Source organism: Symphalangus syndactylus, chromosome 24, assembly GCF_028878055.3.
Source record: "Symphalangus syndactylus isolate Jambi chromosome 24, NHGRI_mSymSyn1-v2.1_pri, whole genome shotgun sequence".
Classification (NCBI taxonomy): Eukaryota; Metazoa; Chordata; class Mammalia; order Primates; family Hylobatidae; genus Symphalangus; species Symphalangus syndactylus.
Genome location: NC_072446.2, coordinates 69,158,679 through 69,230,767, shown reverse-complemented (window position 1 = coordinate 69,230,767; position 72,089 = coordinate 69,158,679). Strand labels below are relative to the sequence as shown.

Sequence of the window (72,089 nt, the reverse complement as noted above, 5' to 3'; positions counted from 1 at the left end):
GCAGGGGGGAAAGGGAGAGGAAAGCAGAGGGAGCTCAGCACTGATAAATTCAGATTTGTGTGTTTCACTCAGCCTGAAAACACCAGTGAATCACTTATGCTAATTTGTCTTTTCTCTTTAACACATTTTCTCCAGTTTGTCTGAAACTATACTGTGTCTACTATGAATAATTTCACACCGTTACAACACAAAATTGTTTTTCTGCCCAAAAAGCGGTCACTTGTTCTTGGACCAGATTCTCCCAATGTGTACTAAATCAGGGAGATCATTTCTGCCACGGTTAAGGCCTTCCCACTGTTTTCTGTGAGGCTGCACTTCTTAACATACCTGTTCCTTACAGAAATTTGCTAACAGACTAAGGAGATTTGTGTCCTAATCCTTTTTTTTGTATTCTTTACAGAATATTTTGATTCTCCCTTAACCTTTATCATATTGATTGCTGTTGGTAGACAGTCTTGGGGCAGAAAAAAATGTGTTTAGAATACTGTAATTTATGAGTATTGTCATTTTATGGTTGCATTGATTTTTATTTTAAAAGTGGTTTTACAAACTGAAAATTGACAGAAGGTAGAAATGCATAGAATCGATGATGATATCAGAAATGCACAAAATATCTAAAACAAGGAAGGTAACTAGATTTCATCTCAGGTGCCAACCCCATCAATTAGTAGTGACTGCCCGCAATGTTGTTCTAAGACGGAACCTGAGGCCACTTCCAGGCTTAGCAGGAAAAAGGGCCAGGAGTTGATTAGTAATGTCTGCCATTGCGGTGCCTTTATGGTGAGTGGAGAAGGGGATGGGCAATGGGGTGTCAGCACAGACATGTATATTCTATTTCTGGTCTTGGCAAATGTTCATTCAAACAACTAACGTGTCAAGGAAATTACGTAGGAACTGACCAAACTGAATAGAGACCTGAGCGTTTCCTTCTGAGTATGTGGCTGGATCAAAAGACATCTCAAGGTACTGTTAACCCAACGATTCCTCATCTATGTAATCATATTTTTATCCTGACACATAAGTAAATGACTTGGAGATTGGTCCTAGTTTAAGGTGTAAGCAATAAAAACACACTTAAAATTTGCACTGGAAATTGAAAATCCCTTTCATGTATACACATGCAACATGCTATTCACACCCTGCTGCCTTCTGCATCTTTCCGGTGCCATATTCCTTGTGCCTGCTAGAGAGAAGTTGTGGGACTGATGCTAGAAGAAAGAGAGAAATTTAAATAAAGAAATGATGCTGTCATTATTTTTAATGGTTGATTTGTTTTTCTTGTTTACCTAGAAAACAGGTGGAGAATAGAACAAAGAGATTTTTGGCCTGAGCCAGGACTGAGAAACCAAGTCTAGTTAGTGAGTCAAAAAGAGAAATTGTATCCCCTCTCTTATTACGAAAAATCTCATAAATGCATCACCTATATGAAAACTCCTTGGACAAGTCTTAAATCTTTACTTAAACGCTAATAAATTTGGTTGCTAAAATAGAGGGTGTAAGTTACCTTTCAGGCTAAAGCAGGGATTATTTGTTTACATGGGATCAAAAATAATAATATGGCATATATAAATGTTTATAGTAGGTCCTGAAAAAGTACAGATGTATACAATTGTGCCAAAGAGACAAACATTTTCTTTACAGCATTGTATTCATCAGCCCTTGCCACAATAAAGCTGCATAACAAATCACCCCAAATCTTAGGGGCTTACAGCAATAAGCCTTTATGTTTCTCACTCATGGGCCTGAAGGGCAGCTGGGATTATTCTGCTTCAGATGGGGAGTTGGCTAGGGTTGGCTCTAGGCTTGAGGATGGGTTCAAATCTGTTCCATGATCACATTTCAGGGCTCAAACTGAGGAGGTTGTTGCTACCTGTGTTATGCTCTTCTTATTGTGATCACAAGAGTAGAAGGGGTGAGTGAAACAGCCTTTTCTGGGACTGTCCCACAGTCATTTCTACCCACATTTCACTAATTAAAGTTAGTCACATGGCCAACCTCGCCATCAATGGGTAGAAAAATTGAGTTTGCTTCTAGGAAAATGAACTGCAAAGTTACATGGCAAAAGGTTCACACCTTTTGTGAAAATAAGAAGTGCCAAGGAATTGAGAAAATAAACCAACTTACCAAAAATATTAAGAGGCTCTATTTAAAACATTGAATAGGGAAGTGGTATCATGAGGTAAATAATAATAATAATAGTAGTTAGTATTAAAAATCAGGCTTTGGAGCCAGGGTAATCTGAGTTTGAATATTGGCATCATTCCTTTCTGACCATGTGGCTTCAACAACAGGCAGACCTTGCAGATGCTAGAACTGGAAAAGCATTCCTCAGCAAGACTTTGTGGATATCTATCCCTGTGCTCTCCTGACTCTTTGCTTGTATGTTTCTCCACTTGGGCAGTTCAAGTTTCTTAAAGATATTATCTAATCAACCCAGCTAGCATTGTGCCAGTTGGGGCATATAATTTTGCAACAGGATGCCACTGTCCAGTCTGTGACCAAGGCATGTGCATGCTTCAGGTTCAATCAGCTCTGGTGGTAAGAGTGGAGGAGGAGTCGTACACAATAAGTTTTCCTTGACAGACATGGCTGGTTGTCTACCAAAGAGTTATGCTCTTAGAGGAAAGCTGCTGTTAGTCTGGGGTGTCCTTTCCTACATTTCCCAGAGCCTCTTGAAACTAGGTTGGATCATGTGACTAAGTTTCCCCAATAGAATGGAAGCAGAGGTTATATGTACCACTTCCCACCAAAGGAGCCAAGAAGCTGATGCGTTTTCTACTCTCTACCTTCCCATTCAGTACTTAAATGGTGAGAACTCCAAGACCCTAGAGGAGGGCAGAGCCACAAAAGGGAAAGAGATTGGGTAACTGATTGACCACGTGGAAGGCTTCCTATGAATGAGACGCAAACATTTGAACTCAACATTTTTTTTTTAATATCAGTCAATAAAGAGTGTCCATTTCATGGGGTTGGAACAGAGCAATTGCCCTTATAAAGGGCTGATGGCATAGTAGTCATTGGGATTAGGGCGTGGAACGAAGCAAAACATAAAAGGCTAATCAGCAGAGCAAAGACTTCAGCTGTAGAGGTCTGAACATGCCCCGCTGGGAGGGCCTCCCTGATGCCACACTCTCAGCTGAGAAGGTTGAATTCAATAGGAGGTCAGCTGGAACTGCCAAGGAGTGTGGCCTTCGTAAGGGATGAGCTCCAAATCCACACGGTTGTCCACATTTCCACCGTCACTCATCAGGGAGAGCTTTCACGTAACACAAGGATGTGAGGATTTCCTCTGTAAATCACTTGTTCCCCTGGATATGGTTTCTGAAATATCTGTCTTAGGTCTAAGCTGCTCTCTCTTTCCATTAGAAGCTCTGCTCACCCAACTCAACCAGTTTTAACAAAATTTTAAAAGCCGTTGACTCTCTAGGGAAGGCTGATTTCTCTCTTGGCCTCCATTTGCAGCCAGCACTGGCACCAGCTATACTTACTTCAGCTCACTGAGGAGGAGGAGGAGGAGCAGAGAGCTGTTCTGTCATTAATAACCATACCTTGACCCCAGTTTCAAGCTCAGGGCTTTGGGGAGGTGATGGTAGCCTGGGCCAGAGGACATGGCTAAAGAAATTCCATCTTTGTCTGCAGGGTATTCCAAGGCCAAATAGAAGGGAGGAAGAAGAAAGCTCAATCTCTCTTTCTCTCCCTCCCTCTGTCTGTCTCTCTCACTCCCTTCCTCCTCTCTCTCATTTTCCTGACACAAATCCAGTTATCCAATTGCTGCCTTCCTCCAGCTGGCACGCTACCCAGGCAGCTGAATTTACTCCATGCTCCAACACTTTCTCTGTGAGCTGTGCTACAACTGTTTCTGCTTCTCTGGTTAAAGACGGTTCTGTCTTCCCTTGCCTGGATCTAAGCTGCTTGCCTCTCATTAACAGAGTCCAACCTCAGCCTGTGTGTTGCCACCACCCACTTTCCTAGTTCCTCCCCTTTCCTCTGACAGACACACCTTTATACTGTAGGGCTGACTTCCTTTTGGACCCCAAGAATCTGCTAGCTCAGTTGCTCCCAGCCATGGGAATAAAAGCAGAGCTCCCTTTTGGAACTCTATGGTCATCATCATAAACAAGAACCTCCCAGACATCAGTGGTGGAATGGGGGCCTGTTCAGCTGTTGGAAACAAAGGCTTTATTCTGAATCTTTTCCCGACTGATAACCAGTCTGTCATTCTAAGTGGGAAGGGTGGGGGTGGCGGGGCATTGAAGAGAGGGGAGGAGAGTACAGAGCAGAAAGCTTATTAACCTTTCCAAGAGGCTTGTGATTCAAGCTTGTGGAGCTTAACATTTTTTTTCTCTCCCAATTATTTTAATGATGCTGCAGAAAGTCCTAACTTCTGTGCTGAGACTGTGTTGCTGCCACGGTCTGGGCTGATCACATGGTAACATTCCGACCCAGGCTTGGTCACCCCGTAAGAAAAATCAGCTTGGGAAAACCACTCCTCCTTCTGCATGCATCTCAGTCTCTCTCTCTCTTAAGGAAAAAAAAAAAAAAAAAGTCTCCTTTTTAAGAGCTTTGAAGCTTAAGTCTTAGATGTGAGCTTTGCTTCAGAGTTTATTAGTTATTATTTTATCCCCATTCACCACTCCCCTTGAAAAAGTTTATGTTCACCCAGAATGGCAATTATTTCACTCTAATTCAAACCATTTTGTGTCATGTAGATCCAGGCGCATTGCTTGATTTCAATAATTAAGGGAAGGTACCAAATATTTTTGTTGCTAAAGGAACTTTAGTCACATAAACTAGTTTATCAATCATTTTTTTCTTTATTAATCTTAATGTATTCCTCCCTTATCTCATTTTGAGCAAGAAAATTAAGCCAATAACATAAACTTAAAAGCTAACTACTGTAGTCTGTACTTTGAACCCAGATACAAAAGTAAACATTCCTTCCTATTAGGTTTAAGATCAAGATGTATTAATTTAGGAGGTTAACTAATACTTAGCAGGAAGCTGATTGGGGGCTGGAGATGTGGGAGGAGGAAGGCAGGAGGAACAGAGGAGAAAGTGACTTTTTCACTTCTGTGCATGCTTGTGCAATCTTATCTGGAGGCACTGATACATTTTTAGTAACCCACCATGAACCACATCAGAGTTGGGAGAACTGGAAAGATGGAGAAATCTTTCTGCAACCCCAGCCCCCCTTTCCATTTAACAAGAGCAACTAGACCCTGATGAGACTGGAGAGAAATCCATTCTTGCCTGGATTGTCACCTACACATATCTTAAAATTTTAACCATTCGTGTGCATATCATCTACCGATGGGTAATTGCACTTATCGTAAGTGTACAGCTTGGTGAATTGTCAGAAATTGAACACCCCTGTGTAACAAGCACAGGGAACATCAATTGCATCCCTAGAAACCCCTCTCATGCCCACTTCTAGTCATTACTTCCACAAGGGTAATCACTGTACTACACCTGATATTATAAATTAATCTGCTTTTGAATATATCATCTGTTTTAATCTGGTTTTGGCCATATAAATGGAATCATAGCATATATACTTTTGTGTCTGGCTTCTTTCACTCAATGTTTGAGAAAGTCATCATTGTTTTTGCACGTAGTTGTAGGTTGTTCATTCTCTTTGCTATTAATATTCCATTATACACCAAAAAAATTGTATATCCATTCTGCTGTTGGTGGGCATTAGGGCAACTTCCAGCTGGACTACTATGAATAGTGCTGTTATGAACATTTTGGTACATATCTTTTGGTAAACACGTGTACACATCTTTGCTGGGCTTAATTCTAGGAAAGAAATTGCTGGGTTTATGGTATGCATGTGAATTATTTTAGTAAAACCTGCCAAATAATTTTCCACAGTGGCCATAACCAATGTATACTCCTGCAAGCAATGTCTGAGAGTTCCAGTTGCTCCACATCCTTGCCGGTACTTCATATTTTCAGTGTTTATTTTTGCTCTTCTGGAGGGTACGTGGTGACAGTTGCATTGTAATTTTACTTTGCATACCTCACACACATTAGTTTTCATTTCTCTGCTTTAGTTAATTTCCAATCATCCCCTGACCTAACAGGAGCCAATCTGACCATCAAGTCATCCCTTTACAAAGACTCTATCTTTACTGAGATTCTCATAACACCTCCTCCACTTACCTACATGGACTTTTCGTTTTGTTGAGCTCTTGTTGAGCTTAGATATGGAGCCACTCCATTTATACTCAATTAGCTGCTGGGTAGTGTCATGGGCTATGCGTTTTTCCTGTGTTGTTCTGTCTTCCCAACTGGAGATAGGGTTCCTTGGCTCTGCAGAGTCCAGCTCTGCAGGCCCTGTTCACATACACAAACCCACTGGGCTAAATTCAGATGGGCATAGGCTATGCCCCTATTGGACTGGACTTTGTATTTTTCACCCAATCATTCTGATGCCCGATATCTTTAGTCTAGATGCTTGATATTGATTAAAACCACTCAAGAAGTTAAGTAGTGTGGGAAGTCAAGTAATGTGGAAAAAAATAAAAGCACAGTTCTTACAGTTGGAGCTGGGCTTGAATTTCACACTTACCAGTTTGCTTCTTTCTGATCTTAAGAAGTTACTTTTTGATCCTGAGCTTCAATTTCTACATATACAGAAAGAAAATAGGGTTGTAATGAGGATTCGACAAGGTAACAGCAAGGTGTCTGGCACATTGTAGGTGCTGCAAAAGTTTATTTCTTTATGCCCTTCTTCTTTGTAGAGGTCTTAGCCTCTCAGGTTTATAAGAGGATAAAACTCAAAATCATTTATAGATCTTTAGTTTGGTTTGGCAATGAACAATTCTTCTTTGTCAGCCTCTCTGAAATCAAGCGGTACACTAAATGAGGTGGTGACTTTTGAAATAAATTTAATAACTTCTTCAAATAACTTTTTTGAAATAAAATTAAGGAGAATATCACTTCTGAAGTTTAATTAGGGCCCTTAATGGCAAAACTTTCTTTGAGGCAAAGCTAGTTAACAGATTTTATGTGATTTCCGTCTTGCTATCTGCTTGGCCCACTGTGACAAGGAGATACCTTACATCCTGCTCATGGAAGCGGCATCCTTCTCTGCTCCTAAGTACGCGGTTAAGATTCAGACATCTCTGCTTTTAGAAGGGTGTTTGGAGAAGTAAATGAGGGGAGAGATTTGCATAAGAAATTTCCTGCTCTTCCCTGGAGGATGTTGGCCGCCTTTTACAATGGGCAGGCAAGCTCTGTAGTCACATACTGACTTTGCCCCTTAAAATGACTTAAGGCTTGGAAGGGTGGCCTCTATTTTTCTTCTTTTTAAACATTGCTGTGCTGTGCCAATGTGGGTTGGTGTATCCAAAACCAATTTGGCAGGTCATTAGCTTGTTTCCTCTGATAGTGCTACACTGCAGGCAGGATTACAAAACACATTCCAGCTGGCTGGACTTTCTGATATCTCAAAATGGTTCCATGGCCTTTAGTTAGATTCAGTGGTCAAGATTCTGGTAGATTTCCCTTTCTCTTTCCTTTTAATTTACAGCCAATTTCAGTGGAACCACACTGTAATACAGATCAATGTATTATATTTATATTCTAAATACCACAGGTCAAACCATGAAGTAGAAATCTTGGATATTAATTCTTCAAGCATATTTTTTATAAAGTGATTTTCATATAGATGCTTGTTCTTTGCCCTAGTAGAAGAGGAATGAATGGAAATGTGAGAGTGAGAGACATGGGAAATACGTTTGATAACTTTTCCAAGGCTCTGTCATTTAATTTTGTACTAAGAGAAAGGTGTTATTATCTTCATTTTAAGAAATGAAAAAAAGGCTCAAAGGGATTTCATAATTATTCAAGGTCACACAGCTCTGTGAAGTTGGAATTAGATTCTTAGGTTTGTCTAGATCTCTTCCTTTTCTTCTCTTCTCTCCCACATAGAATCCATGCAACAGTTCTACTCCCCCCTTCCACCTAGAATTCATGTAACCTCAACACAAATTATTCTGTATTAGAGTTAGACATTACCTAAATGGTCTCAGGTCCTACCAAGCACAGGAATTCCCTCTATGAGGTCCGTGACAGCTCATCAAACCTCTGGTTACCTACAATCATGATTAACTCATTCCTTCACAGGATGACTGATAGCCATTTTGCATGTCTTTTCCTCTTAGACAAAATTCACTTTTTTGGTATTTCCATCCAGGGGTGCACAGGAGCAAATTCACACCTACTGTTACCAACTCTCAAGCTGATTGTGCACAACTCTTCCCAACTCCACACTTAGGGATGCCAATTTGGTGGCTTGAAATCAGCTATGGTGGGTGTGTTTACATCACAGGAATTACCAAAAGCTATAGATTAGGGCTTCTCCCTCCATAAGTACTACGCACTCTGCTATACCAAGAACCACTTGTTAAACATTTATCAGCACATCGTTGCTTCCATGCTTTGGGAGTGATTCTGCCCTTTGGCCTTCCGTGGAAGAAATCCAAATCTTCTTCCGCAGCCGCCCCTCAGAAATTTCAGAACAGCTCTTTGCTCACTCTGTCCTTCTATGATAGCTTCAAAAAAACCCAAGTTTGAGTTTCAGGTTGGTCTTTTAGTTGCTGGGAACAAACAATTTAATCTCTCTAAATTTTAATTTCTATATATATAAAATAGAGATGGTAAAAACAATATATTACCTCTGGGGTGGATGTGAAACTTAAATGAGACAGTGGGCATAAAATATACTGTGTAACCTACAGAAAGCTCTCAATTAACTTTATTATTAGAATGATTATTGTTATTGATCATAACACTGAAACACTTAGAGTTATCCAGGACTTCCAGCAAATGCATTATGCTTGTCAGGGTCTTGGCAGGAGCAGAGACTTGGTTACAAGGGAGTTGTAACACAAGGGACTTGGTTACAGAGAGTTTAATGCCCAGACCATGTGCAGAAGAGTGAGAATAGTTGAATAGTTAAGGAAACTGGTGAGGTATGTTGAGACACCCAGGAGCTACCAACAGCAAGAAAGTGTGACCACCCTGAGGTCTAAAGGCACAAGGAAAAGGAGCAATAATGCCAAGAGTGACAGCCCCATGGGAGTTGGAGCATAGATAAGGGATCATAACGACTCTCACACATGAGACCCAGAAGGAAGAGAAGAGGGGCAGCCGTACTGTGACCTCTCTATCTCTTTCTACCTGACCTCAAATATCTTGGCAGTACCCCTAGCAGCCAGAAGCCAGAAGCCAGAGGCTACAAGGTCCTGTATAGCATGGTTCCATCCATAGATATTGCCTCATGGGACACGAAACAGGATAGTGCAAAGAGAGCGGACTGGGGAGAAGGAAGTATGAATGAAGAACAATCAACATTTGAATTTTCAATCTTTCATTCAATCCATTGAATCCACTTTTGGCATCCTTTTCTTGTAGAAGCTCCAGACTAAGAAACCATGCAAAAATTTAACTTGAATTTAAATTCTAGGAAATGGGTTTGGTCCTTGAGATTAATTATTCTTTAGATTTTCTGTGATGCATTTACGATAACCTAGACCTGGGATTTGCAGAGTGCCTATTATCCTGCACTTTGAGGATTGCCCATACCCCGGGAAGAAAGGTTCTGTGTTACCGACTGATTCATGTCGTTCCATTCGTCAGCCTTATCAAGTGCTGGCCTTCATTTTATTTCCTTTCTCTTTGAAACCGTGCCTCTTAGTAAATGTCATTGCTATTGTCCATTCATGTGTGTGTTTCATATTTTAAGGGTCTTTAATTGTTTGATTCTAACAGCATTCCCCTCCCTTTTAAACTACCTTGGAAGTCTATTTTAAAAAATCTACAGGACCTGAAATATATTAAAGACTTCAGAGTTTCTCATACAATGTTTTCATCTTTTTTTTTTTTTTAAGAGGCATTTTATAGCTCAGGGAGAGTCACTTAAAAAATCTCATTCTACTGAGATACCACATACCCCTGTTTGTTCAGAAGTCTTGACTGACAGGAACTGCTTTACCACTCACCTGTGTCTGTCTAAACCTGCCAGATTCTAAGAGGTCATTGACTCTTTTCATAGCTCACTGTTTATGCAAAGTTCTGTATCATTCACACAGTTAATAAAGGTGGTGTCATTCAGCCTTTAAAAGCTATTTCCAGGGATCATTTCTTACAATAATGAAAGAGTCAAATAAATTCCAATGACCTGAGCAGATAGATTCTTGAGCCAGTCGAACTTCCATATTTTTGATGTCCATATTGACATGGCTGTCTACAGAACAAGGACAGAGGTAATGACATCTCCCATAAGTGCTCATGTTTATACCACAGATTGATTTCTGTCCAACTCATTTTCATTCACTTTTCTATTATAAATAAGTCTAACTCAAGTAATGTACATGAGTTAAGTAAAACAGGTATAAGAAAGCATACTTTGGCACACATAGATGCTCTAGGCCTATATCTGTTTCTTACATTTAATAGACATGTTGGTGCAAGACATATTTTACTGTTCTCTTATTCTATATTAAGAAAACAAATATTGTGAGTGTGATGACAAATGGCAACAGAGGCCAGTATTTGGGGGTATGGAAAACCGGGGAGCACATATCCCATCTAGAGGGATGCCTGACTGCTTTGGTCTAGTGCACTGATGCTACATGGGAAGGAAGGCCTGGCTGGTGTTGTCAAATCTTCTCACCCTCAAAAAACAAAACAAAACAAAACAACAACAACAAAAAAAAAACAGGAATATTAGCTTTTTATATAAAAATTTCCAAATTTTAGATTCTGGCAACAATTTTGCAAAAGTTAAAAAGCACTTTTTAGGCCAAATCTGATACTTTTTAAAGCTAGATGTTACTGACTGGCCAAGAGTTAGGAGCTGCTAGACTCAGTGAGACCCGAAGACAAGGAATCTGGGCAGTTTGACATGGAGTAAGGAGAGGGAATGTTTGCTCTGATTAATTTCTTTCTACAATAATAAAAATACAGAAATTGTGGAATGTTCTAGAAGCCACCAAGAAAGTACTCAACTGCTTTCAGGGCAGTCCTGGGTCCTGATCACCTTCTTCCCTACTCCTCAGAGTCACCTCTTCCCCATGCACAGACACTCTTACATACACATACACAAACACACACACACACCAGTTACCTAAGGATACCTTTCCTTGACGTCCAGTCTGTGTTTAGACAACTTAGCTTCCTGCTTGGGCATTATGCTATTAGAACTTGAAAATATTTCCATAACGACATTCCTGTTTCACTAAATCCTAATTTATCTGTGATTCAAAGCCATTTAAAGTCATTTAGCCATGGGAAACCTCTGGCTCCTACGATGTGTATGCATACCCAGGTGCCTCTTTGCTAGTTGTATAAAGTTGATTGCTGATTTGTAAGCACTCACCTGGATCTCACTGAGAACAACATCATGTCTACTAAACACTAGGGAAAATCTTAGGGTTGTGCAAATCCTAGGATTGGCCTGGTAAGAAAATCCATCTAAATGATTGTTTATCATTGTGCGGATAAAGGGTCCTCAAACAAGGGATCAACATAGAGAATTAAGTATGCCAGAACAGCGGTTCCCAATCTTTTTGGCACCAGGGACTGGTTTCATGGAAGACAATTTCTCCATGGACTTGGGGCAGAGGGATGGTTTTGAGATGAAACTGTTCCACCTCAGATCACCAGGCATTAGCTTCTCATAAGGAGCACGCAACCTAGATCCCTTGCATGCACAGTTCACAATAGGGTTCTAGCTCCTATGAGAATCTAATACTGTTGCTGATCTGACAGAGGCGGAGCTCAGGGGGTGAATCTCCCTTGCCCACCGCCCACCTTCTGCTGTGTGGCCCAGTTCCTAACAGGCTGCACACCAGTACCGGTGGCATTAGGTACAGGACTGTGGTGGGTGTTGGGGACCAGTGTGACAGAAGATATCCTTCAGTACTTTAAGGCATTTCAGAGCAGCCTAGTGGCTCCCGCTCCTAAAAGGGACACTTCACAGTGTTGTGGTATCTGAATGCCTTAAGGAAACAAGACAATTCTGAAGTTAGGCCCAGAGCAAGGGAAGAGGGAGCCCTTTCAGAGGCAATCCTGAGGTTAGCTCCCTCTAGCCCAGCCAACCTCTAGCTTGTGACCTCATCACCATCCTCTACTTCCTCTTTCTTTGCCTCTGCACTGTTTGACTGGGGTTGCCATAATTCTGACGTGGCCTGCTGGCTGGATTAAGATCTTCTGGCTTTCTGAGATGGTCTGCATCCTGTTTGCTACATCTGTATCCCTAAGCTCCTCATGTCAATGTTTCCAACCAAAATGTATTAACTTTGAACCCTTGGCTCCTGAACTCTACTTTGCTAAAAGGATGCTAGCCTTGACTTTGCATGGAGCCAATTTCCCGCCCCCTCCAAGAGCATCTACCTCATGGAAGGATATACAAGTTCCTTCCTCTGACAATAACCCCTCTTGCCAGGTGCTGTGCCTTGGAAACACAGTCATATTCAAGAATGGACATTGCCCCATCATTTGCACTAACTTAAGCTGACTGACTACTTATGCACAGGACATACCAGAGTCAGAGCACTGGAATTATTATTTTATGTCTTTTCTTCTAGCTTAAAAAAGATATTTTTAAAAACTGGTTTCATAATGGACAGAAAGTATTACGTTATTGACCTGAAAATAAAAAAAGCAAATGCTTATTAAGGCATGTTGGTCACTATGTGTTAGAGGACAGGAATTCCTGGTGATGCAATCGGCTTCGTCCAGCAACTGAGTACAGAAAACCTTTTCATATGTGCTAAGCTGCAATAAAGCCTCCGTGCAAACAGTCAGCTCTGACTGTGGATCCCAGCTTCTCTGCTGAGGTTCAGATCCCGCAGGACAGAATTTCCTGATGGAGTCAGTCACTCAATTCTGTATCCAGGCACTCACATTGATGACATGCAAGCAAATAAAATGGTTTATGAGGAACGATTGCTACCAGGTCTTGGTAGTCCTGAGGGTCAATAAAAATGTTACTTGAGGAAAAGAATCATCAGCGTAAAGATTAATTATCTGTTAAATCATGGTAGTGAGAGTAGCTTTTTCTATTGGGTGATGAATTTGTATGCATGTTCTGACATGCATGAGTTTGACATATTACACAATTGGTATGACAAAAACAGAGAATGCACAGTGAGGAGCCCCTATGAAGGTGACTGTAAGAGGATTTGACTGCATCTGAGAGGCAATGCACTCTCTTGAGCAACTCAACTCTGATGTCCACTAAATGGAATTACTCCTAAGTGTATCACAACTATGGCCCAGTTATTTAATAAGAAAATCATACTTAATATGAATGTTTAACATCTTCAATATAGGCAAATGTTTTGTTTATAAAAGTCAGGTCAATAAAACAACATTACTCCTTTCTATTTTTTATCATAAATAATAAAGAATTGCTTATGGAGGATCTAAGGTACAGTCAGGAAAACTGAAATTACTCTAGGCGTATCAAACAGAAGGAATTTAATAGAGGGACTTGACAGAAATGTGGAGGAGCAAGGAACCCATAGAGGGGATGGTGAGGCAACCCACATGTTAATAACAGCAATTTACCTCTAAGGTTAGCAGGAGTAAATGGTGTTACCAGGGCCAGAATTTGGAAGCTACGGCCATGGTGAGGTCTTCTCAGTGGAAGTTTAAATCATAGAGGAGACAACCATTGCCAGGGATGTAATCTGAAGCACAGACAGAGGGGGAGAATTACCCTGGCTTCTTCCATCTCCCCCCTCCAGCCTTCCAACAGAGCCTCTCTTTGCCTAAATCTACAAGAAACCCAGGGAGAAAAGCAGCCTGAGAAATGCAGTTTCCAGAGCAGGATATGGGAATTATTACTAACTGGCAAATGACTAGGACATTGGTGTCTCAGAAGACAAGTGTATTTGTATATTTGCCCTAGATAATTAACCTATCTCTTCAGTGTACTTTGATGAGTGAATTTGAGCTCCATTTTTATTATTCTGATTTAAAATGAATGAAGGAAAATCATAATCAGGCTGTGATGTGTTTGCCAATAATTTGCCCTATGAGATATCTAGTTAGGTCTCTCTGTACCCATATATCTTCATTTTTCCTTAAATGTTCTTTGCTGTCCACCTCCTTCCATTTTTTATTTTAGCCTTGGGATTATCCACTAAACAGGAATGATGATTTCATTCATTTTTCTAACCTAATCCCTCAGAGGGTGAGGCAAGCTGGAAGATGGGGGCGTACCTGTTGGTAACTATTTTAGACATGTAAATTTTATAAGTTCAAATATCTTACTCAGTACTAGGACATGAGTAGGGAAATGCTTGGTTCAATGATATAAACACAGCAAACATTAGCCCAGAATGTAGTAGGAGAAATGCAAGAAAAAGAAGTATTTCAGAAGCATCCTGCTTTTTAAATGCTAGAATTTTCTTTGGTCCGAATTGCTGACATCCATCACAGTTTTAGCAAACTTTTTACTTGCTGCCATGGGGATCTGTTCTCTGCAATCCAAAATGCAGAGTGACTTGATTCTGAAACATATTGAGTGCAATCTGCTTCTAAACCTGCAAGGCATATCTAAAATAATGTGCATGTTTTATTGAACTGATACTGCCATAGTGTCTATTATTTGCCTACATTATTCTAAGGACTTAATAAATATTATCACATTTTACTTTTTCAAGCTATGGAAGGTACAGATATGAGGACAGGTCATGTGCACTGGTCTATTATGTCTCACCATTTTGCAAATGAGGAAACTGAAACACAGAGACATTAAGTAATAGTCCTGCAGTTAAAAATTAGCAGTTGGTAGAGCCAGGATTTAGAACTCAGGTGGTCTAGTTCTAGAATCTGTGTACTGAACCACTAAGCTATGCTATTCTCTTCGATATGGCAGCCTCAGGTTAGTCAGACCTATTGCATGAAGGCTCACAGCTCTACTAGTGAGCATTCTAGCAAGCAAGGTGGAAGCTGCCTGGTCTTGCATGATTTGGCCTCAGAAGTCACCTAGTGTAACTTGCACCGTAATCTCTTGGTCAAAGCAGTGATGAGCCCACTCAAAACTAGGAGTGTGGGAAGAGTGTCAAAGCGTCAAAGAATTTGCAGCCATGCTTGAATCCATCACCCTGGGCAAAATACCAGAAACAATAACCACAATATACGATACCCAGAATGGTGTGTTGGTTTTTATTTGCTGAAATGACTTTATGGTTTCCTATATTTGGTCCTCATTTATCTACAGCAGGAAATGGAAGGAAATAGAGTCTTTCCTTTAGGCAGTTCTCTGTTCTAACTGGTATTCTTCTAACGCCTCCCTTAACTCTGACAACCTTCTAAATGGCGTCGGACGAGACTTCCACGGACTCAAGTTTCATTGATGTAGTTGTACCCAAACAGAAAATGTTCTGTTGCCTGTATTCAAAACACATTGCTAAGCCAATTTTCTCTAAATTCTCCTGCATTTCCTCCCCTGGGAGGATTTTACAACTGCCAAGTTTGAATATTAAACCTTTAGGTACTTTTGAGTAATACTCAGCAGAGAGAAAAGAAAAAAAATATTTTAATAAGGTGATGTTGGAGAGAGAGAGAGAAAGTGTGTGTGTGTGTGTGTGTGTGTGTGTGTGTTTCTCAGAGAAAAGTGTAGGTATTTGTATTTTAACTTAACTGTAAACTACTGAACTAATTTAGCTCAATCTTTTGAACACAAGTTCAATTTATGAGGCCAGTGACTATCAAAAAATTTAAGCTGAAAAATAATGGGAAAACCACTCAACTCACCAAAATTCTGTTTTTCGTTAAAATCTGAGTTTGTGACGAATGTGGCTTTGTAAAAAAATAGCTCTGGTGAATGCTACCATTGATGTACTCAATGACATTTCTTTATGATGTTTTCCCGAGGGAGCAATTTGATTGGTATAGAGAAAAATTTCAAAAGAAGGTTTCCTTCTGTGTCATGATCTAAGACACGAATTTCACGTGCAGACAAACAAATATTGGAGTGATCAGGCTGGTTGGTCTGTTGGCTCTTTATAGCCAAGGTTAATTCTAATTACATGACTGGCTGCAAATTTGTCCTTTCCTCTCCCACCAATACAGAAGCAGACAAAAGATGGCTGTCGGAACACAACAGTTCACAGTAAGATTCTCTGCCACAACCTCTAAATGTGCAGACAAAAATGTTAAAGGGGCTAGCAATTAAATTATTTTTATTAATTAAGGATGGGTCAACATGAAATCAAATCACCCAATTAGTTCAGCAAGAACTTGAATAAACCCAGTCATTAGGAATATCCTACGTGGAATATCTGAATGATGGATGGAGTTGAAGGAGTTGACTTAATTAGAAAGCTTTTTCAGCCTTCCTAGGGCAACCAAACTTCTTTTAAAGTCTACACGTTCAATAAAGTAAGCTTAATGTAGCTTGGACTTAAGCTTAGACAGCATAAGAAAAGGGTTCCAACCACCATCTCTGGGACTGAACCACCAAGATGTGATTCCCATTTCTACTCCTTGGAGCTGGATGGCTTTGGATAAATTCTATAACCCGCCTGTTCCTTTTGTCCTTCCTCTATAAAATGGGAATAATAAACATGTCTACTTTACAGTATTGTGAAGAGGACCAAATGAGTTAATTTTTGCTTAATCAGCACAGTATGTGCTCAATAAATGTGGTTATCATGTATGCTATAATCAGCTTCAGCTATTCTTAACAAGTCATCAACATAATTTCTCTAGCTACCACATGTGAGCAGTCCTACCCCCAGTATAATCATCTAGTGGCCTTGGGGAAGTCACTTATTGCCAGTGAACTTTGTGGGATTAAAAGACTATTCTTGCATGGTAACCTCTGCTTTTAAATCAAAGTAGCTAAAGCACATGGAATGCTGCCCAGTAAATAAATAGTAGATATGCACAGTCTGGAGCAGAATGGTAGAATAAAACATACTAATAAAAAATACTAATAATATTTTTAGTAATTTATTATTTTACTAATAATAGTGGTGGAATAAAACATACTAATAAAAAATAAAAATATAAGAAAAAAGGGAGAGAAAAAAATACCACTAGGGTTCAAATAAAGGAAAGGGCCCACTACTCAAATCAACATCTTTAAAAAGAGGCAAGCTTGGAGACATTAGAGGCTCTGGCCTCTTCCCCACCACCTCCTAAATGCACCCCTTGCCTCTATTCTACCCCTGTAACAGCGATTAGAGATTGTGAGTGAATGCCTATCTTCAATGGGAAGAAATGTGCACTTTGGGGGTATGAGGGCAATCTGGTGACTATGTGAAGTATCTTCATTATAAATCCTAACAAATGGAAGAGAGAAGATTAGAATATATAATACAAGAAAATGTTACTTGAATAAAAGCAATTCGAACTAGCCAGTTTATTGAATGTGTTATATAATGTGTTCTAGAACAAATGAATACATGACAGCAAACACAGATATATCTTACGAAAATTGCAACTTCAAAGATCAAGATAATTTTCTTAGGAATACACAAGTAGAAAAAGAAAATTGAGTACGAGGATCAAAATTAAGCTGGCCATGGACTTAGCTATGGTAACATCTATCACCAGTGGTAATATAGCAATGTCTTCAAGTTATTTGGGATGGAGGTGGGTAGGTAAGGTAGGGGTTCATGTAAAAATTCTAAACTAGGTCAAGAGGGCACACTTATTTGATTCCAACTGAATTATATGCATTCACAAATTATAGCTTTTATGATTAAATTGCTTAATATTTTTAAATCACTTAGTGTGTGGCATATAGAAAGCATTATGTAACTGTTCGTTAATTCATTAAATAAGAAAAAGATGAATCTCATGAAGTCCATAAGCTCTTCTTAAAATCTACCTTAACAAGGGAAGCCCTGATAAGACTATAAATGTATGTGCTAAACCTATTTACATACAGAATTAAAATTAAATCAATGTGGGGCCAGGCACAGTGTCTCACACCTGTAATCCCAGCACTTTGGAAGGCTGATGCGGGGGATGCTTGAACCCAGGAGTTTGAGACCATCCTGGGCAACATGGTGAAACCCCATCTCTACAAAAAATTTTAAAAACTAGCCAGGCATGGTGATGCATGCCTGTAGTCATAGCTACCCAGGAGGCTGAGGAGGGAGGATCACTTGAGCCCAAGGGGTTGAGGCTTCAGTGAGCTGTAATTCTGCCACTGCATTCCAGCCTGAGGACAGAGTGAGACCTTGTGTCAAAAATAAAATAAAATGGTAAAATAAACTAAAAAAAATCATTGTGAGAAATATTATTTCAGAATGTATATGTTCTAATTCTCAAAAATGCAAAAATAATAATAGAGCAACAGGATATCAGGAAGTAAGGGGGCAGAGCTGGGAAGACGTGTCAGTGTACAAATTTCCCCACTTTTGCATGGAGAATGAGTAGATTATATCTAAAGTAGACAAATCATGAAATAGAGCTTCCTCTTATCCATGTGTTCAACTAGTGTTTTTGAAGACCACCATGTGCCAGGCACTGTTTTAAGTGGTATGGATGTAACTACGGCAATTCTTCATTTAATATCCTTGGTAGGTTCTTAGAAATGGTGACTTTAAGCCAAATGAGGTATGGCAGGTTCTGTAATAACATGGTTCCATTCAAAGTCATTTTATTATAATTTTATGAGAAAAAATGTTTTTCTTATACCTCTCTTCACTTACGGTTGCACTTTCCAATAACCTATTGACATGGTAAGTAAGGAAGGACTTTCTGTACAAACAAGACATGCAAGATCCCTGCTCCTTCACACTGTATCCTGTAGTAGAAAAAGACTAGCCAATGCAACTAGTTAAGATAAAAAGAAATGGATGGACAGGTCAATGAAAGATTCTCAAACATAAGTGGGATAATATATGACAAATGTCATTTCAAACTAGTAATAATAGATAGATAATTCAATAAATGTGATGGGAAACTGGCAAACGAAAATAAATTTCAGATGAGTCACAGATTTAAAGATAAATGATTAATCCATTAAAATAGTGTGAGAAAGCATTGGTAAATGTATAATCTTGGAGAATGAAAATACCTTTTAATTTAAGGCAGACAGCACAGAAATCACAAAGCTAAAGATGAGTACGTTTAATTATATGAACATTTGAATTTTCTGTACAAAAAATATATAATAAGATCATAAGACAGTCGATAGACGGAAAAATATTTATAACACATTTCTGAGACAGGATACATTTCTTTAATAGATAAAATTCCTATAAAAATAATTTTTAAAAGTAGATGTGATAATAGTAATATAACTTTTTTTGTTTGCTTGCTTTTTAAGTCAATGAGGAAAAGGCAAACAAGCCAGAAAAATGGGCAAAGAATCTGGTAAAAGCAAACTGAAATATAATGGCTAGTAAGTAGAAGGTAAGATTTTCAGCCCCATTCATAATTTTAAAAAATGCAAGTTAAAATAAGGCAGAATTGGCCAGGCATGGTGGCTCACGCCTGTAATCCCAGCACTTTGGGAGGCTAAGGTGGGCGGATCACGAGGTCAGGAGATCGAGACCATCCTGGCTAACACAGTGAAACCCAGTCTCTACTAAAAATACAAAAAAAATTAGCCAAATGTGGTGGCGGGCGCCTGTAGTCCCAGTTACTTGGGAGGCTGAGGCAGGAGAATGGTGTGAACCCGGAAGGCGGAGCTTGCAGTGAGCCCAGATCGTGCCACTGCACTCCAGCCTGGGCGACAAAAGGAGACTCCATCTCAAAAAAAATAAAAAATAAGGCAGAATTGTTACCTTACCGTTTTACTAACATTTGATGGCGCCTAAAGCTGATGTGAATTCCATTGAGGATAGAGTAAATCAGCACATACTTTTGTGCAATGCAATTCATGTACAATCTTTAAATTTTTTTTTAATGCACATTTTCTGACCCAGAAAATCTATTGTTAGAAATGTCCCCTCTGGGTATATTAGTAAAATTGTTTATAAATGTATTAATTAAAACATTCTTATAAGAGCAGAAAGAAAAAAAACTGGAAATAGCTAAATGTCCATCAGGAGGAGAAATTAAATTATGGCAATAATACTGCCCTTAAAAACAATGAAGTGGATCTGTATGAATAGATCTCCAAGATTTATTTATTTATTTATCTATTTATTTATTTATTTATTTGAGACAGGGTCTTGCTTTGTCGCCCAGGCTGGAGTGCAGTAGCACGATCTCAGCTCACTACAACCTCCACCTCCTGGGTTCAAGTGATTCCAACGCCTGAGCCTCCCAAGTAGCTGAGACTACAGGCGCGTGCCACCACACCCGGCTAAGTTTTTGTATTTTAGTGGAGATGGGGTTTCACCATGTTGGCCAGGATGTTCTCAATCTCCTGACCTCGTGATCTGCTCGCCTCGGCCTCCCAAAGTGCTGGGATTACAGGCATGAGCCACCGTGCCTGGCCAAGATATATTTATTTAAAAAAAATAAAAAACCTAGGAAAATGTGGATATTAGTGACAGTGATGTCAGACCTTCGTGCAAAGGTTTATACACAAATATACACACATGTACATCTGTGCATTTGCCTTGATTCTCCTGTTTAAATATGCATGTTAGCCCTGTTTACCTTTAGAAACAAAGTCTTTTATTAGTATTTATTATTTTATTTTAATTTTGTATATTTTGCCATTTAAAAAAATTTTTAACGTGTGTATATCATTATTTTTTAAGTTAACAGAGGTCATCTGGGTAAGAGAACTATGGGTCATTATATTTTTCTTTCTTTACTTTTCTCAATGAAAAATACTTTGGCTAACTATGGTTACTCACAGCGGTAATCCCAGCACTTTGGGAAGCTGATGCAGGAGGATTGCTTGAGCCCAGGAGTTCAAGGCTTCAGTGAGCTATGATCATGCCACTGCACTCCAGCCTGGGCAACCAAGTGAGACTCTGTCTTAAAAAAAATACTTTAAAATATTATTTAAAATAAAATACGATGTCATTATTGTTTAATTTTTAATAGTTTATAAACTTCTCATGTTAAAATGAGAGTGAATTCCCTAAAATATTCAGCTGTTTTGTAAACTGGGAGCAACATATTTGGTTTACTATGTGAGACATGTCTTGGGGGCTAAAGAAGACTAGCATTTGCCATTTATCTTGGGGGTGGGGTCCAATTGCATTCTCCTCCTTCCCTGATGGCAGCCTGGCCCACATAGTAAGACAGTGGCCTTCTTCTCCTAGATCTCCTTCTCCGACTCTGAACCTGCTTCTTCCAAAGCAATGCCTTTCAAGTTTATTAAAAACAGAAATGTCAGCAAGTATTTTCTCCCATTATATAGGTTGCCTTTTCATTTTGTCGATCCTTTTTTTTCTGAGCAGAAGCTTAGTGGTTTGCTGTAGTCCTACTTGTTTATTTTTGCTTTTGTTGCCTATGCTTTCAGTGTCATATCAAAAAAATTATTGCCAAGACCAATGTCAATGAGCTTTCCCCCCTGTGTTTTCCTCTAGGAGTTTCATGGTTTCAGACCTTACATTTAAGTCCTAATCTTATGGTATATGGTATAAGACAAGGATCCAATTTTATTCTTTTGTGTGTGTATGTTTGATTTCCCAACACCATTTATTGAAGATAATTTCCTTTCCCCATTGTTTATTCTTGGTGCCTTTGTCAAAGATCAGTTAACTATATGTGTGTGGATTTATTTTTGTGCTCTTTATGCTGTTCCATTGGTCTATGTGTCTGTTTTTATGTCAGTACCATATTGTTTTGATTACCTTAGCTTTGCAATATAGTTTGAAGTAAGAGAATATGCTGCTCCCAGCTGTGTTCTTTTTTCTCAAAATTGCTTTGGCTATCCAGGTCTTTTGTTGTTCCATACGAATGTTAAGATTTTTTTCTATTTCTTTGAAAAATGACATTGGAATTTTGATAGATTACATTGAATATGTACATGGCTTTAGGTGGTATAAACTTTTTAACAATGTTAATTCTTCCAATCCATAAACACAGGATAGCTTTACATTTAATGTTTTCTTCAATTTATTTCATCAATGTTTTACAGTTTAAAGTGTACATATCTTTCACCTCCTTGGTTAAATTTCTTGCAGCATTTTTCACAAGAGCCAAGATATGGAAACAAACTAAACACCCATCCAGGGATAAGTGGGTAAAGAAATTATGGTACATATAAGCAATGAAATATTACTCAGCCTTTAAAAAGAAGATCATGTCATTTGTGACAACATGGATGAAACTGGAGGATGTTATGTTAAGTGAAATAAGCTAGACACATAAAGACATATACTGTATGATCTCACTTATATGTGGAACCCAAAAAAATTAAACTCATGAAAGCAGAGAGTAGATTGATGGTTGCCAGGGATTGAGGGGTTGAAGAAGGTAATGGGAAGATGATGGTCAAAGGTTACAAACTTTCAAATATAAGATGAACAAGTTCTGGGGATCTCATGTACAGCAGGAATGGTGATGGGTGTGTTAATATGACAGTGGTAATCACTATAAAATGTATATGCATATCAGGTCATCATGGTGTACACCTTAAATATATTTAAACTTTGTCAATTAAATACTAAATATATAAAATATAAGTAAATATTTTTTAAAACAAGAAAAATCCCAGATATGCCTGGAGGCTTTCCTGTTAGGGTGGACTTGGTGGGGAGACCATAGTGCTCAGAAAATAGTGTGGAGCACAGGAAGAAAAGTAACTCAGAATACAATTCTGAAAGTGTTCATTAAAGCACACTCAATGTAGAATTAATTAGTTGTTCATTTTATGGTTAATCCACCTCACTCAGGTTATTTCAGAAAGAGATAGAAAGACAATTAGAGAAAAGCTGTTCACATTCAGTTCCTTTTGTAGCTTAATTGAAGTAGAAGCCAAATCAGCAAAACAGGGAAATCGCCCAGTTTTGACTTTTAACTACTGATTGATATGGTTTGACTCTGTGTCTGGACCCAAATTGTAAACCCCACATGTTGAGGGGGAGAGCTGGTGGGAGGTGATTGGATCATGGGGACAGTTTCACCCACGCTGTTCTTGTGATATTGAGTGAGTTCTCACGATATCTGGTTCTTTGATAAATGTGTGGCGCTTCCCCCCACAACCTCTCCTGCTGCCTTGTGAAGAATGTGCTTGCTTCTCCTTTGCCTTCCACCATGACTGTAAGTTTCCTGAGGCCTCCCCATCCGTGCAGAACTGTGAGTCAATTAAACCTCCTTTATAAATTACCCAGTCTCAGGTAGTTCTTGATAGCAGTGTGAGAACAGACTAATACACTGATGTAGGACGTGAAACAAGAGTCATTTGATCTAAAAGTTGCTTTCTATCTAAAAGTGCTTCATTTGTTTATTGCTGAAAATGAAAGAGGACATGTGGGAATGCAATTCAGACATCTCCTGGTAGCTCCATAATGAAAATCACTTAAAATATATGACCGAGGTAAATTTTGGCAAATACAACTATACTTAAAATAGCCAAATAGTTCTAGTTCTGTCTGATTCTATGTTTGGCACTTTGGGACACTGTATTTGCTCTCTAACTAAAGTGAGGTAAATCCAAATTTACTCTGAACTAGATAAGAACACTCAAATAATCAGAGATCTTTTCTCCCTATAACGCTTTCATGAGAAATGAACAAATAAGTAGATTTGATTTCTCTTTTTCTCTCCCTCCCTCACTCCCTCCTTCCCACCCTGTCTTACTCCTTCCTTCCTTGATTTCTAACTTCCTTCTTTGCAACAACCACTCCATAGTGTCTCAAATGGTAGAACAAATATAATACAATTTCTATATTTTTCCTGATTAACAGCTGGTACAAAGATAATACTTGGCCATAAATATGTCTCTGAGGTTTTCATTATAGGAAGCTAACCAAACTTAAAATTTCCAAAAAAAAAACTAAATTGTATTCAGGGATATTTTATTATAATTGTGTATAAGGTACATATAAGTAAAACATAAAATTTAATTTGCATTTCCCCTGTAAGTTGTTATGTATTTCATCAGCATTCATTCCTCAGTATATTAAAGTAACTAACTTCCCTGGAGCTCCATCTTTTCTGCCTACTTAGTAGTTTACTTGTGTAATAAGACATTGAAACAGTAAGCTGCTGAATCAATACCAAGTCAGCAAAAGTCAGCTACAAGAAAAGCAGATCTATTGCCAACATTAATTTTTAAGGCATTTAATGAAATTATAGCCGTTTTCCCCAATGGTCTTATAACTTATTCTACTCTGGATCAGACCAAATACTGCCCATTTGTTAGCCACTTTATACATGCAAATTGGTCTTTTATTAATGAATCATTTAAACCAAAAAAAATGGCTCCCTAATAACCTAAAAATGATTAGCCTCACTTTGTAAAAAGACAGCTTACCTATTTGATATACACCTACTGGCATGAATGATCTTAACGGACTAATTTTCAGGATATAATAATAATTGACAATTGTGGGAACTGACAATTTGGATTCTGAAACCTAAATGAGTTTTTTTTCAAGAATTTTCTCAATCTCTATGCATTTATAAGTAGAACATGTTCCTGCTTCTGTATTTTCTACGCTATCATTTCAACTCCTTTTTCATTCCTTATAGACCGTTAAGTTCCACCAGATCTTACCATTTCAATCTCTTACAGCCTTCTCCTTCACCCCATGCTTCTGCTGAGTGCAAGTACTCTCTAGCTCTTGCTTAAACAATTGTAACAGCCTTTTAATTTATGCTTCTGCCTGTAATCTGGCTGTATTCCAAGCCGTCATGCCCCTTTCTACCGAAGAGATTTTTCTCAAAAGCCAAGTACAGCCTACAAGGAAAAGTCCAAATTCCTTTGCCCGGCACAATATTGGCACCCGTTTCTCCTCTTCTGTGCAGTCATACTAAGCTGCTGATCATTTCTTTAATGCATCTTGATGTTTCATGCTTTCCTGCCTTTACCCCTGCTGTTCGTTCTGCCTGGAATTCCCCACCCCCCACCCCCACCTTGTCTATCTGCCCAACACCTGCTCAGTTTTCATGATCCAACTCAAGTGCTATGTCCTCCCAGGAAACATTTTCTGACCTTCAGCTGTAGGTGGTAACTCTATTCTTGGTTCAATTTCTGTACCTTGTATAAACTTCTGTTTGGTTGATTTGTATACATCACCATATTCATCTTTGTAGCTCTGGAAACAGCAGTGCTTGGAAAAGTGAAAGTCATTGAATGAATAAATGAAGCAAGTGCAGGAGGAAACAGGTCTCCAAAGCCAACAATTTTATTTCATTTGTGGCAAAGTGCCATTCAATTTAAATTCAAAGCCATTTTGACAGGCACTACCTCAGTCCAACAGAAACTCCAGTGTTCATTTTGGGTTCCTCCAGAAGCTCACTGGATGACAAGAGTTCAAGTACAAGTAAGTTAGAGGGAGGTGAAAACACAATTAGGGGAATGGGAAGGTGAGGTAGGGAAGGGAAGGCAGCCTGTGAAGGATGCATTCTTAAGCCAGTTATCACTGTGGCTGACTGAGTCAGTTCAGATCATGCACCTCAGAATTACCCCTCCTAGAGGCAGATGGGGTATTCATATGCTAACTCCCATTGGTCATTGATCGAGGGTTGCTCCTGGGACATATTAATTCCCTAGAGCATCTGGCCAGCAGCACGTGGGCAGAATAAACTGCACCAAATGGGAAAAGCCCTTAGTTGGCAATCAGGTATGCACTGGGGTGGTCAGGGCTGAGGGGGCTGTGGTAGACCTTGACATGGTAGCTACATCTGGTCTTTGGTGCCATTGAGTGGTCATTGTAAATATAAAAGGATAAAATGTGATATTTCTCATAATCTCTCAGCTTACATACACCTCAGACTATTTGCTCAGTTCAATATTAATTAGGGAAAGGAGCAGAACCTTTTGTTTCCCATTACATTGGGACAATTTGTGAAATATGTCCAGGGTGAGAATATCCACTAAAAAACACTGTCGAAGTGATTCTCTTGGGTTGGTATTGTTCAATCTGAGTATGTTGTAATCATAATTCTAAAGTCATTATGCTCAAACCCTTTTTGCCTTTGCCAAATTATCTCACCTGAATTAACAGGTAACCAAGATGAAAATAATTTACAATTTACAATTGGTCCCATCAAGGACCTATAGAGAGACGCACATGACTGACAGCTCAGATATAACTATGCCAGGCTGCTAGGCTTTGTGTGGCCCAACAAGCTGTGAAAGGTGCAGAAATATGCAAATCAGTAGATGATGAATCCCTAGGTATTAATTAGAACTTACAAATATATTATTCTCCTGGAATATTTTGTCTTGTAAAGAAGCAATGACCACACAGAAATTCTCCAGCAAAGCCAATATATAAATTCTTCATTGATTTTGTTGAAGTTCTCTAGATAACTTCAACTATTTAGTGAACTATTTGGAGACACTTTTCACCTACCGATAATGCCTTCTTTTTACTTTCTTTTTTGACTTGCATCACCTCCTCTGCTCTTGAATGTATTGCTTACTTATTGGAGATAAATATAAATCTGGGGAAATCACTCATAAAGAAGTAACTCCAACAGTTGTGTCAATAACCAAAGTTTCATTTGTCAACTGGTTATTTTTTTTTTCTGTGATACAATTAGATCTTTTCTGAATCCTGCACTTATTTTAAAAACTTGAGGGCACTTTGAATTAAACCAACAATTATTTTTACTTTTTTTAATAAACATTTCTGACCTCAAGCAGCTTACAATCAAGGAAAGGACCTATTTTATGTGTACTTAGCCCCCTAGTAACTCTTAATTATTCAAATAAATGTTTTTGAAAATAATAAAGATAAAATATTTCAATGTACCAGTAAGTTAAATCAAACTTAAAAGCATTTATAAAAGTTTACTGAGATGTATCACTCTGATAGGCACTACCAATTCACACAAAGGAAGTTTAAGAAATTAAGACAATTACAAATAAATGCGGTGGGGGAAAGGAAGCTCAAGACCACCATGAGACAGATAACAAATAGTGTTAAAAGTTGCATAGACAAAGTATGGAATGGGATTTCAGAGAAGAGAAAGAGCTGAGATCTGGGAATGTCAGATCCAGCTTTATGGAGTGACCACAGGTCCTGTGTGCCTGGGACAGTTCTTGTTGACCCCTGTTATTCCAGTGTATTCACATCTTCACATTTCACTCTTAAAAAAACCTATCTGTTTGTATGACAGATTATTGGGTCTCTTCGTTCACAAAGCAAAATGGAAAGAAACAATAGGATTGGGACTGCTATGGAAAATGGTAGTGGCCCCAAGGGTAATAAAGGACATGAGTAGAAGTCACCAGGGTGGATATGAACGTCATGCGCAGAAGACAGAAAGAGCCTGTACTTGCTGTATTAGAAGTTCCTCTTGGGAGATAAATGAGATGAAGATAGCTGGGTATGGAGGAGCAACATTGTGGGGGGGTATTCCTGAAGATCAGCTCAGACAGAAACAACATCTTATTTTCCTATTTTCTAGTCACTAGAAATGCACTTGCCCATTCATGTTATTTTCTATTAGCTTTCCATTCAAAGTCCTACACATATACAATAACTGTTGTCCTGGATTGAAGAGAAAAGAATTTTCCAGGTATCTGTCATCTCCACAGAAATTCTTTGTCTTTGCAGTGCTTAGGTTTCCACTCCTGTCCTCTTTGAGAGTGAGCTCTGAAGAAGCTGTGCTCAGGAAGGGGAACACCACACACCGGGGCCTGTCGTGGGGTGGGGGCAGGGGGGAGGGATAGCATTAGGAGATACCTAATGTAAATGATGAATTAATGGGTGCAGCACACCAACATGGCACATGTATACATATGTAACAAACCTGCATATTGTGCACATGTACCCTAGAACTTAAAGTATAATAAAAAAAAAAAAGAAGAAGTTGTGTTCTGGGTTGGAAGTGACGAGCTTCCAACAGATCACTGTTAAGTTCAAATGAAGAAGAACCCTCCAGCAAATGGTTACAGGTAAGACCTTAGGTCCGCCTCATTGACAAAGAGTCACCTCTGCATAGCTAGCTCTGTCCCAGGAACGGAGGGCCAGAAACCAGGAAACAGAAAGGCTAGGAGGCTCAGGTGATTTGCTGGGATGAAAGTTATCTTGAGAATAAGTTAATAAATAGGAAAAGTCTCAGGCATTTCCACATTTGAGCAAACATCTTCTAGGCAATAACTGGGCTTCTACCACAAGGGCTGATTTCAAAGATCCATTTGAGGATGAAGACTCCTTGCTTTCGTATTGAAGAAACTGAGAACATTTGCCAGGTGAACTCAAAGGGCCATATAGTGAGGAGTTGATCAAATTTATTGTTCAGGTAGAAACTTGAGTTCTTCTAAGTCAGCTCGTTCCTACAAGTGTCAGTCATGTTCGTTCAATTTTTTAAAGTCTCTCTTTTGACCCTAGCTTCCCTCATTATTTGAATTTTTTTAAACAGCCAAATTACATATTCCCCAAAGTTACTCCCTAGTCTGACTCAGCTTCATTTCCTTCCACTCCCACATCAACCCCAGTAGCCTTGCTCCACTTCATTCTTCTTCTATATCTGCAATCTAGAAACCTCACCAAGGAGCTGCAAACTCTTCATCTATTTGTTCCACACTCCTCACCATCATTTAAGACTACAGAGGAGCTTCTTCTTCTGAGAACTCCTCTCTTATGACTTCTAAGACAAATCACCATTGTCTGCTTTTTATTCTTCTGAACATTTTTTCTATGACATCTTCTATGCACTTCCTTGGCAATTTTTTCCTCCTCAAATGGTTAAGCCTTAGCTCAGAAATCTACAACTCAATTCCCTAATCCTTCTCCTGAACTCCAGGCCAGTGCCTAATTATCACTCCAGAAGAACTCTATGAGGATATTTAACCAGAATTTTCTAGGTACTTCCAGAAAGAATCATCCCTGAGTCTCTCATCAGGCTTTTGCTCATACTCACCCATGTTAAGGGCCCCACTAGTTTTTGTTTTTGTTTTTTTCACCTGGGCTCCAAACCCTACAGATACTGTTGATTCTCCTACCTATCCACAAGCCACAATCTGCGCATCCCGTCTCCATTATAGCTTTCACTTTGGCTTATTTTTCATGTGGACATTAGACCCCCGTTACCACTTCTGTGCATAGTTACAAAAGCTAGGAACTGGTTCTATTACCTACAGTCTCTCACTGTACTTTCTACACTGCACTATTACACTCTACTAAATATGAGATTTGTTTTTGTAACTTGCATCTCCAACATGCCATTCCTTTAGTAAAAACATTTCACTTTGGAGTAGGAGGCAAGAGTCCTAAGATCCTGTAGTCTGCCACTTTTCAAATCTTACGAGGTTGGATATTCTTTTTGTACCCGGAGATCCACAACGTAAGGAGATCTACTCTTTTTCTTCCTCCGTGCCTGAGAGGCCGACTTCTATAGGCTGCAGAGACCAAGAGTCTGAGCATTTGGTGTGCAAGCTCTGAATACTCCCCTCCTCTTGAGTATGAGAAGTATCTATGAATATTATGAGATGTTACCCCTCTTATTGGGTTATGTTATAAGGTAACAGTGAAGGGATTTTTGCAGATGTAATTAAGATTCCTAATCAGTTGACTTCGAGTTAATCAAAAGACAGCTTATCCTGGATAGGCTTAATATAATTATGTGACTTTTTAAAAGTAGGGTCTAGTAGTCAGAAAGACTGTCTCCTGCTGGCTTTGATGAAAAGAGCAACCAAGAATGAGTTCTACAGCTGCAAGGAAGTGAATTCTGCCAACAACCACCAGAGCGTAGAAGAGCACCCTGAGGCTTATATGAAACTGCAGCCCCTGTCAAAACTGATTACAGACTTAGAAGACCCTGAGAAGAGAACTAAGTTCTTTCTGCATTCCTGACCCACAAAAACTCCAAGATAATAAAATGGGCATCAAGCCACAAAGTTTATGGTCATTTATTACACAGCAATAGGTGACTAATACACTTGCTCTTCTGGTCAAATTAGGCCAATGAGAGATGTCCACAGATGTTCAGAGAGTAAGAGAAAAGGAAGGTTGAGATATTTATTGGCACTGCCAGCTCCCCGGCTTCTGTCAATGGCTCGCCTTCAACTGTGGCTTTCTCTGGGCTCTAGCAACTGCCCCTTCTGTGTTCCCGCTTTGGCTGCCCAGTGTAGGGCCACACTACTTCATGACCCCTTACCACTTTCTCTCAATTCTGCCCACAGTTTTGTATAATGTTCCTTTGTTCAACTCTTTTCAACTGCCCCTTTAGAATATGCCATCATTTCCCTACTGGGGCTCAGTCTAAAGAATAGTCTTAATTTCTAGTATAGTTTTATCCCTATCCAACCCCACCTCCAAATTTGAACTACCTCTTTGTACTCCTCAAAACAACATCCTACATTTTTTTCACCTGACGTCTTGGCTTCGAGTTGTTACCACTGTATAGAATTGAGAGACCATAAGCATAGTGGGGCAAAAAGCCCCAAAATCCCAAAATATGAGTCTAGTGTAAGCTATGCCGTTTGCTAGCCATGTGGCTTTGGAAAAATGACTTAACCTTTCTAAGCACAGTTTCTTCACCTGTAAAATAAGGGTAGTGACATTCTCTGAGCTAGGTTTTCGTTCCACATTTCAGAAGTGAGTTGCTCTTCATTAAACCTGAAGCAATTGTTTCTCAGCTCTCTTAAAGTTGTTGTCTCATATGCCATATATTTTATATTTATTTACCTGTAAACGTTGCATTTCTTCCATTGAATCTTAAATAAATTATGTGCAGGGACTATGTATCGTTGCATTAACTGGAACCTAATAACAGTGCCACGGGCTTTGTAGCTGCTCAATAAATATTTGTAGACTGTATGTAAAAGGAAATACTATAGTTGACTCTTCACAGTCTAATTAACAGAAAGTCAAAACATTTTAATATCATTGACAAGGTATGCAAATATATTAGTATACGATAATTAAATAATATGTAGTGGATATTTAAAACAATCGTACTTGGCCAATTTGGCCTGGCTTCGGCTTTGCATATAAATTACCCCACTCCACTCATCCTTCCTATGATGTCTAATCAAATGCAAAATAGGTAAACGTTTGAATGACTAAAGGCTGCTCTTTTGCTTTGGCTCCGGGTTCCCATGAAAGAATTTCATGGAGGTAAAGTAATCAGAACTAGTATTGGGTGTTGCACTAGTAACAAAGTGTTACTCATGCTAAAAAGCCAACAGGCTTCTCAGGGGACCCTTATTTTGAAGACTATAATCATTTTCCAGAAGCATGTGTTCATTCAACCCATATTTTTGAAATCTACCAACTGCAAAAGAAAATCACGTAAGACAAACTCACATCTTTCGAGAACCAGAACCGATGGCCTTAATTTGCATGTCTATAGTAATACAAATTTGCAACTTTTTGTTGTCTTCACACGTATCTTCTCATTTATTCTTCACAACCTCCATGAGAAGTCAACTGTTAGTCTCTACAGAGTATTCATGAGGGAGCTGAGGCTATGAGGATTTGTTACTGCCTTAGATCAGAGGTCCCCAACCCCCGGGCCATGAATGGTACTGGTCCATGGCCTGTTAGGAACCCCCAGGGGCATGCAAGGGAGCATTACTGCCTGAGCTCCGCCTCCTGTCAGATCAGCAGCAGCATTAGATTCTCATAGGAGCTTAAACCCTATTGTGAACTGTGCGTATGAGGGATCTAGGTTGCATGCTCCTTATGAGAATCTAACTAAAGCCTGATGATCTGACGTGGAACAGTTTCATCGTGAAACCATCCTCCCTAACCTGGTCTGTAGAAAAATTTTCCTCCACAAAACTGGTCCCTGGTGCCAAAATGGTTGGGGACCTCTGCTTTAGACTGACTGACCCAAGTGGTGACCTTTCTGATGAAATATCCACTGTTTGGCAATATAATAAAAGCTGGGAGAAGAGAAGGAGAAGGAGGAGAAAGAGAAGGAGAAGAAAGGCATCCGAAGTCCTATTTCTTAAAACCAGGCCATATTACAGACAGAAGGCCAAAGAATACATTTGAAGATACATAGAGTGAGTGGCAATCAGAAACTCAGTTCACACATGTTATGTATTTGACCTTCATCATGTCAGGCTGAAGCAAGCAAACATATATTTATTTACCCCAATTAACAGATGAGATGACCATTTTAAAGTCAGTCATCCATGACAGAACCAGGAATTAGAACCGAGGTCACCCAACTACATCTTAGGCTGTGATCAACATAGTTTACAGACATAACTTAAGGTGTACATCTTAAACTGTGTGACAGTCTAATCAATGCACAAAATTCATTCTTTTTAAGAAGATGTAGTTGGTACTTGCTGAAAGCAGTGATCCTGATTTGGCCAACTTGGCCTAGTTTCTGATATAAATTACTCCACTTCTCTCATCCTTTCTACCATGTCTAATCAAACACCAAAAAAGAAAACATTTGATTGACTAAATGCTTCTTTTTTGCCTTGGCTCCAAGTTCGTGTAAAAAAAACTTCATCCAGGTAAAGTAAGTAGGGCTGGTTATGGGTGTCACACTTGTAACAAAGCGTTATGTATGCTAAAAAGCAAAGAGGGTTTCTCAGGGCAGTTGCCACAGGTTTCCACAGAATGACAATTACAAGGTAGATGGACCATGTAATGCCTGCTGTGAATTTTACAATACATGAGGATCACTATTTTAATGTTAATTTGCATAATGTTTGGCCTAGCAAGAACAATCTGAATGCTAATAGCTGCAGAGTGCAATAAAATGGAATATCATGTGAGCTGAAGTGCTAAAATTGCTAAAGTATGACTGTAAGCACTTAATTTCACCCCGAGTCTTGTCCACACACAATCAAATGCAAATTTCCACTATCTCCTGAGAAACTGCCAAGAGATGACTGAAATGGAATAGCAACAACCTCCTTTATGTGGAATCATTATCTGGTCATCTTTGTTTTTTTACATAACTTGTCTGTACCCTCTGACGCATTTGAATTTGCAACTTCTACTATCCCTTTCTTAAACAACTCCCCACTCCCACCTCTGCCCCTTCCACATTTGCTGGCAGATGCACTAAATCTGATAAACTCAGCAAGAATGAATCTCACCCTCTGAACTGAAAAACTTTGAATGGACCTTTGAAAAAGGTAGAATTGACAATGGTTAGCAGCAAGTGATATTTTCAAGGCAAACAGACACTCTCCCAAAGTATTAAATAACCCAGCATTCTAAGTCGCAGGTGGAAGGTGGCCATTAGTGAAGAGAGGAAAAAAAAAAATAGCTCGTCTATATTTAGATTTATCACTTCTGACTATTGCTCTTCCCTGGAAAACGGGTAGGTACAGTCATCCTATACTTCTTCGATCCCAAATCAGTCTTTGGAGACTATTTATTTATTTATTTATTTATGCACTTCTTTCTTTCAAGCGTTCGAACTCATTTCCACCACAAGAGGGCAGCCATCTCTAAAAAAAAATAGGGCCAAAATTTATGTAAGTTGTGCTTGGGACAAGCATTCAGTAGTTCCTCAGAAATCAGACACCCTACATAAAAGAGATTCTGCAATGGGCAACACTAACATGAAACAGTGTTCAGAAGTACCCATTTTCCCTCAGATTCCAAACTGACAAGGTTTCCACTTATCAAGTTATGAAGTTCTAAAGCTGCAAGACATCCTTGATGTCATCACAGGATATTTATTTTTTATTTTTTCTTCGGGTGCATCCAATAGTTATCAACTATTCCTCCTCTTTAAAAGCTACTTAAATCTCATTGAAGTTTTGTTTTGTTTTGTTTTTGAAATCTAAGTAATGAGAGAAACAATTGTTAATTTCTCAACTAAACTTGATAGGAAAGGAAATAATTTCAGAAGCCCTGTGTCTATGAGTAGGTTATGTTTTATTGCCTACCTGTTTGCAGTCCAATGACTCTGAGTAACAATCAACTTCTATAGCACCTTTTTTTTTTTTTTTTTTAGGAAATAAAGTAGCATGTTCCTGAATAATTCCCCCAACCCCCTTTTATTTTCCTGGTAGTCAGGCTTCCTCCAAAATACCTTATTTGACCTTTATACCTTTAGAAACAGCAAGTGCCTAATTCGCCTCTGTGGGTTGCTAATCCGATTTACGTGAGCGGAACCTAGTATTATTTTAGCTCCCCTACCGAAAAAATAATACACATGGATAATAGTTTTATTACCAGCTCCTGCTTCTGACTTTTTTCTCTGTTTCGAAGGCCCGATAGCTCTGGGAAAGCAAAACCTGGCCTTCTCCAAAAATTGTCGGCCCTTGGTTTTGGGGATCATTTGGGCAAGTCCGAGGTGCTGTGAATGGGGGCTCCTGGAATCCTGGGAAGGGCAGAAAGCCTTGGCCCCAGACTCATCGTGCAGCAGCTCTGAGGAATATTTCGGCTGAGGAATGACTTGAGTTAATATTCAGCTGAGGAGTGACTTGGCCACGTGTCACAGCCCTACTTCTTGGGGGCCTGGTGGAAGAGGGTGGAGTAGAAGGTTCCAAGGTCCCAAACTGGAATTGTCTTGTATGCTTGGTTCACACAGTGCGTTATTTTACCTTCCTCTGAGCTGCTAATCGCCTGCCTCTGAGCTGGGTGAGATAAATATCACAAGGCACAAAGTGATTGTACCATAAAAAGAAATCAAATCCCTCCCATCCATCGCTCAGGCTGCCACACACAGTCTATGTTACACACATGTCACATAAAGCAGGATGACATCCATGTCACATACATAGACATATATTTACCGAAATGTGGGCCTTCGGTTGCATATATTCTCATACATGAATATATTTATAGAAATATATGCACATATTTTTGTATATTGGATATATTTATATAGCTATAAATTTACATGCGTATGGATATGAAAATAAATGCATACAAATATTTATGTAAAAGGAAATTTGTACACATGCATTTACATATGTAAATACATACTTCTCTATGTATTAATGTTTAAAAACACTCAATTTCCAGCCTGCTGTTTTCTTTTAATTTTCCTCCTATTCCGGGGAAACAGAAGCGTGGATCCCACGTCTATGCTATGCCCAAATGCGCTGTAATTGAGGTGTTTTGTTTTGTTTTTTGAAATCGTATATTACCGAAAAACTTCAAACTGAAAGTTGAATAACGGGCCCAGCGGGGAAATAAGAGGCCAGACCCTGACCCTGCATTTGTCCTGGATTTCGCCTCTAGAGTCCCCGCGAGGGTCCGGCGCGCCGGCTGATCTCTCCTTTGAGAGCAGGGAGTGGAGGCGCGAGCGTCCCCCTTGGCGGCCGCGCGCCCCCGCCCTCCGCCCTCCGCCCCACCCCGCCGCGGCTGCCCGGGCGCGCCGTCCACACCCCTGCACGCAGCTCCCGCCCGCTCGGGGATCCCCGGCGAGCCGCGCCGCGAAGGGGGAGGTGTTCGGCCGCGGCCGGGAGGGAGCCGGCAGGCGGCGTCCCCTTTAAAAGCCGCGAGCGCCGCGCCACGGCGCCGCCGCCGCCGCCGTCGCCGCCGGAGTCCTCGCCCCGCCGCGCTGCGCCCGGCTCGCGCTGCGCTAGTCGCTCTGCTTCCCACACCCCGCCGGGGACTGGCAGCCGCCGCCACACATCTGCCGCCACAGCCTCCGCCGGCTACCCGAACGTTCTCGGGGCCAGCGCCGAGTGGATCACCGGGGACCGCGAGGCACCCGCGCGCCGCAGACCCCGCGCGGGCTGGAGCACCCGGCAGAGCGCGCCTCAGCGCCGTGGCCTCTGCTGCCCGGGGTGGCTGCGCCAGAGCCGCGGACGGGCGCGCAGAGCGCCGGGGACTCCGGCGCCGATCCCTAGCGCCGCGATGCCGAGCACCTACTACTGCAGGAGATCGGGGGCCTGGGGCGCGCCGGCCGAGGTGTGATCGGACCCCAGGCTGGCCACAAAGGGCACTTGGCCCCAGGGCTAGGAGAGCGAGGGGAGAGCACAGCCACCCGCCTCGGCGGCCCGGGACTCGGCTCGACTCGCCGGAGAATGCGCCCGAGGACGACAGGGCGCCAGAGCCGCGGTGCTTTCAACTGGCGAGCGCGAATGGGGGTGCACTGGAGTAAGGCAGAGTGATGCGGGGGGGCAACTCGCCTGGCACCGAGATCGCCGCCGTGCCCTTCCCCGGACCCGGCGTCGCCCAGGATGGCTGCCCCGAGCCATGGGCCGCGGCGCAGCTAGCGCAGAGCGCCCGACCCTCGACCCCCGAGTCCCGGAGCCGGCCCCGCGCGGGGCCACGCGTCCCTCGGGCGCTGGTTCCTAAGGAGGACTATAGAGCACCAGCCTCTCCTTTCTCCCTTCCTTCCCCTGCCCCGCACTCCTCCCCCTGCTCGCTGTTGTTGTGTGTCAGCACTTGGCTGGGGACTTCTTGAACTTGCAGGGAGAATAACTTGCGCACCCCACTTTGCGCCGGTGCCTTTACCCCAGCGGAGCCTGCTTCGCCACCTCCGAGCCCCACCGCCCCTCCACTCCTCGGCCTTGCCCGACACTGAGACGCTGTTCCCAGCGTGAAAAGAGAGACTGCGCGGCCGGCACCCGGGAGAAGGAGGAGGCAAAGAAAAGGAACGGACATTCGGTCCTTGCGCCAGGTCCTTTGACCAGAGTTTTTCCATGTGGACGCTCTTTCAATGGACGTGTCCCCGCGTGCTTCTTAGACGGACTGCGGTCTCCTAAAGGTAGAGGACGCGGGCCGGGGGCCGGGGTGGGTGGTGGGTGGGAGGGGGATTTGGGCAGCCACTGCGGCAGAGCCCTTCCTTACGTCCAGGCCAGAAGTAAACAGACCCCTCCCCAGTCCACGTGCAACGGAGCCCTGCAGGGGTGCCCCCTTCCAGCTGCCCCGGGCGACCATAAGCCTCACCCTCCCGGCCCGCACTCTTCCACCCCTCTTTCTTCCCCTCTCCCTGGAATACTTTTGGAGCTGTTAACACTTAGATGAGGTGTTTTATTTATTTATTTTGTTTTTAATTAAAAAAAAATTTTTTGGGGGGTCAAAGAAATCCCTTTGAGAGGGTAGCCCCTGGGTTTCACCCGTTAGCTGAGAACCTGTCCGCCCTGCCATGGTGATCTCCCATCTTAAAGTGTTTCCGGGAGACTTGGTTTCTTTGCTCAGACCCATGTCCCATTTAGAAAAGTACTAGGAGTTTGGGGTTCTCCCTACTTGTTTCCAGAAATGCGAGGGGTCAGTACTGAAGGATCACTTGGTACTGTGTTTTTAACAGCTGACACGTGCATTAATAGATGTTCACCATTTACGTAATCCCAGGAAGATACATGTGTATCTTGAGTGTACTATGGGGATGCAGGATGGAGTTGCCTCTCCAGACACCCCTGAGGGTAGGGGTCTGGGACGCAAGTTGTAAGTGGCTTCAGAAGTTGTGGCCTTGAGGTTACAGGGTCTGGAAGCTATAAGGGTGTGTGTGTGTGTGTGTGTGTGTCAGGAAGTTCTATACAGTGCCTCTAAGGAAGTCACATGCACCATTTATGTGTGTTTATATGCCAGAGAGCGCTCAGCACTCTGCATTCGGGTTTGTATAGGGGACACAGGGTGTCAGATCAAGCGGTGGTTTTCCCAGGTTCCCGGCATTGGCTGTCAGCGCTGTTGTCACACACAAAAAAGTGACAGTCATTGGCGCTGGTTTGGTTGGGGGGGAGGGCAAACCCCAAATCTGATGTCAGACGAGTTAAGCGTTGGATGGGAGCGATAAATCAGCTGGTTCTGGAACCTGGGACCCTTCATTATCCCAAACATTTGAGCTTCGGGCAGTCTCACCTAGACTCGTGAGTGTGCCAAGCCAGGAGGGCATCCTGGAGGAGGCACGCCAGCCAAATGGGAGCCCGGGCCGCGGGGGCGCGAGGGGGGAGGACTGGGCGGGGAACTCGGGTGACTCACGTCGGTCCTGTCCGCAGGTCGACCATGGTGGCCGGGACCCGCTGTCTTCTAGCGTTGCTGCTTCCCCAGGTCCTCCTGGGCGGCGCGGCTGGCCTCGTTCCGGAGCTGGGCCGCAGGAAGTTCGCGGCGTCGTCGTCGGGCCGCCCCTCATCCCAGCCCTCTGACGAGGTCCTGAGCGAGTTCGAGTTGCGGCTGCTCAGCATGTTCGGCCTGAAACAGAGACCCACCCCCAGCAGGGACGCCGTGGTGCCCCCCTACATGCTGGAGCTGTATCGCAGGCACTCGGGTCAGCCGGGCTCACCCGCCCCGGACCACCGCTTGGAGAGGGCGGCCAGCCGAGCCAACACTGTGCGCAGCTTCCACCATGAAGGTGAGGCGTGGAGCAGGGCGTGGGGGCGGGGAGTCACCCTGCAGAGCCCTCCACCGTGGGCAGACTGCAGCCGTCCCTGTAGAGGCAGCTTGGCCAGGGCACCAGCGGACGTTTCCACTCTTGCTTCTGTGCTGTCGTTTCTGAATCTGATTTTAAACTCACTGCTTGTGTGGTGGGGGAGCCAGGGATTCCCCTTTAGTAACTCCGCACCCTCTTCCTGGCTTGCAGCCAGAAGAGCTACTCCTCCCGGAAGAATTGGAGAGAAATCAAGTGATGGGGAAGATGAGGGCAAAAGGCATGCCCCTAGTCAGCTAAACGTGCAAGAATTCCACAGAGGGAAAAGGAGAAAAAGGGAGGCAGACTGAGATTTCTTTAAGTCTGTTTGGAAGCTTTTGCTCTATAAATCTGCTGCTTAAGCCAAGGTTTGAGGGTAGACAGAGCCAAGGGCAGAGTTTTCAGAGATGGTATTGACAAATCAAAGCCCAGGACCCCAAAGTCTTTCTAATTTATAGTTGATCTGGGCCTGGTTTGGAAGATTTTGAATCCCAATCTAATCCCCGTGGGAGATCAATTCTACAATCAATCTTATTGTTTCCACAATGACTTTCTTGTCCTGTGCTTAAATCTGAGATAGGCTCTGAGTAGACACAAGGCGAGCCTTCAGACGAAAGCGTTTGTAGCAGCTGCCTGTTTTTTTTCATGTGCACTGAAATGTGGATTTTTTTTTTTTCTTTTATGATACTACATGTGGTTTTTCTAAGGTGGGATATTTCTGCTTGTTTCATCAGAAGGGCATTTAGTGGACTGGAAATGTCTTACAGCAGCTATTGAGATCTGCTGTACCTAAGTTCTTAGAGCAATTAGTCAAAAATATGTTCCACTTCAATTCCTTTTCTACACTCTTAAATGCTTCTTTGGCTTAATACATTTAAAATAGAGCATGGGTTTCTTCAATTCCTAGAAAAGAGTACAAAATTGTATATCACAGAGCAACCACTTGAAGGATATTTGAGGAGTTGGGAGTGAAGTTCTCTTTCTTGCCTTTCCCTGCTTAGATGGTAAATTTCAAGTGGGAAATTTACACTGATAATAGACTAATCAGAAATGGCACAGCCAGATGTTTTCTCCCAGTGTGAAGGGTGACTTATACTTGTGAGAATATCTGTTGGTAATGGGAATAAGTCCCAAAGGCAGGCCACATAGCAGAAGATACGTTATCATTGAGGCAGTTACACATTACGACGGGGACACTGAATTGATCATCAGTTCAATTACAAGCATGTTTCTAAGTGAGGTGCTCTCTGCGCAGAAATCAGATTCGAAAGGCAGTAAGATCTCACTCCACTCTTTCAGAATTCATCCAATAAAAGCAGAAATCACCTGTTGTCATATGTAAAATTTGTGTGTATGTGTACATTCTGCCATCTTAACCCTGAAATGATTATAGATCCAGCTAATCATTCCCAGGTAATGCTGATTAGAATACTTTTTTTTTTGTATAGAAATGTAATAAGAACAACTGTTTTAGACGCCTCTTCTGGAAATTTAGCATGGAAGCTCTTAACTTTATTTTTAAGGCCAGGAAGATGCTGTGTCTCTGTTACCACCTAAAAGGAAGACCATTTAAGTTAGTTAACACCTAAAACATTACATTGTGTGAGGATTTTATCAGTGATGTCTGCATATTCTCATCATTCATCTAGAAGTGGTTTGATCAAAACTAAACAGGCTACGCATTATTCAACTGTGTTATTTTAACTTAAAAAGCATGCTCGAGTTTATAAAATCAGAATTTATATCTTTGTGAGTGTAAATGTTACCTGATAAACAGTACAGAAGTTACCAACTTGATTAAAATCAACTTGTATAACTTCAGGTCTTAATGCAGTTAGATAATGGAGAAAAGCTATGTAATTTTGCCCCAAATTTCAACTAATCCATTTCTTGTCTCATTATGACTAATATATCATCCTTAATCTGGATGGATATAGCACTTTTTTCAAGACTAGTCATTGTTGTATACACCCAGGATTTGCTTTTGATAAACATCCTTGTGCCATGCATGCCACAAAAAAAATTTTTGGTAAACCATGTGATGAAGATTGCTGGCTCAAGAACAGAATTTAGTTTCTACAGCATTAATGAGCATTTATTTGAAAAAAGACCATAAAGACCCAATCATAAGAATTACCTGTTGGGTTTTCTTTGTGGGTATGAGCGAATGGTTTGGTGGAATTACTCGACGAGATATCATGATAGGATTCTTTCAACCAATATGAGTATTATGCGACCATATCATAGGGGATCTGAGACAGAATTATCAGTTGTATTTTTCCTGTTGAATTTTGTCTAGTCCTTTCTCCAATGGCTTTTATTTGGGAGAATATCAGCTTTGCTAAAATGTTACTGTTTTCAAGATCATTAAAAAGTGCTTCAGCTACATAGGCCTTTGGCAACTGCCATTGAACATAGAAAAGTCAGTTCTGCAAGTGGAAAGAGTGTTTTGTGTATTGCTGTAGTTGGAAACACATTGAAACTGGTTGACTGCACTGGCCCTCCAAAAAGTCTTTATGCGTTTTTGTCAGATGGGAATAGAGAAAGACCAGGTGCTTGTTCTCCTCACTCTGAAGGACGCAATCTTCTTTTTACATGAAATAACTGGATTATTTGCCTCTATGACTGAAGCTTTCAAATAGAGATTAACCCTCTTTCCACAAATGTCATTATTATGAAAATATCCATATAATAGAAAAGTTCAAGAAAACTATTGCCCTGCATTAGAGACTTTGTGGCACAAATTCCCGGTGCAAACAACAGATTTGGACACATAGATCCACCACAACCAATACTTACCTGGAATGGTTCCCTAGCGGCCCCAGGTATTTCATTGTCATTACAGAGGCCACATTAAGTAGGAAAGTTACTCTATTTGGAAGTGGTTGTTGAGATTGAGGCTTTGGTGTCCAATGATACTTCCTTGGCACTGACATTTTCCATTCCACCTCTTTTTCAGTGGAATGGAAATTTAGGTTCCCCTAAATTTCTCTTGATCCCTTTGCAGTGAACTATTTTGTCTTCTTAGACTTGCCCTTTGTGTATTTTCACTGAGACAGTAAGAGAATACTTCATCATTCCAAAGGTGTTGGTGTTAAGGGTGGGCAGAGGCCAAATCAGGGTTGTTGATGACAACCATGCTCTGTTCCTTTATTTGCCATTCTCTTGTTGTATTTTTTTAAAATGGACTATTTTTAACCTTTTGTATTTGATATTTTTTTCTCCTTGATCAGTTGTCTGTTATTTTATTATCTGGAAAATCTTATATTGTACTCAGCCTCTTTCATTTTGTGTTAGGGCAGTGACTTCCAGCCTTACTGATTTGCCAGCATATCCCCAGGTGTTGTTGTTGTTGTTGCTGTTTTACTGGAGATTTTTTAGCCCAAAGTGTGTTTTAAAATCCTCAAAGCATAATGGTAACTTACTTTTTTGATAAAACTTACCATACTTTATTTAGAACAAAAGGGCAGCCACAAAATAGCAGTGGCTCCATATAAAATAGACACGTTCTAGTGGGCCCCGTCACTTTTCTGCTCATTTCTGTCTGTTCTGTCCATCATACCTAAGTCATATATTTCTGTTCATTTAGTTGGGACAGAACTCACCCAATGTTATCATTGTACTAAATATAAATGTGCCCCTAATGGTTTTGACTTTTGCTTAAGTTTTTGAGTCCTCGTGTATGTTAGGTAGTGCCATCTAGTAGCCAGAAATTTGGGAACTGGCTGGGCATGGTGGCTAATACCTGTAATCCCAGCACTTTGGGAGGCTTAGGTGGGTGAATCACTTGATGTCAGGAGTTCCAGACCAGCCTGGCCAACATGGCGAAACCACATCTCTACTAAAATATAAAAAAATAGCCAGGTATGACGGCCCATGCCTGTAATCCGAGCTAATTGGGAGGCTGAGGTGGGAGGACTGCTTGAACCTGGGAGGTAGAGGCTGCTGTGAACCGAGACTGTGCCACTGCACTCCAGCCTGGGCAACAGAGTGAGACTCTGTCTCACAAAAACAAAAAACAAAACAAAACAAAAGACAAGAAACCTGAGAACTGCAGTAGATTCAGTTACATATATCTACTTTTAATTTGCTAGCTCTGTGACCTTAGGAAAGTTTCGTAACCTCTCTGAACTCCAACTGTTTCATTTACAAAATGGAGACAATGATAGTTTTCCTCTAATTAGTTTGTTGTGAGATAATTCATATAAAGCTGATAGTGCCACATTACACTCAAAAAAAGCATTCAGCTATCATTATCATTATGACTTTTGTTAATGTTATAGCCTTCCCTTCTCTAGGGAAAAGGAGGCCAGAGTGGACCTAGGCTGACAGAATTCAGCTCAGTCTTTTGAATTATTTTAAGGTAGAGGAATGATTGATACAGTATAGATTGTTAAATTAGGACTTCACTTTTGGAGAAAAGGTCAAATATCATTGTTGTCTTATTTTTCTTCACTTTCCCACATTTTTGCAGCCATAGCTCCATCCATTTGGTTAAGAACTGAGGAGCTCACAAACCCGGGTCAAAGATAGGTCGTAATCCTCAAATCCCTTAAGAACTTCAGCTTATTCAGGAAAGGATATTTACACAAAACTAGCAATTGTATAAGTGTCCAAAAAAGCATACATTACTTGAGGATCCATATATTTTTGGCATCCTCAGGGTTGCTGTGATAATTTATAGAAGGTTTGTTTATTTAATTTACTTTATTTCAAATAGGTTTTAATTTTTGTACCCTTAAGAAAAGATTCGTACTCTTCCCTGGCAGATTAAAGAAAATGAGCGTATATTCCCTAACCTCGGCCGGTTACTTTCCTGGGTTTGAGGGTTTCTGTGAACGTCTAACTTACCTCTGTGACCTGTTTCTGCAACCAGGGGTGTTGCAATGGATGCTTTTGTATCGAGGATGGGATCTTTCAAGAAACAGATTCACTGAGGTGCAGTGGGAAGGTCAGAGAAAGATCTTCATATCACCTATTATTATTTGCTCGTTTATTTTTTCTCCTTTCTTAAGGCCACTAAGTGATTCTCCTTTGCTAAGGCTACCTACTTCCACTGAGACCTTGAACCACGTGAAATTGTTGTTGTTGTGTTTCTGGTCAAATACTGGCAATTTTATATGATTCAATCTTGTCATTTAATTTTTTGGGAGGTTATTATTCTATTTCATACCTTTTTTTATACCCATCTTCTTTACTTCATTTACCTGTCCCTCATCTTGCCTTGTAGCTTGTCCCTTCACTGTCATCGTCTGGCCATGTGGGTGTGTACGTGTGTGTGAGAGAGAGAATGTGTGAGAATGTATGTTTCTTTATGGATTGGGATTTAGGGTTTTTCTTGCAATTGTGATTTCTGTGGGCACTTTTGTTAATATAGCTAGTTGGCGAGTGCTCTAGATAATTTTCCTTGCTTCCCCCCTTTGAAAGGAAAGAGGATGTTCTTAGATGTATTCTTATCAGATAAGCCAGCAGCTCAGGTGCTGGTCTGGCTTTGGTGTCATTGGGATCTGAGGTTGCTGACTTTTACCTTCTCTGCTGAAAAATTAACTTCAGCAGAAACATCTGAATTGCAAGGAGAAGGAGAGAAAAACAGGCTAAACACAGTCCTTGGTACTCGTTGGGAGCCACTGAGAAGAGCCCAGGTTCAAATGGTCAGAAGGTAATTTTAATGATTGTGTCCGGCCTAAAGTACCATTAGCTTCCAGTGGAGTTTAGAATGTGGATGGATCCTGAAAGGTATTCCCCGGAGGTTTGGATTAATAGGCACAAGGGAACCCTAAAGGACTCTATTGGCCTGATAGTCCCCATATCCACGTAGAAGAGCTTTAGAAGAAGAACCTTCTGGTCTGAAACGCTGGCTGGGCCCACCCAGAGCTGGCCCATTCAACTCTTACTCCTTTGCCACCACTAATGGTTCTTCTACTAATTTTTATATTATTTAACAAAAAGGCACTTTAAAAATGCACTCCTGGCAATGTACACTGGAATATGAAAAACATGCTGCAAAACCTTGACACTCCAAGTGTGGTCTTACAGTTCCCAGAATCCCCTCCTTGAGGAGCTGCTAGAAATGCTGAATCTCAAGCATCTCCCCAGACCTACTGAATCAGAGCCTGCATCTGAAGCTTTACGGTGTACAAGCTGTTTTATGTGAAGGCTGAAGTTTGAAAAGCACTGCATTAAAGCATTAGTTTGGTATGAACTGCCCTGATTGAACTTGGTGTGTCCACTTAGCTTGCATAATGACTGTTGCTTTGATGATGAAGGCTTGCACAGGTAGATCCTTTGAGTGAGTGATCTGACATGATTCTCCTTTGCTAAGGCATCTAGATTCAGTGCACAACTTGTAGCCATTTGTCTTTAGGGGAAATACAACTGTAAAATTAATAAAAACATAGTCTCTTCTTATGATAACACGGAACGATGGCAAAATAGATTTTGTTAGCACTTGGGTAGGAATTCTGAATGAGGCAGGCAAATTCTGTTGGCAGTGAAATGATAGGATGTGGTAAAGTTAGAATAAAATAAAATGTCTCAAACTCTCATGGTGTATACTACCAGTTTAATAATAATGTTGTACCTTTGATGATTTGCAGACTGCAAGCATTCAAGGTGCTGTGTTATATATTACTTGCTTGGAGAACAATACTTCTTAAAAATTGAAATTCAGAAATTTTAAATCAGACAAAGCTTTTGTGCATGGCCCACTTAAATGGCTATTTTGAAATAATGATAGTGGGTATAGAAGGATTATTCTGTAATAGGATGAGACTGTTCCTTTTGTCATGGAGATCATGATCATATTTGGGTAAGTTTTTGTAATTTTTTTGGTTTTGTGTCCATCCTGCAGCCTATTACTGGGTAGGTACATGGTTTTTTAACATGGTTTATCTTTCAAAACTATAAAGGCATTGCAAACAGAAGACAGGTCATTTATTTTTCTTCCAAAAGCATCTAAAATGAGATTTTGATATTTGAGGTCATAAAGAGGTGAGAGAACAGACAACAGTTGGGAAAGCTATTTCTCTTGAAATTGTTTGGCCTTAATTACTACAGTGTCCTAGTACCACCCATACGTTTCCAAAGAAGTAGATCCCTGTAAATGCCTTTGTCTCTGGACTTTTGAGTAAAATAGTAGGGTGTGCTTTGCAAAATGTCATCGTTGATGTTGAGTTTCATAGTCTTTAATTAGGAAGCTGAAATCTGTATATCGAGATTTGTAAATCATCTAAATTGCAGAGTAATGTTTTAGAATACTGCTTAAGGGATTGACATTAAAGCCTTTTTTAAAAAAGAAATGCAATAATTTCCTCAAATCCTCACTCATTAGACCTCTACTAACTATAGTGCTGACTTTTTTTTTTTACCCTAAAGTCTGGAATTCCAAAGAAATGCTTCGCCATTTCCCCCATTATTATAGCCACCTGGAAGCAGTATTCATGTATTAGATCAAAAACACAACAAAGAATTATGAAAGGTTGTTTCCTGGTATGCAATGCATGATGACATGAACTTACAGAACAGAGAGAAGGGAGGCTCCATTTTTATTAAAGAGGAAATTTTTATTTTCTGGTTACCTACTTTTACATGGGTTAAATCAAATCCCACGATGAGGTTTAAAACTTCTCATAGATAATCAAATGTCATTACTTGGCTTACTGAAAGACTTTTCTTTTTTCTCCCCTGTTTTTCTCTATCAAATTAGAATCTTTGGAAGAACTACCAGAAACGAGTGGGAAAACAACCCGGAGATTCTTCTTTAATTTAAGTTCTATCCCCACGGAGGAGTTTATCACCTCAGCAGAGCTTCAGGTTTTTCGAGAACAGATGCAAGATGCTTTAGGAAACAATAGCAGTTTCCATCACCGAATTAATATTTATGAAATCATAAAACCTGCAACAGCCAACTTGAAATTCCCCGTGACCAGACTTTTGGACACCAGGTTGGTGAATCAGAATGCAAGCAGGTGGGAAAGTTTTGATGTCACCCCCGCTGTGATGCGGTGGACTGCACAGGGACATGCCAACCATGGATTCGTGGTGGAAGTGACCCACTTGGAGGAGAAACAAGGTGTCTCCAAGAGACATGTTAGGATAAGCAGGTCTTTGCACCAAGATGAACACAGCTGGTCACAGATAAGGCCATTGCTAGTAACTTTTGGCCATGATGGAAAAGGGCATCCTCTCCACAAAAGAGAAAAACGTCAAGCCAAACACAAACAGCGGAAACGCCTTAAGTCCAGCTGTAAGAGACACCCTTTGTACGTGGACTTCAGTGACGTGGGGTGGAATGACTGGATTGTGGCTCCCCCAGGGTATCACGCCTTTTACTGCCACGGAGAATGCCCTTTTCCTCTGGCTGATCATCTGAACTCCACTAATCATGCCATTGTTCAGACGTTGGTCAACTCTGTTAACTCTAAGATTCCTAAGGCATGCTGTGTCCCGACAGAACTCAGTGCTATCTCGATGCTGTACCTTGACGAAAATGAAAAGGTTGTATTAAAGAACTATCAGGACATGGTTGTGGAGGGTTGTGGGTGTCGCTAGTACAGCAAAGTTAAATACATAAATATATATATATATATTTTAGAAAAAAGAAAAAACAAACAAAAAAACCCCACCCCAGTTGACACTTTAATATTTCCCAATGAAGACTTTATTTATGGAATGGAATGGAAAAAAAAAACAGCTATTTTGAAAATATATTTATATCTACGAAAAGAAGTTGGGAAAACAAATATTTTAATCAGAGAATTATTCCTTAAAGATTTAAAATGTATTTAGTTGTACATTTTATATGGGTTCAACCCCAGCACATGAAGTATAATGGTCAGATTTATTTTGTATTTATTTACTATTATAACCACTTTTTAGGAAAAAAATAGCTAATTTGTATTTATATGTAATCAAAAGAAGTATCGGGTTTGTACATAATTTTCCAAAAATTGTAGTTGTTTTCAGTTGTGTGTATTTAAGATGAAAAGTCTACATGGAAGGTTACTCTGGCAAAGTGCTTAGCACATTTGCTTTTTTGCAGCGCTACTGTTAAGTTCACAAGTTCAAGTCCAGAAAAAAAAAGTGGATAATCCACTCTGCTGACTTTCAAGATTATTATATTATTCAATTCTCAGGAATGTTGCAGAGCGGTTGTCCAATCCATGAGAATTTACATCCTTATTAGGTGGAATATTTGGATAAGAACCAGACATTGCTGATCTATTATAGAAACTCTCCTCCTGCCCCTTAATTTACAGAAAGAATAAAGCAGGATCAATAGAAATAATTAGGAAAACGATGAACCTGCAGGAAAGTGAATGATGGTTTGTTGTTCTTCTTTCCTAAATTAGTGATCCCTTCAAAGGGGCTGATCTGGCCAAAGTATTCAATAAAACATAAGATTTCTTCATTATTGATATTGTGGTCATGTATATTTAAAATTGATATCTCGTGGCCCTCATCAAGAGTTGGAAATTTATTTGTGTTTTACCTTTACCTCATCTGAGCGCTCTTTATTCTCCAAAGAACCCAGTTTTCTAACTTTTTGCCCAACACGCAGCAAAATTATGCACATCATGTTTTCTGCCCACCCTCTGTTCTCTGACCTATCAGCTTGCTTTTCTTTCCAAGGTTGTGTGTTTGAACACATTTCTCCAAATGTTAAACCTATTTCAGATAATAAATATCAAATCTCTGGCATTTCATTCTATAAAGTCCAACCTGTAAGAGAAAATGGTGCATTTGTATAGTGCTTACAATGATGACCTTGTGTTTGCATTTTTGTTTCTGAAGTTATATATTTTAGAGGGGGTGGGGGAAAGGTAATGAATGGCTGGAAAATTGCAGGCAAGTTATTTGATAAGTCGTATTTGCACCAGAGGTGTTACCAGTGATTTAGTATTTTTCAAATGAACTTCTTTGGGGCAGAAAGATTTAAGGGAAAACTAAAGCCTGCAAAACCTGGATAACCCGAGATAAAGTTTCAGAGATAATAGCCCATGCAACAGAGGCAACAGTGCCAGAAAATTAGAAAGGGAAAGTGTCGGAGATCAGCTTCTATAAGAACATCTGCCAGTTGGACTGACGCCCAAACAGAATGAAGTCAAATTAGGCTGCTCAGATTGAACACTTACCAGGGTGTCAGGGCTTCTGTACCCTGGGTTAGAATCAGACCCAAGGAAGGGTTCAGCAGATGTTCGTAAGAGCAGGGCACCCACAACTACCCACTGTTTTACTGGCAGTATTTTAGGTCAATTTCCAGGACTTTGCATCCCCTCTGATCCTGCCATGCATGATTGGTGAAACCTACTTCTAATCTCCTTGGAATTGGCTAAAAAACAGTGTGTTTATAATGGAACAGACTGTTATAATCAAATTCTTCCTAGGAATTAACTTTTGATGACTATGAGCTTAGTTACAGCTCGGAGGTTATGAGGTTACGTAAACCTTATCTTTAAATGTGCGTGACAGTTACCTTTTACTAATACTGGTTAATTTTTAAAATCTTTTAGCTTCTTTTTATCTCTAATTCTATTGTTCTTGATTAGGTGAGAACCATTAGATTATACCCAACTAAGGGGACTGGGGTCCTGTTTTGTTCTCCAGCTGTTCTTCATCCTCTATTGCCATGGACATGAAGGACAGACTGCACAGTCTTAACACGTTAAAACTAATGACCCATGTTTTCTCATATTCACATTCTCTAGATGACAGCATGAGAGTATAGCACAAGAATTTCATCCTTTGGCAGTTCCATCCACCGTTTTGATTTCTCTGCTTCACTGGTTCTAATATTCTTGGTTAAAACTGTTTTCAATGATATCAACTAAAATGTGTTATCTTGCATATGCATATTTAATATATAAAACATAAAATACATAAATATACATCTAAAGATGTGTGTAATATATAGTACATATGTATAGATGCTGGCATTTTCAGTCTAGTTTCAGAGATTTTATAATTAGACACTCTGACCCTCTTGGAAGCTCACATGAGAAACAATATTTTTACAGACATTCTACATTGTTACATTTTAGCTCACATTCTTCATTCCGAGGAATAAAGAGTCAAAATGAACATAACACTGAATGTCTTTAATTTCAGTCACTATACTATAGGATCCTTTGAAACATTTCAGAGTTGGCTTTAAAAAGTCCACACATAGTCATTTCTGAATTTTTAGGGGCCCACCTTTCAAAATCGATTAAACTGATCATCTGTTTTTGTGCTTGGCTGCATGTGCCTCTCTGCCATGGTTTTAACCTGTATGGCATGTCCAGGTTACCATGTTCATTATTCGCCTTCAAAAATTAGGAAGAGGGAGTGTGGGCAGATTACAGATCTATCTGTGCTTCCATCTTTTCATAATTTCTACTTAAATCGCAGCTTTAAATTGTACCTTAAGAGGTCAAGAATGGAGAGATAATCTGTAAACCTGATCTATATAAAAGCTATGTAATCACTACATTACCTAAGCAATCCATATTTTTTTCCCACAATTTATTATTGGAGAGGGAAAATCATGTGCACAATTCAAAGGGCTTTCAAAAATGCATATTTCTATTCTACTGGCATATTAATGTTAAGATTCACTGAATGTTTACGTGCCACAGCCTCCTTATCTGTTCTAAGGCAAAAGGAACATAGCCTTGCAGTCAAGAGCAATTAAAGCCTATAGTAATTGTGGCATAGATTCACAAGGCAAGAAAATTTAAGAATGTCCTGGTGCCATTTCTTTTCTGTTTTATTTATTTATTTATGTATTTATTTTTTGCAGGGAACGGGTAGGGTGAAATGGGGGATAAGACGCAGGTCTGCTCAGCTTGGGTAAATTGCTTTTCCTCTTTCCTCCACCCGGCTGACATAAATTACAGCCTTTTGGTATTCTCCAGGGCAGAATTTTCTGACCATTTCCCTGCCTTGCAGACTTCAAAACTTCTACCTAACTTAGGGGACCAAGGCTCTAAATAAAACTTCAATTTTAATGTGCATCCGAATTACCAGGAATTCTGTAAGGAGAATAAAACTTTAATGTGTGTACAGACCCCCGGGAATCATGTTCTATTAGAGATTCTGTTTCAGTGAGTCTGGGTGGGGCCTGAGATCCTGCATTTCTAACAAGCTCCCAGGTGAAGCCCTTACAGGCCAAAGGACCACAGATTGAGTACCAAGGCTATGATGAATAGCTTCGTCGTCACTGCAGAAGTTGGGCCAAGTTTAGGCCCCTCTCTAAGAAGCAGTACTTAAAGGAAAAAAAAAAAAAACAAAACAGAAACCAAACCCGTATACAGGATGGCATCTTAATACTTTTCACCATATCTGAAATGATGCCCTACATATTTTTTTTCAAAGGCATTTTTCCCCCCACAAGATGACTGGCAATTTTGTGTTCTAGCCACCCTCAGACATGAAAACACTTGGTTGCTTATCTTGTAAAATCTGCTCTGCTTGCTTGCTTGGGCATGTATGTAGTTAGTTTAGTCAAATACGTGTCAGTACATCTATGTGGATGGGAAGCAGGTGCAAGCCCTTAAAAACGTACTTTAAAAAAGTTTAACACTTAAGTCAGTCCACTGAGCTGATCCTGTGTGATCTTAGTGCCAAGTGTCTGAGTTAAAAGTTTTCCCTTTGAAGGCAGCAAATAGATGTCATACATTTGAAGCATTTGTTTATACTAAATATGATGCTTGATTTTTTTTTAAGTTCTAAGACAGTTCACTGTTCAACACCATTGAGCCTGCAGGGTGGTATAAAGCTTCCAAAGCTGGTATTTGAGGTTTGATTTAATGGATATTGGAATTTTCAATGCTGCAGTTGGCTTCAAATAAGGTGTTTAACATGGGCTCAGGCTAGAAAAAACAGCAGGAATTGATTTCCTTCTGAGAAAGGGAGTCAGCAAAGAATAACTTTCTGCCTTTGCTTGGTGATAGCACCTCTTTGTAAAGTAAAATGTCCTGTGAGGCTCATCTGTGTAGCAGCCTCATTTTATTTTACGAAGCACTTGGAAGATTTCTCACAAGTAATTCAGATTTGAATATTTGTTGAAGACATGCTGGGATGAATGGATTCCTAATCTCAAATACACCCCTTGTTGTGTGTACATACATACGTATATGCATATATGTGTGTGTATGTGTCTGTGAATGTATATGTACATACATAATGATCTGTTCCTATCTGGAGTCCAAATGCCAAGCGTAAGGCATCTTCTTTTTTATTGAGTTTCTCATTTCGCGTAGTCTCTGAATTTCGCATTGAGTCCCTCTGAGGTGCTTAAGCAGTACTAAGCAAGACACTGACTTTAACACCACTTAAAAGCTTGCGTTTGCCCCATGTCCTGGGCCCCACTCCAAGGCACTGCCAGGAGTACATTATTGTTGTAGTTCATTCTGATGAGGAGGTCTCTAAGCAAACCACCGATCTGCTTAAAGCCTCCCTCATAAGGAGCAGGATCTCATCTGGACTGCATTTACACTGGAACTGCTTGGCCACAACACTATGAGAGAATAATTATTGAACTATTTTACTGTACAACGATTTCCAAATTGTTGATTTTTTATTGATTTCAGGAGGCAAGCTAATTGCCCCATGGCAACTTAATGTTAACGTTTAATGAAGATCAGGAAACAGAGTTTATGAAAAGCTTTTGTATAGTAACTGCAAAGTTTCAAGAACTGTTTTATACTTCCTGACAGTGCTGGGCCTAGCTTAATGGTTTGTTTTTATTGCTTAAGAGTGTAAACCTTGCTTTAGCCCGGTGTGTGGAAACTATACCCTCATCCTGCATTACACATTTTCTCATTGCTTTTTACTCACTCCTGACTTCCTTTCCTGACATCTGCAATTGAGACTTTTTCTGTTTTAACTGTATCAAAATGAGTTGCTATCTTTGCATGTTGAGAATCTTACACACACACACACACACACACACGTGCACGCATACACACTCATGAAGTTAAGTGTCTGTATTGTTTCACTTTGTTTTGGGTGGAGTGTCTTTTCGGCACTTGGTTGCTAGACGACCAAGCAGACAAAAGTTAAAGATTGAAAAGGCGTTTTTAAAGATGCCAAATCTTGGCGGCTGAATTATTTTATCTGTGTCTTTCTGTGGAAGGCTTAGTATTCCTACCAGGTTACCATTGCTTTTGTCAGATAGATGGCTGGTAGAAGATGTTTTTGAAGTCTAGCTCTTAAGGCATTATCTGTTTGAGAACTTTGTTAAGTGTTGTTCCCATTTGAGGAGAACGCTTCCCACCTGGATTGACAAAAAAAAAAAAAAAAAAAGCCAGCTAGTTTCCAAGGGTGTGTTTTAAATCACTAATAAAGTGGAGCTTCAGCTCCCAGCTGCTTCAATTGTTTCAAGGCAAGGAGGAAGAGAAAAGCTTGCTTTTGGAGGCACCATTCAGATATACAGGCTTTAGTGTGTGGAGAATACTGTTTCCGGGAAGCTACCTTTGCTTTTTTGGTAGATAGTACTGGAAAAGGTTTTTTTTTTTTTTAATTCTTTAAAGCCTAATTTTAAATCAAAGTCATTTGTTCATTTCGGTAAAATGTTTCAGGAGCATGTTATAAACACACAATCTTTATAGATCTGCCAAGTTGGACATGTGTTCACAAGTTCATCTTGCATGTGTACACAGTTTGTAGCTGACATGCGTTCCTGACTGAGGGCTTCCATTCTTTCTCATTCATTCTCTGAGATGCTGAATCTTTGGCTCTCCACTTTGTGGGGTCTGCTGTGCTGGAACTAAGTCACATCTATGGCAAACTTCAGCTACTTTCCTGGTTCATTTCCAGGCAGGGTTTCCTGGCATGGGGATCAATTAGGGAGCCCTGAGGTATGCTCATCACAGACTCTCTTGAAAATTAGAATCTTCTGAAACCTGTCTGGCTTATATATGTAAACTTGACAAAATATTCTTCTGGAAAGAAATCTTACTGACTTAGAAATTGTTCAGTCACTTGGTTTAACTGGTAAACCTACAGTCCTCCAGGACATATCAGTCTTGTCAATATTATAATATTACAAACCATGAAAATAATTATGCTTAAACACTAAGGTCCTGAAGTGAACCAGACTATAAACTTAATAATACTCAATCGATAAGCTAAATAGAAATAGGAAAACAGATTCAGGAGAATATTTCAGTACTTCCTTATCTTGTAGGATGTGGAGCGTGTTTGCTGCCACAGGATAGCTCAGCTGAATATTAGAAAATGGGGAGAAATGGAGAAGTTAGGGGTGGTTTGTGGTTAAAAATATGCATATACATATATACAAATATATATACATACACATACAAACACACACAGACACGTGTGTATATATAAAAGTGAGGTCAATGCTGCTTTCAATAGCAGAACAGTGATTGTTTCTTTCTTTTTTGAGACGGAGTCTCGCTGTGTCGTCCAGGCTGGAGTGCAGTGGCACAATCTCGGCTCACTGCAAGCTCCGCCTCCTGGGTTCACGCCATTCTCCTGCCTCAGCCCCCCAAGTAGCTGTAGCTGGGACTACAGGCACCTGCCACCATGCCTGGCTAATTTTTTATATTTTTAGTAGAGATGGGGTTTCACCGTGTTAGCCAGGATGGTCTCGATCTCCTGACCTCGTGATCTGCCCACCTCGGCCTCCCAAAGTGCTGGGATTACAGGCATAAGCCACAGCACCCGGCCCAGAACAGTGATTTTTAATACAATTAAACAGCACAATCATCCCTTTCTTGGTGATGGTATGAAACTTTTCACCTGTATAGAGCAGGGCCCAGAAGCTCCTTTTGAAGGCTTCCTCTTTATTGAACTTTGGAGAAAGAACACTTCTTAGCTGAAAGAACCGAAGACTAAGAATTCTAGAATCCTCTTACCAACAGCTGCCCAAAGGAAAATCTTTCTGCCTGACACACAAGTATCAGATTTTGTATGAATATTATGTTTTGTGGAAATATATCTTTGGGAGGTTGTCATATTAGACATCTACATGTAAGCTCCAACTCTTCTCTCTCTTTCGTGCATACCCTGATGCCTGAGCAGCCCTTTTGATGGCACAGGCAGGTGGAGGCCAGGTTGGTGTAAGGACACTGCTTTTGTGCCCTTGTTCAGCCTCACCCTTGGTGTGCTTTCGAGTGCACTAAGTTACTATTGAGGATTTGGTACAAGGAGCAGAGAGAGGGCTGCTTGAAATTCCTAAAACACAATCAGGTGCGTTCTTATAACGTGGCAGGCAATGTTGCAAAGCACCCTCATTCCCAGAACCAAGAGGGAAAGGACACTGAAACTGTGACACTGCCATAAATCATGGGAAGATTAATTAAGGAACTTTTATAAGGGAGGGGCCAAGTTTGTGTTTTATGTACTATTTCTGGAAAATTCAAGGAGTGGCAATGATTCAGTCCCAGTGGTGTGAAAATAAGAACCTTCGTCCAATGGCAGCTGGTGCTGAAATGCAACTTTCTGGAAGTCTCCTGTTTGATGGGTCTGTGAGGTTTTGATCTCGGGGTCCCAACGGATCCCAGGACCCACAATGCTGTTCTGTGATAAGGTAAGTTACCTGGTGGTCCTTTTTTCGCAGGAGTAGAAATTGGTATCATTACTCTTGTCCCCATCACTTACCTAATCCTCAAAAAGTGTGAGTAGACTTGTCCTGTACTTTTCATTTTACATTCAGTTCCTTTTCTTTTTTTTTTTTTTTTTTAATTTTTTTGAGACAGAGTCTTGCTCTATTGCCCAGGCTGGAGTGCAGTGGCGTGATCTTGGCTCACTGCAAACTCCACCTCCAGGCTTCACGCCATTCTCCTGCCTTGGCCTCCCAAGTAGCTGTAGCTGGGACTACAGGCATGTGCCACCGCGCCCAGCTAATTTTTTGTATTTTTAGTAGAGACGGGGTTTCACCGTGTTAGCCAGGATGGTCTCAATCTCCTGACCTCGTGATCCACCCGCCTCGCCCTCCCAAAGTGCTGGGATTACAGGCGTGAGCCACCACGGCCAGCCCAGTTCCCTTTTCTGTTTCTCTCTCCTTTTCTCCAGGTGTCAGGAACTTTTGTGGAGATAAGGAAATGTACTAGGGGAAGAGGAACTGAAAAAGTCAACCTCATTTGCTACAAAGTGAGAGCGATGTGGTCGTGTGTCATCACAAACCTGAGCGTTTGTTAAACCTGACTGAAGCTGTGCCTAAGATCTCCTGTGAGCGGCCAGTTTGGACACAGAACAGGATCCTATTGTGTTTGTCCTTTTCCATGGTAATGCAACTCGGCTTGGGAGGGAGAGTCATTTCACAGACTTCCCTCGTGGAAAATGCTGGTGGTGAGGGAGAAATGGCTCTCCTCCCATCCCTGGAACACCAGTTCTGGGATGCTGAGAAGGGCTGCTCCAGCGGGGGGTGGGGTAGTGGGGCGGGGAGGGAGCTGGAAATCCAATGGCTTCAGCGGAGTGTAAGCACGGACCAAAGCGCTTCTCCTCTGCAGCCAGAAACAGTGATTCATTTGATTTTAATTTTTAACATTAGCGTTTTTCTCATGACTCACTGATAATTTAATATGGAATTTAAAAGGTTGAAACAGTTATTTACTTTTTAGGAACTTAAAACATTCCCTAGGTGGATATATATTTTCCCTCTGAAACAGAAGATGTACTCGTGGTTGATTTAAAAAAAAAAAGAAAGAAAAGGAGGAGTGGGCATTTCTCTCACCCTTCCCTTCCCAGCTCCCGCCTGCACCCATACGCCAGTTGATCTCCCTAATGTTGACTGACTGTCAGCCAGTCTGTTTCTTCTTATTCTTTCTCTTGTATTGAATTGCTCAGAAAACTGGGTGAAAATGTCACCCCAGCAAATACTTCCCTACTATCATTGACCTCTTCTGGTCTTCGTGACATATATTTCACCTCCACAGACCTTTACCATCTAAAAGTCGATGACACAATTTGGATTATTCTCATCATATCTAACTAAATCAGCATCGAGGAACCAGGGGAAAAAAGCACTTGGGGCACATAGCACCCAATTCAAGAATTATCCTCAAACCCAGCTACTGAAAGGGGCTGCTATAACCTTAACACCAGTTTTACCTCACAGCTGTTGAAATGACCCACTATGACTCTAAGAGCAATTTTACCTAAAGCCATCACTCACTAATCAGAGCTCGCCAGCTCCCAGAAACTTGTAATATCAGTGAGCATTTTTTCAACATAATACAGAACGTTTCTCTTTTTAATAAAACTCCCAACCTTCTCTTTGTTCTTTGGACACAACAGAGACCACCATGGTCTATGTGTATGCCCCAAATTGCAATTCTATGATTCCCAAATAAAATATTGAGTTTAGAGATTTGTCTCCATATTTTATTTGATGTTGACAACCACATGTGAAAAAAGAAAAAAAAACCTGTTTCTGTAAGGGATTGAGCTCATGGCCTAGTTGTCTTCAGAGTAGAACAACCTTTTGGTTCTGTTGAAGTCTCTGAATAACAAAATCTCCAACTGAACTTCATTAGAACTAACAATTTGAATACTTTGCCCATCATTAACCATAATTCATTTTTTGAGATATAGCAGAATAGCCTCCTGGAGTTCTAACTCCTCTTCTCTCTCTTCCCAAGCAAAGGAGCTCCTGCAGAATCCAGGGATTCAGTAATAAGCACGAGAAGAAAGACGTAATGGTGCTGCAGAAGTCAGGAGGCCATAGGAGCAGGTTGGGAATGACTGTGGTTCTTGAGCCTTTTGCCTACCACTGCCCCTCCTTCACACCCTTAACCAGTCTTTCTTTTTTTATCAATGGAGATTTTAAGAAGAGGAGACTGCTTTCCTAGATCTGAGAATACATGTGGAAGCATTTTATATTTCCCTGCTCTACTGTCTTAGTGTATAGGGAATTTTACTGGTATCTGGATTAAGTCCTTGGTCTTCCTTGTCCCCTCTTTGTCCTAAAGCTGTCTCCCTAGCTAGAGAACATTTATTTTGGGAAAGCCTTTATGATATTAAAACACATCCTATAGTACCTGTCTTATTTGCAGGTAGACAAAACATTTCCCTTGGCCCTTTGTGGAAGGTTGACTATTGGATGTCTGTTTCTTTCCTAGTAATTGTGGTTTTTTTCTGCTTTTTTGAGTTTTGATACTTCCCAGAGGAAAAGAAACTCATAATCTAATAACTATCACTCAGAATTCTCCCTATTCTAGAAAAATACAAAGTAAGATGGACGTTTCTCCCTATATTTCAGGGACATTTAAATGAATAACACCAACAACTTGATAGAAACTTCTTTCACTTGAGAGGAAACACAAGAAAAATGTAAATCAGCAGAATACTGATATGCATGTTAAAATTTTGGAGTCAAAAAGAAAAATAATTGTAGGCTGGGTTTATATTTTTGAAATATTTAGGTTCAAGATTTACCATGTTGGCCAGGCGCGGTGGCTCAAGCCTGTAATCCTAGCACTTTGGGAGGCCGAGGTGGGCGGATCACGAGGTCAGGAGTTCGAGACCATCCTGGCCAACATAGTGAAACCCTGTCTCTGCTAAAAATACAAAAAAATCAGCAGGGCGTGGTGGCGGGTGCCTGTAGTCCCAGCTACTCGGGAGGCTGAGGCAGGAGAATGGCGTGAACCCGGGAGGCGGAGCTTGCAGTGAGCCGAGATCGCGCCACTGCACTCCAGCCTGGGCGACAGAGCCAGACTCTGACTCAAAAAAAAAAAAAAAAAAAAAAAAAAGATTTACCATGTCAGCAGGTGTGGTGCCAATCTAAACTACATTTTGAAGTGAGCTTAAATACCAACTAATTAATTGTAAAACTAATATTCTTGAGAATCTACAAAAAAAAAAACCAGAGTCTTTACCAATAAATAAGTAAACATATGATGAGTGAATAATTACGAAACACAATGTGCTGTAAAGGAATCAGGGCACTCAGCTAGAAAATACCAGGTACCTATTTAGGATGATCCCTCTGAGGAAGTCAGCAAGCTGGAAGTTCATGGAAGAGAAAGAGACCTGCTAAAGTGTCTGGATATGCGAAGGTAGGCAGAAGGGAGCATTCCAAGCCTCTGTGTGCCCCCAAAATGTTATGGAGTGGAATAGTTTGATGTCAGTGAGAAAGAGGGAGAAGGCCATGGTAGGAGGGGCATCTTGATCACGAAGAGAGGAGTAAAATAAGACCAGAAGGTAAACAGAGCTCATATCATATTACTCTGCTATTCTAAATCTGCTGGAAAGTTATTTAAGGCATATGAAACAAGGGTGAAATGAGATGTAATGAATTTTTTTTAAAAGGTACCATGACTGCTCGTGGAGAATAGATTGAATAGGAAAGGAGAAATGGAGAATGATTAGGAGGCTGCAGGAGGAATAATTTTGAGCTGGCCCTCAAGATTTCTGCTCTCTGATGTATGCACTCTGCAGAACCCTTCCCTTTGAGAGCAGCTGACCTGTAAATACGATGGGAGGCAATCAGTTGACTCTGAGTTAATCAGAATGAGATTATCCTGCGTAGCCTCACCTCACGAGGTGAGATATTTAAAAGAGAGTGAACAGGCAGAGAGAGTACTCCTACTGGCCTGGGAGAAAGCAAAGAACCACTCTGTGAACTACCCATGTGGGCCATGTAACAAGGAACCGTGAGTAGCCTCTGGGAGCTGAGACTGGTCCCTAGCAAGGAGCTACCGAAGGAAGCAGGGACCTCAGCCACAAGGAAATAAATGTTAACAAGGAAGAGGACCTCGGTCCTCAGATAAAGCCGACAGCCCCGGTCAGCACCTTCGTTTCAGCCTGTGAGACCCTGAGCAGGTATCAGCTGCCACACCTAGACTTCTGTCCATGGAAACTGTGAGATAACAAATTTATGTTATTTTGGCGAGGTGCAGTGGGTCATGGCTGTAATCCCAGCACTTTGGGAGGCCAAGGTGGGTGGATCACTTGAGGTCAGGAGCTTGAGACCAGCCTGCCCAACATGGCAAAAATGCGTCTCCACTAAAAATACAAAAAAAGGCCGGGCGCGGTGGCTCACGCTTGTAATCCCAGCACTTTGGGAGGCCGAGGCGGGCGGATCATGAGGTCAGGAGATCGAGACCACGGTGACACCCCGTCTCTACTGAAAATACAAGAAATTAGCCGGGCGTGGTGGCGGGTGCCTGTAGTCCCAGCTACTCGGAGAGGCTGAGGCAGGAGAATGGCGTGAACCCGGGAGGCGGAGCTTGCAGTGAGCCGAGATCGCGCCACTGCACTCCAGCCTGGGTGACAGAGTGAGACTCCGTCTCAAAAAAAAAAAAAAAATACAAAAAAAAATTAGCTGGGCGTGGTGGTGCACACCTGTAGTCCCAGCTACTCGGGAGACTGATGCAGAAGAATTGCTTGAACCTGGGAGGCAGAGGTTGCAGCGAGCCAAGATTGCTCCACTGCACTCCAGCTTGGGTGACAGAGTGAAACTCCATCTCAAAAAAAATTGTTATTACATTTTAAGTCACTACACTTGTGGTAAATGGTTACTTAAGAAATAACTAATGCATAAGCTATCTGCAGCATTCCAGCTTAAAAAAGATGGTGCTTGTATTAGATTTGTGGTAAGGAAGATGAAGAGAAGTGAGTGGATTTGAGATCTTCTTTAGAGGTATATTTGACATTACTGGCTGATGGGCTAGGCATGTCAAGGAAAGAAAAGGAAGAACTAAACGTAATTTTTAAGATTTTTTAAATTTGAGCTACTTAGTGACTGGTGATCACAATGAATGCTATCACAATTTCAGCTATCGTAATTTCAGGAGGGGAAGCATGGAGGAAGAACGTGATGCTGGGGAAACATCATGAGTTCAGCTTGGACATGTTGAATTTGAGATGTTTGTGAAATATGCAAACGGTATTGTCAAGTAGGCAGTGGGTATATGAGATGAACTCAGAGGAGACTTCTAGGTTGGAAATGGAAATTTGGAAGTTATCAGCATATCAGTACCAAAGCCATGGAAATGGAATAGGAAAGAAAAAGGAAAAGGGGCTTCAACCAAACACAGAGGAATTTTGACATTTAGAGGTCAATAGAGGAAGTAGAAGTGAAAAAAGGCTGAAAAGAGGTGACCTGAAGAGCACAGGGAAAGCTAGAGAGTGTGGTACCGTGAAAACCAAGGAAGGTCATTGTTCACAAAGGAGGACAGGGTCACAATATCGAGTGCTACTGGCATCTCCAGGAAGAACAGGGGTTTGTGACCTTGACTTAAGTGAGCCATTAGAGCTTTGAGCAGGAGCCAGGCTATAAAAGGTGAAGAGTGAAAATATTGAGACAGTGAATATGGACAATTCTTTGAAGATGTTTGTCTGCAAATATAGCAAAGTGATAAGGCAGCGTTTTGAGGGAAGTTTGTGTATGACTGCATGTTTGTTTAATGTGAGATATTAATTCATAACTATATCCTAAAAAAGGGAAATGTTGATAATAACAGGGGAAGAAAAATATTTCAAATAGATCCAAGTATCTGAGAAGTTTAGAGGAGATGGATTCAGAATACTTGGAGGAAAGACTGGCTTTTCTCAGTTGAAACTAGAAAAAAGAAGGTGGAAGTACAAGTAGGCAATTTTTCTTTTTAATTTTTAATCTTGAAGTCAGTGGAGATTCATGTGTACCTTTCATACAATTTCCCCCAGTGGTTATATCTTGTATCATTATAGTACAATAGCAAACACTAGAATTTGACAGTGGTACGATTGTGTCTATTTCCATGGCATTAATCACGTGTTTAGATTTGTATAAGCATCACTGCAATCAAGGTGTTCCATTATCACAGAGATCTATTTTATGCTTTCGTGCTGCTCCCTAATAACCATTCCCACTCCCGTCTTCTCCAACATCCCTAACCCTCTGCAACCACTAATCTTTTCCCCAGGTCTATAATTTTGTCATTTAGAAAATATTACATAAATGAAATCATACAGTGTATGACCTTTCCAGATGAGCTTTTTTTTTCCCTCAGCATGATGCCCTTGAAATGTATCCAGGTTGTTGCACGTATCAGTAGTTCATTCCTTTTATTCTATGATATGGATGTATCATAGTTTATTCAGTCATTCACCTTGTGAAGAACATCTATCTGATCTGATTCCAGTTTTTGGCTATTATGAATAAAGCTACGGTGAACAAACATAGTTCTAAAGCTGCTATGAACAATCAGGTTTTGGTGTGGATATAAATTTTCATTTCTCTGAAATAAATGCTCACGTGTGCAATTGCTTGGTCATAAGGTAATATCATTTTTGGTTTTGTTAAGAAAACATCACACACTTTCCCACAGTACCATTTTACTATCACCAGCAATGTGTGAGACTCAGTTTCTCTGTACCCTTGTCAGCATTTGGTGTTGTAACTATTTATTTTAACTATGCCAAAAGTTGTGTAGCTTATGTTCTTCATATCCATTTTCTTAATGCCTGATGATATTGAACATATTTCCTTGTGCTTTTTTGCCACTTCCTTCAATAAAAAATCTCCCCTTTTTTTTTGTCATTTTCTAATTGGATTGCTTATTTTTAACAATGAATTTTAAGACTTCTTTATATAATCTAGATATGAATCTATTCTCAGATATGTGGTTTGCAAATATTTTCTCTCTCAGTCTGTAGCTTGTCTTTTTTCATCTTGATAGGATCTTTTAAAAAATTTTTTCAATTTTTTTATTTTTGATGAGATCAAATTATCAATTTTTCATTTATGGATTCTGCTTTTGGTGTCATGTCTAACAACTCTTCACCAAGTTCTAAGTCTTGAAGGCTTTTTTCTATGTTTTTCCTAAAAATTTTATTAATTTACATTTAAATCTATGATCCTGATCCATTTTGAGTTAATATCTATATAACATGTAAGGTTTAGGGGTTTTTTTGCCTATGGATATCCAATTACTCCAGCACCATTGGTTGGAAAAAACAGGTTCTTCCTTCATTGAATTGTACCATCATCAAAAATCAGTTTTTCATATCGAAGTGGGGCTGTTTTGGGGTTCTTTATTCTCTTCTATTGATCTATATGTCAATCTGTTTGCTAATACTATACATTTTCAGCCAGGTGCAGTGGCTCACACCTGTAGCCCCAGCATGCTGGGAGACCCAGGCAGGAGGATTGTTTAAACCCAGGAGTTTGAAACCAGCCTGGGCAACAAAGTGAGACCCTGTCTTTACAATCAATCAATCGATCAATCAATCAATACAATAGTATCATACATTTTCACAATTATAGCTATGTAAGTCTTGAAATAAGGTACAGTGATTCCCCTCACTTTCTTCTTTCATAAAATAGTTTTAGTTATTCCAGTTCTTTTGCTTTTCCATATACATTTCAGAATAATCTTACCTGTATCTACAAAAATACCATACTAGGTTTTTGTTGGAGTTCTGTTAAACCTGTTTATCAGTCTGGGGAGAACTGATATTTTTACTCCATTGAGTGTTTGAATACATGAACACTTTGTCTCTCCACTTATTTCTAATTTTTAAATTTCTTTCATTAGCATTTTGTAGTCTTCAGTATCAGAATCCTGTCCGTATTTTTTCTTAGATTTGCAACTAAGTATTTTATCTCTCTCTTTTAATGATTTTTACATAGTATTGTATTTTAAATTTGTTTCAACGTGTTAATTGCTAATGTATAGAAATACAATTGATTTTTGGATGTCGACCTTGTATCTTGTGACCTTGCTGAATTTATTTATTAGGTCTAGAAGTGATTTTGTAGATTTTTACATCATAATGTCATCTGCAAATAGGACAGTTTTATTTCTTCCTTTCCAATCTGTATTCCTTTTATTTCCTTTTCTTGTCAATTGCACTGGCTAGAAATTCCAGTAGGTTGAACAGCAGTGGTGAAAGTAGACATCCTTGCCTCGTTCTTAATCCTACGTGGAAATCATTTAGTCTTTCATCACTACATATGATGTTAGCCAGAGGTACTTTTTAAAAGATGTTAGATATTCTTCATTGGGAACTGGGTATAGGATTCTCAGGTGATTATTATTTTCTCAAAGAATTTAAAAAATATTGTGCCACTTCCTTCTGGCTTCCATGGTTTCTGATGAGAAATACACTGTGATTTGAATTGTTTTACCCCTCTCTGGCTGCTTTCAAGATTTTCTTTGTCCTTAGTTTTGAGAAGTTTGGCCACGGTGTGTCGTGGAATTTGTTTCTTTGCCCTATTTTGTTTGTTTGTTTGTTTGAGGTTCATTCACATTCTTGAGTCTATAGGCTATTTTTTTCACCATATTTAGAATATCTTTTGCCATTTCATTTTTGATACTTTTTAAGCCTCATCTTTTTTTTTTCTCCTTTCCTTCTGGGACTCTGATGCCAAGATCTTTTGTGATAGTCCCACATATACCTGAAACTGTTCACTTTTTTTTTCACTCTGCTTTCTCTCTGATCTTTGAATTGGGTAATTTATACTGTTTTATTCTAGTTCATGGATTCTTTCCTCTGTCTTCTTCATTCTGTTGTTGAGCCCATCATTGAGTTATTTATGTTAATTATTTTGATTTTTAGTTCTAAAATTTCCATTTGATTCTTCTTTAGATCTTCTGTTCTTTTGCTGACATTTCCTATTCTTTCATTTATTTCAAGCCTGGGTGAGACTGCACATGGAAGCAAATTTATGGTGTCTGCTTTAAAATTCTTCCATCTTAGGGCAGCATCTGATGATTGCCTTTTATCCATTAGTTTGAGTTCTTGCTGGTTCTTGGTATAACCAGTGATTTGTTATTGAAACCTGGTCAGTTTAGATATTACAAGATTTTAGATCTTATTTAAATCTTGTGTTTTAGGAGGCCTGCTGGATGAAGGGGGAGAAGTGCCACCTTCACTCTGCCGGGTGGGGATAGAAGTCCAAGTTTTCCACTCTGCCTCCAGTGACACTCAGGGGATGAGGGGCTCTTTGTTACTGCCATGTGGAGATGGAATTTCGGGATCTGAATCTGGCTTGCACTGACTTTGTGGATAGGGGGTATCATTATCCCAAGAGAGAAGGTGTGGAGTACCTATTCCTGCCATGAAGCCTGGGCTGTCACTTGGCTTTTGCTATCAGAGGTGTGGATAGGACTGAAGTTTCTTTCTGTGGTATTTGGCTGAGTAGAGTGGTTATTATCTAAATGTTTCGTGTCTTGCTAGACTATTCCTTACCTGGTCTTTTGGCCAGAGTGCAGGCTTTCCTGTGGGCTTTAATTTTTGTCTGTGTCCACTGGTGTTTTTAAGATGTCACTTCTCTATTATCCAGTCTGGGATGTATGAAGTAAAAAGAAATCCCGGGGAACTTACCACCTGTGTTCTTCAAGTCCTAATGTCCCTAGCTAGCCTGCCTTTCTCTCTCTCCCTTTCAGATATTCTTAATTTATTTAATATAGAATGCCCAGGGTTTTTAGTTGAACTTAGAGGAATAGGGAAAAGTATGTCTACTTCATCTTCCTGGAAACAGAAGTCTCAGCAGATAGTTTTTGTTTATTCTTCAAATGTCCTTATAAATCTGCAGAGTAAAAGGTGATGAATGATTTCAATTTTCCAAAGGGAAAAATTGAGACACTTAAAGACAATTTACCTGATCAAAGTTACCTAGAAATACAGTCTTAGCTTCAAGTAAAACCTTACAATTTTAAATAGCTATTATTTTGCTTTTCTTTTTTTCTCTCTCTGTTTGCTAAAAGGAAAAAAATTACTGATTGGTAGAGGGAAAGGAAGAAATAGTTACCCTCAAAAAGACTAAAAGGACTATTTTTTGGCTTGGGAGCAGTAACTGTTTAAAATTACTAAAGGAGGACTTTTCAGAAGTGATTACATAATCTTCTCAGTTACTCCCTTATATTTTATCTTATAAATGAATGACTTCAATTATTTATACTATGTCCTGAAACTTAAGTGTCAAGGTGCACATTTAATAATCATTGTCACTCTCTTGATTAAAGACTCACACAAAAACAGGAAAAAGGATGAAAATGTTTCGTTACTATATTAGGCCATTTTTGTGTTGCTATAAATACTTGAGGCTGGATAATTCATAAAGAAAAGAGGTTTAATTAGCTGATGGGTCTGCAAACAGTGCAAGAAATGAGGTGCCAGCATCTGCTACTGGTGACAGCCTCAGGAAGGTTACAATCATGGTGGAAGGTGAAGGAGGAGCAGCCATCTCACATGGTGAGAGTGGAAGCAAGAGAGCAAGGGGGCAGTGCCACACTCTTTTAAGCAACCAGATCTCATGTGAACTCAAAGTGAGAAGTCACAGTTGCAAGGACAGCACCAAGTCTTTCATTAGGGATCCATGCCCATGACCCAAACACCTCCCACCCGACTCCCTGCAACATTGTGGATTATTTTTCAACATGAGATTTGGAGGGGACAAACATCTAAACTATATCAATTACTTTGCAGGGCGTTCATCTTTCATCAGAACACCTTTGGTCCTAGGATTTCTCTAGGTTGCTTAGCATTTCAAGAAAGATTTTAGACTGCTCCCTTAAAACCCATTACCTGAAGTTCTTGAAAGGTTTCCAGTATTGCAGAGGCAATGATAAGCTCAGGGAATTAACTTCCCTGAGCAAATTTTCCCAATTCTAATGTATTTCCTAATAGAGCATTCATAGGCCCTCTTTCCCTATTTTAGTTTTGATCATTTAGCACCACACTTTAAAATTTACTGAGTCTAAAATCCAAACACTGGGGAAGATGGGAAAGACCTTTCAGGGACAAGTGAACTGGCCTACAGTTTGCTCCTATCATGGCCATTTTGATTCACCTAGTTCATATGAGTTTAGATGTGGCATATATTGCAGGAATAAGGGTGGCAAATGGCATGATTTCTTCAAAAGAACATAGAAACCAGCGGAGGATGGTTGGCAGAGCAGAGGGAGATCAAGGTGTCATCATTCCAATGGAAGTTTCTCTTTGCTTCCATGGAGAGTCAAGAGTTATAACTTTCCTGGATTTACTGAGGGATGTGGGGTTCCATCCCAGCTACCTATGGCTCAGGAATCCAGTGAATTGCATCTGTCCTGTATTCTGCCCCCTGGTCTTCCCACACAGCTCAGCACAAGAAAAATGTTTCTTTGAAGGAAGCAGCCTCTAGGACCTATGACAATTTTCAAGATTTTTTTTTTCTGAGTTGCATTCTCTCAGCTACAGAAGTGGCTCAGTTGATGCTTTGGAAGTTGTCTCAGCTGGTTCAAGAAGCTCCTATGTTACCTTCATTTTCAGCGACAGCAATGAGCCTGACTCTCCTGCGTCTCCTTTGTCTAAGACATAGGCCATTGACTGCTTAGGGAAAAGAACAGATAATGATATCCATCTCCTGCTTCCACCCACCACTCAATGTAACTTTCTGCCGTGAACATAACCAGCCACACATGAACTGTCTGCAGAAAAGGAAGTTCCATCCTATAAGCTTGGCAGGAGGGTATTTAGGATCAACAAAGAAATCTCTGCTACTAGTTGGCAGTCATTTCCATGAGGCTAATTGTCACCTCCAGAAATCAGCCCAGAAGGAATAAATGCATTTTCCCCTGATAAAAGAAAGGACCTAAGGAAATGGGGACTGGAGATTAGCCCTTTCACAGGAACTGACTGGGCCTGTAACAGGCATCCGAGTCCTGCTAACCAGCAGATAAACTAGGTAAGAGTTTACATTGTCTTTGGCTGTTGTGAGGATGCCTCTGCTCTCTTGGACTCCAGAACAGTTGGTTCATTAAAGTACCAGGGTTGGCAAGTGCCAGGGGTCATAAGTCTGAGTGTTTATGTTTTATAATCCTCCATTTGATGTTCTTTTTTGTGTGTGTCTAGAGATAACAGTTTCTCTCTAGATCCATCTTTCTAGGTAACCGTATGGCATTCAGGAAGGCGTCTGTACAATTTCTTCTCTCTTCAGAAATCAAAACTACTGCTGACTGCAGCAAAGAGTAAGGAACACTTAGAGAGATGGAGCAATATTTCAAAAATACTTCTTAGAAAATAATTGGAAGTCTTTGCAATTCTAAATCCTACGCTTTTATGTTTTCAAATGAATCAGATGATATTTTGTCAACAAAAGCATATCTTATTTCAACACTTATTTCTATATCTCAGTTGGAATTTAGATACCCTTTCTGTCATTTTCATTTTCTTCTCATGCCATGTAACCTTGTTCCGTTTGAGAAGGCATGCTAAAAAGTTTGCAAAGAATAATGCAGTTTACTTCTATGTTCAAACATTCAGTACTCTTTCTATATAATACTTCTAATTGCAAAATTTTGTGCACCTAGAAAGAAGATCTCTCTATCTAAATATTGACATCTTAGTAAGTTCATTGTACTGATGTCTTACTAATAATCCCAAGGAGAGTTTATTTGTAATGTTGCAATTTCAAAGTGCAGGTGTTGTATCATTTATTCACGTTTAGCTTTCAGAATCCATTGAGTGTTTTAAATGGTAATGAAAAGGCTCAAAGGTTGATAGCTGTGCCTGGAGAGGGATAGTGAATTAGAAAGATCTGCTACCTGACTATGCATTCATTTTCCAATTTTTTGGAATATATTTTTCAAAATTCAACAAATATTTATAGGATGCCTATTATGTAGTGAGTGGTATTATAGGCCATGGGAATTCAGTAGTAAATAAAAATAAAGTCACCAATTGCATGAAGCTTACAGGGCTTCCATATCTATTCCAGATCCCCCCTGTTCTCTTGTACTCAAACTGCAGAGCATCCACGTTGCCTGGGGTGTTATAATAGAATTGCATGATTTCAGACTCCTCTCCAAATCTCCTGAACCAGAATCTACAATCTACTAAGATTCCTAGAGGATTCATGTGAATATAAAATTCTGAGAAGTTTGCCAAATGTCAGTTTAAGAACCTAGGCTGTAGCCAATCATATATGGTATTCCTTTGACCACAGAAATTGGCTCAAAAGGGTATGTTGTCAAGGTGATTCTAGTTAAGGAAGATTTTTTTTTTTTCTCTAAAGAAAGACCCAGAGGATGAAATAATCCCTTTATTCCTCTGTCTGGTGTGCTCCTTAGGGATGATTCCTTAAACTGCTGCAGTCTGATGATAAAGGTGGGGACGGACAGAGGCAAGGGAGACACAGGAACACAAAGCAGAAGCCTGATTGAACTGTACTTGATCCCCACTCTCTCTCTGGACCTTGTCAGTTACAGAAGCCAATAATACATCCCTAATCACCCCAACTGATGCACTTGCATAGGCTGTTTCCTAGATACGTGGTGGAAAAGCCCATATGTCAAAATACAACATACACCAAAGTGGGTAAATGTGATCAGATCAGGCAACCTGTCAGCCCAGGGACCATCCTTACCACCGCCTGCAAATGGGGATAAATGAGGTGCAGTTTTGGAAAATCTCTGGGCTTGCGACCAATTTGGGCGGCAAGGTGGAGGAGTGAAACAGCATGTTTTGCTGATAGAGAGGAGATAGTGGTGAGTCATACAGATACACAGATGCTTGGGGTTGTTGTGAAAGAGAAGGGAGAAGCCCTTGGATGACTGAAATGGGATCTATGCAAGGTGGCCTTAGGCAGAATCCGTACTCCCTGCCTGCCTCTTGCCACCCTCACTTACTCTCACTTTGTTTCTTCCAACACCCCAAGCAAATCAGTAGTTCTCTGTGGCCTTCTGTTCAGTGCCCACTCCTTTCTCATCTTTTCTCCTTCCCCATCTTTTCTCCTTCCCCTCCCACCTCATCCCACTGCACTTTCCCATCAGTCTCACGTGATGGGGTTGTGAGGAAATAATGGGTACTAATATTTGCTTCAAGAAGGAGTTTTCTCCTCCTCCTCCTCCTCCTCCTTCTCCTCCCCCTCCTCCTCCCCCTCCTCCTCCCCCTCCTCCTCCCCCTCCTCCTCCCCCTCCTCCTCCTCCTCTTCCTTCTCCTCCTCCTCCTCTTCTTCTCCCTTCTCCTTCTCCTCCTTCTTCTTCTTTTTTTTGTCGAGACTGAGTCTCACTCTGTTGCCTAGGCTGGGGTGCAATGGCATGATCTCAACTCACTACAACCTCTGCCTCTTGGGTTCAAGCTATTCTCCTGCCTCAGCCTCCCAAATAGCTGGGACTACAGGCATGGGCCACCACACCCAGCTAATTTTTGAATTTTTAGTGGAGATGGGGTTTCACCATGTTGGCCAGGCTGGTCTCAAACTCCTGACTTCAAGTGATCTGCTGGCCTCGGCCTCCCAAAGAGCTAGGATTACAGGCGTGAGCCACTGCGCCCAGCCAAGAAGGAGTTTCTTATGTGACTTATCCTAGCACTGACCTAATAAAGGGGAGAGAGATCTGGTGTGGACTCCCATCTTCCATGCAACAGCTGCCTCCACTGCCATCACACAGGACCATCCTGGAGATATAAAATAATTGTAACTACTACCATTTCTGGAGCACTTATGTATCATACTCTGCATACTATCTACTTGAAATGCCACATTTGTTTTAATCCTTTTAGCTGTCAAGAGAATAAATGATTTTATATACATTTTCCAGTTGAGGAGCTTGAGGTCTAGAATGGTTAAAAATTCTTGCCCACCCGGGCGTGGTGGCTCACGCCTGTAATCCCAGCATTTTGGGAGGCTGAGGCAGGTGGATCACCTGAGGTTGGGAGTTTGAAGCCAGCCTGACCAAAGTGGAGAAACCCCGTCTCTACTAAAAATACAAAATTAGCCAGGCATGGTGGTGCATGCCTGTAATCCCAGCTACTCGGGAGGCTGAGGCAGGAGAATAGCTTGAACCCAGGAGGCGGAGGTTGCGATGAGCCAAGATCGTGCCACTGCACTCCAGCCTGGGCAACAGGGGCGAAACTTCGTCTCAAAAAAAAATTCTCGCCCAGAGTGATTAAGTGAGAAGGAGAGATTTGAAACTTTGTCCTTAAAAGGACAAATGCCATATTATACTACTCATTTGTGGTACTTAGGCCTTTGTTATCTAGTTGTAATTTATATTCTCAAGCAGACCATTTGTTGAAAGTTTTGACTATAAGAGCCTGTCAAAGGGCTATGGGTGCCTGGGTCTGATGACACATTCACATTCTCTGACTATGTGCTGAGCCAAGTCCATGTTCACCTGTGGCTTTTACCAAGATGGTGCTCTAAGTGTTTTAGTGCAGCAGTCTCACTTATACTTGCACTGTTACTGTGATGCTTTAAACATCACTTAGCTATGTTTTGCTATTTTAAGTACAGCTATTCATCCTATAAAGACCCTTGTAAAGAATTTAATTCCAGCTGGTTTTGCTGATAGCTGAGGAACACAACACTCAGCTAGATAAACCAATATACTGGGATTTGTGGTTCATGAGCATCAGTGGCAGGACCAGAACAAGAACCCAGGTATCTTAATTCCTAGGTTTTCCAAACTCCAGGGTAACTGTTGATTTTTATTTTATTTTGTAATAAAGTGATATTTCGTAGATTTATTCCCCTCAAGAGACCCTTGGCTGGAGTTTCAAAGATATGCAATTTTATTTTAGAGGCAAATTCTTCCAGATAGAAGGAGTGAGAAACAGGGTAAATCCTGTCAACAAAAATGATTAAAATTGTGGAAAACAATCGTTTCAGAATTCTGAAATCCACCAAAGGTATAAAATACATATAGAAGCATTTGTTCAAAAAATCCTGCCAAACCTTAGTTAAGAACTATGAAAATCTAAGGTCTTTTAGCCTGGGATGTTCCTGTTCAACCCATCCACATGACCATTTCTTCAGGTAGTGAAGAAGTTCTACTAGCGCATGGCAAGTTGAGAAAACCAGTAACTGCACTGCTGGAAGAGGATGGCTTGATTTGAAACAGAGTGCACAAGAAAAACCTTATCCATAAATGTTGTTGAAAAGAATATGATCTCATGGCAAACAAATAAGAAAGGCTATCATGACAACTAGCTTGAAGCTGTAATCCTGATAAGGCATAATAATAATAACAGACACAGGGAATGATACGGCTGTAGTGCTCTTTGTTAAGCTCCAAGATATCTCTAGGCTTCTGAAAGGGTAAGTGTCTGTGCAAAGCTATGCACTCAGGAGAGACTGGAAAAGTCTCCAGCTATATACTCATTCTGGCTGATTATAAGGCTTTGCATACCCAGAAAGTAAAAGCCAGGAACTAAATGCATTTCCAAATTCTCACACAGTTCTACTACCAAATGGTGGAGGCATTACTGGCTCAAGGTGTTGAGTACAACCTCTGACCAATAACTGACTGATGACTAGACTATGCTAACACAAGGAAAATCTCTAGGAAGCCAGACTCAACAAATAAGAGCAAGAACAACAACAACAAAAATCTAAGCAAAGACATTAGAGGCTATGTACCATGGGGGAGGCAGACTCCACAGAATTAGTTCAGGTAAATTATTAAACAAACCAAGAGCAGCAACAAAAATAACCCCCCTCACGAGGAGGGAATAGAAATCCTGAATTGCTAAAATATATTATCTAAAATATACAGTTTTCAACAAAAACATTGCAAGACATACAAAGAAAAAATGTGACCTATGTTTAAAAAAATGTCATTATCTACCATTTTTGAGGAGTCCAGTTGTTGGACTCAGCCGATAAAGACTTCAAAACAGATATTAAAAATAACATTTGAACAATTAAATGTAACATTTAAGGAACAAAAGAATAGTAAAGACAATGACTAATCAAATAGAGCATCTTGATAAGGAGATAGAAATTATACAAAATAGGCCGGGCATAGTGGCTCATGCCTGTAACCCCAACACTTTGGGAGGTCAAGACAGGAGGATAACTTGAGGTTGGGAGGAGACCAGCCTGCCCAACATGGCAAAACCCCGTCTCTACTAAAAGTACGAAAACT

The 72,089-nt window shown here is 40.5% G+C and overlaps 1 protein-coding gene across 1 annotated transcript; it reads left to right on the top strand.

Moving 5' to 3' along the window:
* Window positions 1-35,467: 35,467 nt before the first annotated feature.
* BMP2 (bone morphogenetic protein 2) lies at window positions 35,468-48,068 on the top strand. Its single transcript, XM_055266130.2, has 3 exons — window positions 35,468-36,666; window positions 37,898-38,250; window positions 46,010-48,068. The coding sequence occupies exons 2-3, from the start codon at window positions 37,905-37,907 to the stop codon at window positions 46,852-46,854; spliced, it is 1,191 nt and encodes a 396-aa protein (XP_055122105.1). The 5' UTR covers window positions 35,468-36,666; window positions 37,898-37,904; the 3' UTR covers window positions 46,855-48,068.
* Window positions 48,069-72,089: the final 24,021 nt, after the last annotated feature.

Coding starts and splice junctions, on each gene's coding strand:
- BMP2 (XM_055266130.2), top strand. CDS start 37,905: ATGGTGGCCGGGACCCGCTGTCTTCTAGCGTTGCTGCTTCCCCAGGTC. Junction 38,251..46,009: donor GCGCAGCTTCCACCATGAAG/GTGAGGCGTGGA, acceptor CTATCAAATTAG/AATCTTTGGAAGAACTACCA.